This window comes from Ovis canadensis, chromosome 21 (assembly GCF_042477335.2).
Source record: "Ovis canadensis isolate MfBH-ARS-UI-01 breed Bighorn chromosome 21, ARS-UI_OviCan_v2, whole genome shotgun sequence".
NCBI lineage: Eukaryota > Metazoa > Chordata > Mammalia > Artiodactyla > Bovidae > Ovis > Ovis canadensis.
In genome coordinates, this window is record NC_091265.1 from 30,548,019 (window position 1) to 30,620,107 (window position 72,089).

Sequence of the window (72,089 nt, forward strand, 5' to 3'; positions counted from 1 at the left end):
CAATTTATTTAGAGTATTCTTTCTTTCTGACAGCATAAAATAAATCCCTGCTATGAAATAACCTTTCTGCTGATCTATGTATAACGGCAACTCAGTATCACCTAGTCCTTTTCGGATAAATAAATTTAAAAAAATCACGTTTTGAGAATACAACCAGCATACTAGTCTTCTGGAGGAACTACCCATTACAGAGTTACTGTGGGGAACAGCAGGTGCTGGCGACTGCAAGCTCTAGGCATTTATAACTCTTGAGTGTTACTGCCTGCTTGGAAGAATTTGCTATTTACTTCCAACTGAGGACAATTAGGCTTAAATTCCAAAGCCACACATCAGGTAAGCAAAAGAGAAGTGCAAAGGACTGACTCTGGTAATTTAGGTTGCATGATTCTTACCTTTGTGCTTATTCAGGTGAGGATAAAATATCAATAATAATGCTCTTTAATGCTGGATAATTGCATTCAGAAAGTTACCTTACCTGTTCCAAAATCTCCCTGTGAGAGTAAGTGCCATAATGCTGCATAGAAATACATTCCTGTGACTGATTATAACGAGACATTTCCTTTTCACACCCAGAGGTAAAAGCTCCAAAGCAATTTTCACAAATTGTAACATTCTAGAGTAGATGATGTTTGAAGTACAATTTCTATCCAATTTAACATTTGTTATCTAGCTGGAAAATTTTTGAGTTTCTTTTGTAGAGGGCATTGATTGTAGATGGTTGTATATGGACAAAGAAATAAACCAGGGAATTATTTGTGATCTCATATAGCCTTTTATTGCTTGGGAACATGCTAATTGTTGCATTAAATGTCATCAAGTTATCTTTTCCAAATGAAGGGTAATTGTCACTGGTTTTATTCCGGTGTATATGAAAACAATTGGCTTTGATTTGGCAATTGTGATACTTCAAGGTTTGAGGAGCATGAATGATAGAAGTTTGGATTAAGTTATATTAATTTATATATCTATTTCTGTGTGCTCATGCAAAAATTTGTAAATTATTAATATAAAACTCTATTGAATATTTCCGATAGATGCTAAAGCTCCCAGTGTACATACAAGTTATAGAGATGTGTGGTCAGATTATTGGGTAGGATTTTCAACTCATAATGAATGCTGACTCTTCCACTTGCATTTTTATACAGAGTTACATACCTAGTACAGAGTTACATACTCAGTACAATATTTCTACTATAGTAGATATTATTTCACTAAATATTAGCAAATGATGAGTAGGAGCTTAGATATTGACCCTTTATAGTAAGCGCAAATGAGACATAAGCACCTAGCAGAGTGGTTGTTCAGCACCACTGAATTGGACTCTGTATGTTGGTATTCCATGATCTTGTCAGAGTATAAATACAAACTATCTGCTTACTCAGCTACTTAAAAAGCAAAGAAGAATAGTGTTTTAGTGAATATTATCCATCTACTGCTAAAGAGTCGTAAGTTTTCTTCTTATATAAGCTTAAACCAGCAGAAAGCAATCTGCTTTTTAACAGATAACTTTTATGTTAATTTTGCAACCTGGACTATTAGCCATTTCTGCCTTTTTATAGAAATATCATGGTGGGAAATATATGAATCTTGAAGTAAACAGAAAAGTGTTGTTAATGGTATTGTCTTGAAAACTTCTTATTTATAAAACAGTGATCTTGAAATTATAGGAATGCAGTAGTTTCCATGAGATTCATAAAATAAAGCATGGCAGATGCTGGATATTCCATGAATATCTAGAGTCGGTATTCTTACTCTGATTATTATTAGTAGTGTTAGCATTAACTGGGGGTTATGGTTTAGTCGCTAAGTCATGTCCGACACTTCTGACCCCATGGACTATAGCCTGCCAGGCTCATTTGTCCATGGGATTGTCCAGGGAAGAACACAGGAGTAGGTTGCCATTTCCTTCTCCGGGGATCTTCCCAACACGGGAATCGAACCCAAGTCTCCTGCATTGCAGGCAGATTCTTTACCGCCTGAGCTATGAGGAAAGCCTCCCAATATTAATATTATTGCTACTATGCAAATTTTATTCATTGATTTCCAAAACATTGTATACTAGAGTACATGATCTCATGTCAAATTCTGTAGGTGGTAAGTTTATATTAGAATATTAGGAAAACCTAATTAATATTGCTATGCTAAGTCACTTCAGTAGTGTTCCACTCTGTGCAACCCTATGGATGGCAGACCACCAGGCTCCCCTGTCCCTGGGATTCTCCAGGCAAGAACACTAAAGTGAATTGCCATTAATATTAGGTTTCCTGTTAATATTAGGAAAGCCATTTATTTTCTTGGAGCAAAAAATCCCCTTTACTGGTAGAGATATATATAATATTGTGCTTCTCTTTTTGTCATTGCTGACAGAAAACACAAACCAAATTTTAATTTTAGCTCAGAGCTCCAGTGATAATCCCAAAGCAACTAAAATTGCTTCTTTTAAAAAATCTATAATTCTAACTTTTCTAATTATATTTGATATGTTTCTTTTTACTACTATGACTTTTGTAAATCACCTTAAAGTCTTTTTGTAAAGACCTTTGGTTTAATTGAATGAAAGTATAACATGATGAGTACTGGCATCATTTATGCTTTGCTTTATCTTCTGCAAAACTGAATTTATCTTTGCCCATAAATAACCTTACAAAGATGTTTTTAAGATTATATTACAAACTATTTATACATTTTGGCCCATTTGTGTTAATTGTGTTTGAACTGCATATTTTATGACTCATTTAAAGGATTGAGAGAGAGACTTATATGTCTTTATTTATATCAGATATAGACATTTGTGACACAAAGCTATCTTTTATTCTATAATATTTAATTTCAGCTTTAGGATGAATTTTAATTTTCCTGAGGCAATTCAGTTCATTTATTGATTTGAAAATTAAATGGACAGTACTCCATTTGAAGATCAAATATGATCTCAATTTTTACAGCTCATACTATTATGCCCATTCCTGCATCAAAATTCTATTAAAACCAATCTACCACAAATATGAATACATGGATCCTCTGTTTCAAAAAGGGTGTGCAAGTTGAAACTTCAGATTCTGGGTTTAGACTGCTGATCACATCAGCACAATTGTTACAACACCATCTGGTATGTCTGATGAATAGAAGATAACCCGTCCCTCATCAACTTATCCACTAAGCACTGAGCACCTATTATGCATGAAGTGTTTTGGTACGAAGATTATTATATTTTCCTTGCTCTCAAAGAATCTTCATATTGTATGGGGAAGAAATATCTGTAGATAAATAGTTGCAACCCAACAGGATATATACCAAAATTGAGGTTTGTAGGAATTTCAAAGTTGGCACAGAACAGGTATTTCAGAAAAATAAATTTATAGTAGGTGATGCATAAGTTGGTTCTTAAGTAATACTTGGAATTTTCCAGTCAGATAAAGTAAGAAAATGTATCCTAAACATGTGCAAAAATAATGAGGTAGTATCAACAGAACAAAGGACATGGTTACATAATTCAATATACAAAACTTCCTTAGCAGTTCGTAGAATAGCAGAACTCAAAGGAGTCTAAAGAGACTGCAACTGCTGTATTAGGCTTCCCTCTTCATCTTGGCAGGAATGATGAGCATTCATTTCTGGGTAGACTCTGATCTAGAGAAAATTCAGTGTCTTACTCATCTCTGAAACTTCAGCCAAGACAAGGCTGCTCATCCGTTCACCGATTCATTTAAAAGGTTTAGTTGCAGTACTAGGTCCTGGGGAAAACAGGGGTAAGCAAGACAAAAAAGATGAGTGCTCTTGCTTTCTGGTAGCCAAGAGACAGATACAGATACAAATACTTAACAGAAAAATAACCCCTTGAAGAAACAGTGCAGGCTAATATGTTGGAGAGTGACTGGAGGTCACCCCTGGATTGAGTGGCCCCTGAAAGTCTGTGAGGAGATGACTTTGAAGCTGACACTTGAATCACAAGAAAGAACCACCCAAGCAAGGGCAAGTAGGGAAGCCACTTTAGGTTGTGGGAAGAGTAAGAAGAAATTCCCAAGGGTGGGAACAAGCTCAACTTCTTCAGGTAACCATGAGAAACTCAGTTTGACCAGTGCAGAAGAACCAAGGAAAGACTGAGCTAAACCAGTGTTGTACTCTATTGCTTTGTAGATTGGGAGAATGGATTCAAATTTTATTAGCAGTACAATGGGAAGATACTGGAGGTTTACACAGGAATGCAACATGATCTGATTTATGTTAAAACAAGAGCTGAGTTGAGAATGGACTGAAATAGAACAGAAAAGGTAACAGTCTGGGAGGGTTTTGTGTTATCTCCATCACCTTAGATTAGGATCCTGGCAGTGGAGAAGGTGGGAAGGCAGAGACTGAGAACATCCTTTAGACACCAAATAATAATATTTACTGTTGTATTAGGTCAATGAGAGGGAGGGGGAGAGAGAAAGCCGGAAAGACTTCTTGCAGACTTTCTGAAAGGAGCGGGTGGGACATGGGGCATAAAGGACCCAGTTTAAACAATAACAACAATTATAACCTCAAGTACTTAGAAAAATCCTTATCTGTTGCAAACCCTATTCCAATCAAAGTTATGTGTATTAACTCATTTAATTATTATGATAACCTTATGACTTCATTTTTACAATTATTCTCATTTTGCAGATAGACAAACTGAAGCAGAGATGTGAGCTTGCCAACAGTTAAAGCAGGACACAGTTTCACCTTAAGAAACGAATTCCTTCATCTCCTTCTAGTCTTTGCTCATGATGTCACCTGCTCATTGAAGCCCATTCTAACCACTCCTCTTGAAATTACAATACCAGCTCCCTCCTCCATGGCACTCCCACTTATAAACTGCTCTGAAGTACCAAATAATCTGTATATTTATGTTTTTTATCTACTCCTAGTAGACTATAAGCTTCACGAGGGCAGGAGTTCTGTCAGTGTTGTTCCCGGTGGTATTCCAAGTGCTTGCACAAGTCTTGGCACACAATGAACATTCAGTAAATGGTGGATTAGTCGCTAAGTTCAACTCTTATGACCCCATGGACTGTAGCCCATCAGGCTCCTCTGTCCATAGGATTTTCCAGGCAAGAATACTGGAGTGGGTTGCCATTTCCTTCTCTATCAACAAATGACTCTTGATTAAATAATAGATATGTGGATAAGTGACTGAAATAGTTGAGCTGGTTTTCAAACCCTGATGGCCTGATTATAGAGCCTGTATACCTACTCACTATACTATTCTGTGTTCCCTCTCAGGCTGGGACAGAAAATGATTCCTGTTCCTCAGTCCACAGGAGACCTGTGTACTCAGCTGATCCAGGCCCAAAATTATGAAGTAGAAGAGATGGTGGATAACTTAGCCAGTTCCTACCTCTCCTGCTTCATTTCTTTCCTCCCAATGCCTCTTCTGTGTGGGATACCTTCCCCCTTCACCATGGTACATGAATAATCACAATGTGTCTTTACAATTTCAATATAGATATCAGGTCTTCTGGAAAGTTGTGTATTCAGCCACAGCTGGCCTAGTTGCCTCTTACATGCTGCTCATTAATTTCTGTGCTTTTCCTTTCGTAAGTTGCTAGACTGTTGTAATTATCTCCCGAGCCACACTGTTTACCTGAGACAATTCCTCCCACTACCAGGCAGTGACTGGCCCATAGTAGGCACTCAAAAAGTTGTTAAACTGAACTGAATGGAATAGGATGTCCCCCAAGTATAAAATTATATGGATAGATTGGGCCCTGGTCTATAAAGAGTAAACTCTCTTTATAGCTCAAATTGCTTGAAGGCTTTGTGAATCATCTTTACCAGTAGTTAAGTTTGACTTATGCTGTAATCAAGGTCAGCCTCTGTTCTCCTTACTTGTTGCCATATTACTTAAAGAAGATAACTGAGAAAGCAGAGTTCAAAATGTTAAAATCCTCTGAACCATTGAAAACATATATTTCAGATTAAAATCCCTTTTCGATTGGCTGAAGTCATCATAATTGGAGCCAACTGAATCTGAATTTAAACATGTCTGAGATGTGATAATGTAGCCAGGGCTGTATTTACCACGTATAAAAATTTAAGCAATATGGATTATTCGGTAAGGTAAAGAGAGTCTTTAGAAAGCAATTTATATTCTATAGATTGGAGGAAATAAAACCTTGAAAGAAGATCTAATCACATTTTTGTATTGATATTTTAGGAAAATTTGTAGTAGCAATAGACTAGCACATAAACCCCCACCAGTGAACTAATCTGAGGTTTAAATCAAAATAACTTGTATTGGTCTGTTCTAGTTTCTGATGATTCATTTTTTTCCCACTGAGATGTGGAAGAAGAGCAATATAATCTCTTTTATGTAACTAGTTTAATTTTTCATAAGCAGCCCTAAGGTTAAAAAAAAAAAAAGAACTTGCTAGTGTAATACATAATTGAATCTTCTTGGAACAAGAACAGTAGCAGGTAATGAAGATTTAGGTAGGGAATGAATTTCATACTGTTCCTCCTACTTTCCTTTGCAGTCACATCAGTGAATCCGAGATTTCTGGTTAGAAAAAAATCAATAGGAATTTACTGTGAACCTTGAAAGAGGGCATTCTGATGTGACTAAGGAACTCTGAAGGCAATTGTAATTCACTGGTGAAGCAACTCCTTTCTATGGCTGGGAGGTGGGGTTGGGCGATGGTGGTAAGTAGATGAGAAGAAAATTGAGTGATGTAAGGACCTTGGCTGACTAATAATAGAAAAATTCATATGGATTTATTTTTTTCCCAATCAGTCATTCATTCATCTACTTATTTATTTATTGAACATGTTTCTAGTACCTGTTGGGGTTGAACTTTCCAGAGAGCATGCATAATCAAGAAATAAGTAAGAAACAACAGTAAGACCCTGAGGGTCTCACAGTGTAGAAAGGGGAACAGTCAAGAAAAGTGGTTATTAAAATGCATGGTGAGCAATGCTATGATAGGAGGATGGCACGCATGCCGAGACTTGCCTGGCCTGTGGAATCTGGGAAGGAAACCTGGAGGAGGTTGCATGTTTATGGAAAGTGGTTGATAACTTCTATGAAAAATAGGTTCAAGAAATACCATTTATGTAGCATTTTCATATGTGAAGAGCTTGGCATTCTCAGGTAGAATTAAGTTTGCCTATAAGTACCAGGGGAGCATCAAATGATAATGGATTAAGTAGGAGAGATGTTTATTTCTTTCCTCAAAGACTGTTCCAGAACCAGCTTAGTCCTTGGGGTTCGAGGCTTTTTCTAACTCACTTTTTTACTACCTCTGGGCATAACCCTCATCTCTTGGTCCAAGTTCATATCTTTATTTTGATAGCAGGATAAAGGAAAGAAGAAAAACAGGGGCAAAGGATGTGTCCAAATTCTGCCTTAAGATTCTACAGAATCACTGTATATCTAATTTTCCAAAAGCTAGGGGTGTAGCTGCAAAAGAGGCTGGGGTTTGTGGTGTATAGACCACAAAGACCATGTGTCAAGTGGAAATTATACTGTTGTATAAGAAAAGGAGATTGGATTGTGCAAGAAAACAATAGCTTTGGCAGTAGGTGGGAAATAGTAAGATGTTTAAGAAATGGCAAATATTCCTGGTGACTTAGACTAAAGGTGCAGGAAGTGGAAAGAGGAAAAATACTGAAAAATGTGTCACATAAAGTTGGAGACATAATCATGAGCCACACATGAAGAGTCTTCAACAAATCAACAATTAATTTTTGCTGTGCTCTGAAGAATGTGCCAGTGATGTTTTACGGGCACTGGCCTGTTCAGTCTTCAGATGATTCTCTAAGGTACACTTATTATTAATTGGGGGCTTCCCAGGTGGCACGGTGGTAGAGAATCTTCTTGCTAATGCAGGAGATGCAAGGAGATGCAGATTTGATCCTTAGGTTGGGAAGGTCCCCTGGAGTAGGAAATGGCAACCACTATAGTATTCTTGTCTGGAATATTCCATGGACAGAGGAGCATGGCAGGCTACGGCTGATGGGGTTGCAATCAGTCAGACACAACTGAGCAACTGAGCTCACCCACACATGCACAGACACATACTTGTTATTATTCCCATTTTAAGATAATACCAATTGGGGTTTAAAGATTAAGTGATATGCCTACAACTACACTAAGAGCTGAGATTAAAGTTTAAATTGGTCTACCTCCCAAGTCAGAGTTCCCAGGTGCTTGCCATCCCCAGAAGCTTGAGCCCCACCCTTTCTTTCTTGGTTCCACATCTCTGTGTACTTTTTCTGTGTTCTCTTTCTGTGTTCTCTTTCTGAATGGGCTACCTGGATGCATTTAGCAAGTCGTAGTCTCGTCAGAAAAAGGTGCCTGAGAGAAAAAGAGCAGTAAACTAACTCTCAGCAGCTCATGATGTGAAAAAGGAAAGGAGTCTGCAAATTAAGTCTTGGCATTTCACCTCACGTTTTCATTAAGTTTTAACTCAGTATATAAAAAAGTTAATTATAGGGTGCTTTAATCCTTTATAAAAGGTCAACAAAGTCCTGCCTTATTTAAGGCATTAAGGCAGTTCTTAAAGTAGAAACACGTTTGAATGGTTGATCAAGGTAAATCATAACCGTTTCATGAAGCACTCTTGATAATAAGATTCATTTATTTCCAATGAGAATGTCTAAATCCGGTGAGTGGACTGCATTACCTACTGTAAACAAAACTAATCTTACCAAAGACAAGCTATGATGCTCATCTGCGTATTTTATAGGTTTACTTTTAGCAATGTATATTTTCTGTATGTGTGATTATAAATCTACATGCCCATTCTAGAAAAAAATCATTGAGGACATGCTTATCAGGAAATAAAGTAAAAAATCAGAGAACTACCATGCAGAGAAACCAACTATTGCAATGTTAATATATTTCCTTCTAATTTTAAAAACTGTTTTAAGGTTATGCCTGGTTTTCATAGGTTGAAATCATACAACTTACAATTTTATTTCCATATTTTAAAAAGATTATATTGTAAATATTTTTCCATTAAGAAAATATTTTTTAAATAAATTAAATTCATCATGTCATGTGATAGCCCATCCCATGGGCTACGGTCACTTAACTAGCCAATGTGATCTCTGTGTGTCTGGCTGTGTATATGATTAAGATACCTGGCTGCTACTGCTAAGTCACTTCAGTCGTGTATGACTCTGTGTGACCCCATGGATGGCAGCCCACCAGGCTCTCTTGTCCCTGGGATTCTCCAGGCAAGAATACTGGAGTGCATTGCCATTTCCTTCTCCAATGCATGAAAGTGCAAAGTGAAAGGGAAGTGGCTCAGTCATATCCGACTCTTCGCGACCCATGGACTGCAGCCTACCAGGCTTCTCCATCCATGGGATTTTCCAGGCAAGAGTACTGGAGTGGGGTGCCATCACCTTCTCCAAAGATGCCTGAAGACCAAGGCAATTTTGGTTACTTTGGTAACTGGCTTGGATGGACAATGCAGGCCTGGTTCCATAGAATTTTAGAGTAATTCACTCTTGACTGCCTTTATCCTTTCAGGGATGAGAATATCCTTTTAACAAGTCTGTACCTCCTGGCCAAGTTTAAAATTAATCCTTCATGATGGAGATATTGTTTAGAAAGCCTACTTAGATTGGATTCAAACATTCAATTCAGTGCAATCACTCAGTCGTGTCTGACTCTTTGTAACCTCAGGGACTGCAGCACGCCAGGTTTCCCAATTCATCACCAACTCCCAGAGCTTACTCAAACTCCTGTCCATTGAGTCAGTGATACAATCCAACCATCCCATCCTCTGTCTTCCCCTTCTCCTCCTGCCTTCAATCTTGCCGAGCATCACAGTCCTTTCCAGTGAGTCATTTCTTCACATCAGGTGGCCAAAGTATTGGAGTTTCAGCTTCAGCATCAGTCATTCCAATGATATTCAGGACTGATCTCCTTTAAGATGAACTGGTTGGATCTCCTTCCAGTCCAAGGAACTCTCAAGAATCTTCTCCAACACCACAGTTCAAAAGCATCAGTTCTAAGAGCTCAGCTTTCTTTATAGCCCAACTCTCACATCCATATATGACTACTGGAAAAACCAAAGCTTTGACTAGATGGACCTTTGTTGGCAAAGTTATGTCTCTGCTTTTTATATCCTGTCAAGGTTGGTCATCGGAGAAGGCACTGGTGACCCATGGATGGAGGAGCCTGGTAGGCTGGAGTCCATGGGGTCGCTAAGAGTTGGACATGACTGAGCGACTTCCCTTTTACTTTTCACTTTCATGCATTGGAGAAGGAAATGGCAACCCACACCAGTATTCTTGCCTGGAGAATCCCAGGGACAAGAGCCTGGTGGGCTGCCGTCTATGGGGTTGCATAGAGGTGGACATGACTGAAGCGATTTAGTAGCAACAGCAGCAGCAGAGCATTCTTTGGCCTTGCCTTTCTTTGGGATTGGGATGAAAACTGACCTTTGCCAGTCCTGTGGCCAGTGCTGAGTTCTCCAAATTTGCTGGTGTATTGAGTGTAGCACATTCACAGCATCAATTTTTAGTATTTGAAATAGCTCAACTGGGATTCTATCACCTCCACTAGCTTTGTTTGTAGGATGCTTCCTAAGGCCCACTTGACTTCACATTCCAGGATGTCTTGGTGTAGGTGAGTGATCACACCATCGTGATTATCTTGGTCATGAAGATCTTTTTTGTACAGTTCTTCTGTGTATTATGGCCACCTCTTAATATCGTCTGCTTTTTTAAGGTCCATACCATTTCTGTCCTTTATCGAGCCCATCTTTGCATGAGCCCATTCCTTGGTAGCTCTAATTTTCTTGAAGAGATCGCTCGTCTTTCCCATTCTGTTGTTTTCCTCAATTTCTTTGCATTGATCTCATACTGAGGAAGGCTTTCTTATCTCTCCTTGTTATTCTTTGGAACTCTTCATGCAGACGCTTATATCTTTCCTCTTCTCCTTTGCTTTTCACTTCTCTTTTCACAGCCGTTTGTAAGGCCTCCTCAGACAGCCATTTTGCTTTTTTGCATTTCTTCCCCATGGGGATGATCTTGATCCCTGTCTCCTGTACAATGTCATGAACCTCTGTCCATAGTTCATCAGGCACTCTATCTATAAGATCTAGTCCCTTAAATCTATTTCTCACTTCCACTGAATAATCGTAAGGGATTTGATTTAGGTCATACCTGAATGGTCTAGCGGTTTTCACTACTTTCTTCAATTTAATTCTGAATTTGGCAATAAGGGGTTCATGATCTGAGCCACAGTCAGCTCCTGGTCTTGTTTTTGTTGACTGTATAGAGCTTCTCCATCTTTGGCTGCAAAGAATATAATCAATCTGATTTCAGTGTTGACCATCTGGTGATGTCCATGTGTAGAGTCTTCTCTTGTGTTGTTGGAAGAGGGTGTTTGCTATGACCAGTGCGTTCTCTTGGCAAAACTCTCTTAGCCTTTGACCTACTTCACTCTGTACTCCAAGGCCACACTTGCATGTTACTCCAGGTATCTCTTGCCTTCCTACTTTGGCATTCCAGTCCCCTATAATGAAAAGGATGTCTTCTTTGGGTATTAGTTCTAGCAGGTCTTGTAGGTCTTCATATAAATGGTCAACTTCAGCTTCTTGAGCATTACTGGTTGGGGCATAGACTTGGATTACCATGATATTGAATGGTTTGCCTTGGAAACGAATAGAGATCATTCTGTCGTTTTTGAGATTGCATCCAAGTAGTGCATTTAGGACTCTCTTGTTGACTATGATGGCTACTCCATTTCTTCTAAGGGATTCTTGCCCACAGTGGTAGATATAATGGTCATCTGAGTTACATTCAACCATTCCAGTCCATTTTAGTTCACTGATTCCTAAAATGCCGATGTTCAGTCTTGCCATTTCCTGTTTTACCATTTCTAATTTGCCTTGATTCATGGACCTAACATTCCAGTTTTCTATTTAATATTGCTCTTCACAGCATCAGACTTTACTTCAATCACCAGTCACATCCTCAACTGTGTGTTGTTTTTGATTTTGCTCCGTCTCTTAATTCTTTGTGGAATTATCTCTTCACTGATCTCCAGTAGCATATTGGGCACATACTGACCTGAAGAAATAATCATTCAATGTCCTATCTTTTTACCTTTTCATACTGTTCATGGTGTTCTCAAGGAAAGAATACTGAAGTGGTTTGCCATCTCCTTTCCAGTTTGGTCTTCCCTTTCCAGTTTTTGTCTTTCCAGTTTTGGACTTCCCTTGTGGCTTAACTGGGAAAGAATCTGCCTGCAGTGTAGAAGATCTGGGTTTGATCTTCTGGGTTGGGAAGATCCCGTGGAGAAAGGAAAGGATACCCACTCCAGTATTCTTGCCTGGAGAATTCCATGGACTGTATAGTCCATGGGGTTGCAAAGAGTCAGACAAGAATGAGTGACTTTTACTTTCACTTCACTTTCCAGTTTTGTCAGAACTTTCCACCATGACACATCCATCTTGGGTGGCCCTACACAGCATGGCTCATAGTTTCATTGTGTTAGACAAGCTGTGGTCCATGTGATCACATTGGTTAGTTTTCTGTGATTGTGGTTTTCATTCTGTCTGCCTGCTGATGGAGAAGGATAAGAAGCTTATGGAAGCTTCCTGATGGGAGAGACTGACTGAGGGGGAAATAGGGTCTTGTTCTGATGGGTGGGGCCATGCTCCTTCCCTGTTGTTTGACCTGAGGCCAACCTATGGTGGAGGTAATGAAGATAATGGCGACCATAATGTGAAATACCTGTTTGCATCCCAGGTGTTCATTGTAGCATTATTTGCCATAGACAAAACATGCAAACAATCTGCCTGTTGGTCAGATGAATGGATAGAAAAATATGAAATATATATACACACATATATTATATAATATAGTAATGTCACTGCTTGCAGATGACATGATCCTCTACATAGAAAACCCTAAAGACTCTACCAGAAAATTACTAGAGCTAACCAATGAATATAGTAAAGTTGCAGAATATAAAATCAACACACAGAAATCCCTTGCATTCCTATACACTAATAATGAGAAAATAGAGAAATTAAGGAAACAATTCCATTCACCATTGCAACTAAAAGAATAAAATACTTAGGAATATATCTACCTAAAGAAACTAAAGTTCTATATATATAAAACTATAAAACACTGATGAAAGAAATCAAAGAGGACACTAATAGATGGAGAAATATACCATGTTCATGGATCGGAAGAATCAATATAGTGAACATGAGTATACTATCCAAAGCAATCTACAGATTCAATGCACTCCCTATCAAGCTACCAGCGGTATTTTCCACAGATTTAGAACAAATAATTTCACAATTTGTGTGGAAATACGAAAAACCTCAAATAGCCAAAGCAATCTTGAGAAAGAGGAATGGAACGGGAGGAATCAATCTGCCTGACTTCAGGCTCTACTACAAAGCCACAGTCATCAAGACAGTATGGTACTGGCACAAAGACAGAAATATAGATCAATGGAACAAAATAGGAAGCCCAGAGATAAATCCACACACCTATGGACACCTTATCTTCCACAAAAGAGGCAAGAATATACAATGGAGAAAAGACAATCTCTTTAACAAGTGGTGCTGGGAAAACTGGTCACCCACTTGTAAAAGAATGAAACTAGAACACTTTCTAACACCATACACAAAAATCAACTCAAAATGGATTAAAGATCTAAACGTAAGACCAGAAACTATAAAACTCCTAGAGAAAACATAGGCAAAACACTTTCCGACATAAATCACAGCAGGATCCTCCATGATCCACCTCCCAGAATGTTGGAAATAAAAGCAAAAATAAACAAATGGGACCTGATTAAACTTAAAAGCTTATGTACAACAAAAGAAACTATAAACAAGGTGAAAAGATAGATTTCCGAATGGGAGAAAATAATAGCAAATGAAGCAACTGACAAACAACTAATCTCAAAAATGTACAAGCAACTTATGCAGCTCAATTTCAGAAAAATAAATGACCCAATGAAAAAATGGGCCAAAGAACTAAATATACATTTCTCCAAAGACAACATATGGATGGCTAACAAGCGCATGAAAAGATGCTAAAAATCACTCATTATCAGAGAAATGCAAATTAAAACCACAATGAGGTACCATTTCACACCAGTCAGAATGGCTGCGATCCAAAAGTCTACAAGCAATATATGCTGGAGAGGGTGTGGAGAAAAGGGAACCCTCTTACTCTGTTGGTGGGAATGCAAACTAGTACAGCCACTATGGAGAACAGTGTGGAGAGTCCTTAAAAAACTGGAAATAGAACTGACTTATGGCGCAGCAATCCCACTACTGGGCATACACACCTAAGAAAACCAGAATTGAAAGAGACACATGTATCCACCCTAATGTTCATCACAGCACTGTTTATAATAGCCAGGACATGGAAGCAACCTAGATGTCCATCAGCAGATGAATGGATAGGAAAGCTGTGGTACATATACACAATGGAATATTACTCAGCCATTAAAAAGAATACATTTGAATCCATTCTAATGAGGTGGATGAAACTGGAGCCTGTTATACATAGTGAAGTAAGCCAGAAAGAAAAACACCAATACAGTATACTAACACATATATATGAAATTTAGAAAGATGGTAATGATAACCCTGTATGTGAGACAGCAAAAGAAACACAGATATATAGAACAGATTTGGACTCTGTGGGAGAGGGCGAGGGTGGTATGATTTGGGAGAATGGCATTGAAACATGTATAATATCATATATGAAATGAATCCCCAGTCCAGGTTTGATGCATAATACTGAATGCTTGTAACTGGTGTACTGAGATGACTCAGAGAGATGGTACTGGGAGGGAGGTGGGAGGGGGGTTCAGGATGGGGAATATGTGTATACCTGTGGCGGATTCATGTTGATGTATGGCAAAACTAATACAATATTGTAAAGTAAAAATAAATAAATAAAAATAAAAGGTGAGTTCTGATCTTCAAAAAAATAAAAAAATAAAATGAATGAAGGAAATGCATATCAACCTTTACTGAATATCTGCATTGTACCAGGTATCCTCAGGAAAGGAGAAGTAAATGTGATCTTGGACCTACTCCCCTAAAGTGAAATAATTACACTTGATATCTTGTGCTAAGATTGTTTATAGAAGGAAACATGGAAGCAGAGGACTTTTGGGATCAGTTATTTATATCTGACAGGATCAGGAATACAAAGTTCAAGTACTTGGAAAAAGAATGGTTAGAGCTAGAGTTTTCAAGAAAATGAGAATCTTCTAGGATCAGAGGAAGTATGGTTCACATGTGGAAGCATTTGCAATGTGAAGCTTTCTGACAACTAGAAGCAGCCAGAAACTTCCAGATGTTGTGGCATGAGTGTGAGGGATTCAGGCAATGAGGCTGGGGAAGGATTACCAGGAATCAGGCAAAAGGATTCTAAAATCTCTTGCTATGGAGTTTAGCCATTATACCATAGGTGATGGTGAAATATTTCATGGAGGGAGCAAATTGAACAGTTCCATTCACTATTACACTGTTCAGTAAATTCAAGCTAATTTATTCTATGGAAACAAATGACCTCAAAATCTACATGACTAATTATTTCAAAATATATTTCTAGCATATATCATATATTCATTATGGGTCATGTGTGGCCCTATTCTATGCCATTCTCTTTATGAAACCCAGACTCACAAAACTACCTATTTTGGGCAATTTGGTGGTAGAAGTGGGAAAAGGGATACCTAAAATCATTAGCCTGTATGCGAAACTTCTCCTAGAAATGGCATTTGTTACATTTATCCATATTTCATTGGCAAAGTAAATCACATGGTTGCACTGAGGTACATGAAAGCATACACATAATTTTCCATTAGGGAAAATAACCCAGGTCAGAGAAATGGGGATAATTCAGTCCACCAAAGATGATCATATGTGAGCATTTTAGATGTGAGGAAACCTGAAACCTTACTAATTAGGAAGTAAGCTAGAATAAATTAGAGACAGCTTTGAATGAACGATATGTTGTAAACTATAGGTTTGATATTTTCAAGTAAATCCAGAAGCATAAAATAAGCAAAAAAAATATGGCATGTCTAGATTTTCTTGACAGGAATAATAATTTGTGATCATTGTCACATTGTTGCTGGTGATAATCATAGCTGAACCTGCACTGAAGCGGAGCATGTTTTCATTTAACAATGCAGGTACATTCTCCCATTCAGTTTTCATGGCCATCCTAGGAGACATGCAAAGTCATTAGCATTATTCCCATTCTTCAGAGCAGTAAGTTAATGTTCAATGAAACCCAATAAGTTCGTCCCAAGTTACAATGACTAAGTGACAGACCTGAACTCAAATAGGAGAGGCTCTGCACTCAAAACTAATATTAAAGCAAAATGGACAAAAAGTTTCACCTAAGGAATTTTATCACTGCTCTGACAATATGTGAAAACTTCTTTACAGCTCTTTTTTTCTAGGATAATTTAAAAGTAAACATCAGTTTTCCTCAGTCATACTTATCACAAATCCTGAATCAGTGTGATCTAGGTTTATTGATTTATATGCCATTGTATGAAAATGGAAGCTCATACTCTTTCAACTGCATACTTATCATAAGATTAGCTGTGAAATGATTTTTTACTAACCCATGAAGATTTCTAACATGCATTTATCAGAAGCTAATCCAGCCAGTTCCTAAATACAATGCTACACTTTTCTCTATGTTCTTATAGGTTTTATTAGAAAATGCTAGCTTCTCTCTGTCTGGAATCAGCATTTTGTCAGATACTTGGCCAATGTGCTTTGTCAGAGAATATGCTGTCCAAAGGATTTTAAACATTCCCAGAACCCACATCACCTAATAAAAGTTACCTGTAAAGGCTGCAGTTGCTTTATAAAGATTTCTTCACAAGAGGTAAAAGGAGAAAATCAGTCATACCAACTCTTTATTAAAAAATGTGCATACCCTGATTCCTCATTTTCTGACATCTGAATACAGGAGAAGCATAATGAACGGAGGCAGTGCAATGCCATAGAGAAGGCCCCATGTTCAGAAGACTAGAGATGAACATCCTTATTTTGTATCTCCCTCTGCGTTATTGTGTGAATGTGGGCCAGTCAGACTCCCTGAACTGCAGGAACCCTGTGTAGAAAAGAAGGGTCAAGTAGATGATGCTACGCCGCTCTTGCAATTGTAATATTCTCTTACTTTAACAAGACAGAATCCATTCATTCATATAATGCTTAGTCTGGAGAAGGAAATGGCAACCCACTCCAGAATTCCTGCCTGGAGAATTCCATGTATCGATAGAGGAGCCTGGTGGGCTATACAGTCCATGGAGGTCACACAGAGTCAGACACAACTGAGTGACTAACTTTCACATTTTTTCTTTAGGCTGTACACCAAATTAGTTTTGGATAAATGGATACTCAGTTCCAGGCTCTGTGCAGATGCCAAAAATAGAAAGTCGAATAAGACACGATCAGCTATAGCCCTTGCCATCTGTGACCCCACAGACAATGCAGGGAGGCAGACGGGGAAAATAATGCTCTTAGCACAGTGCAAGTGTGATGTTGGAGCACAAAGAAGAAGACAGAGAAGGGCACACAGGATCTTGTATTCATGTCAAAATTTGTTATAGCACAAGAACTTTTAAAGTAAGGTGCCTCTTCCATGTGGCATCCTTGTTTTTAACCTGTCTCCATGCAAGCTAAACATTCCCCACTGGTCTTCACTATTCCTGCTTTGTACATCTGCCATCTTAATATTATTTCCATTTAGCTATGAGTAAACTGAAGCTCAGGGAATGAGTTACCCAAAGCTTCATGAATGTAAATTAGTAAAGTGGCCTCTGAGACCCCATCATCTGACCCTAAAACCAATGCTTTTATCTCCCTTGCAAGCATTTTGAGTGCGTGCATTTTGAACACCTTATGAATATTTTTTTCCTCTGTGTCCTTGATTCCCTTGTATAAACTGTAAAGACTTCAGTTGTAGTTTTGCCATTGACTGATGAGATCAGCTACCTGTTTTTTTTTTTTTTTTAAATTTCATTGTATGATCAGGTTCCTGCTTGTTAAGGACTTGACTCCATCAGCTTTGAGGAAGACCTTGATTGGAAGTAGGTGTTGATAGCCCTCTGTGGAGTTACAGAGGCTGGCAGGAAGCATTTTGCTTTTGCATTCAGACCACTGAAGGGAGTGTTCAGAATAGAAACAAGTGGTTCCCTTTTGGCATTTTCATCCTGGATTAATTTTGCCGAGATGGATGCACAATCTCACTTCCAGGCCACTTCACAAAAGCCCCTTCAAGTGTAAAAGAAAATGATTCCTTGAGAAGCCAGAGAAAAAGAGTGTGAAAAAAACAGTTGAGTGTTAAAAGATGCCTATCCCAGGAGCCTTCTTCAGATTCACTAGTTGAACTATTTGGAGCTTGAAGCAGCATCTGTCGGGGCTGTGGTCAGATGGAAATGCAATAAAATGTAAAGACAAATACAAATTTAGCTCTCTAAAATCTATTGCAGTGGCTCACAAAAATCCTCCAAGGTCCTTGTACTTAGTTATTTCAGACAGGCTTGAGCAACCTTTTTCATTTCTTTTTGATGCTCCTGGGTGTCTGTGTCAAGGACTTTTGGTGATGTTGAGGTTGGGAATTTCACGGAAAGCTTCTCAGACACCAGATCCTTGCCTCCTTGACAAATATAAATGAGTAGAGTGGGAAGGGCTCTCCTCCCATTCTGCTGGCCCCCAGAATCACACTTTTTAAAGGCTCTCTGCAACACTGGTGATTCAAGTTAAGTATGACTGCTTACAAAATGGTCCAGTGCTAGCTTTTACTGACCTGAAGCAAAAGCTTCACTTCGCGCTTTTCTAAGCAACTAACTCCATATTTTTGCTTCTAAATAAAAAGATGTAAAGAATCAATAAGAATATTGCAAAATATAGTTGTAAAAATCATATCTACTGTTTTTCCATGCTTACTATGCCTGGCTCAGTATTAAACACTTTGCATATATAGTTACTGTAAACCCTGAGTGTTAGCTAGCATATATACCCCTTTTTGATTTTGTTTTGTATATAACATAACTGAATTTTTTTAAGTTAACTAACTTTGTCAGAGTTACAGAGAAATAAGCAGGGTTTGAACTTGGCTTTATAACCCCAAACTATTAAATTATGCATTGTCTGCCTTGGCTCAGATATTGACTGCCACAGGACATTCAAAGAATGATGTACCTTTAAAGACCAGCTGGACAAAGGAACCTGGCAGGCCGTAGTCTGTGGGCAGGCAAAAGTCGGACAGGACCTAGTGACTAAACCACTACCATCATTCACTTCATGGGGAGGGAAGGAAAAGCCCAGAAACAATAAGAGGCTAATGAGAGAGCACTAAGTATGCTCTCAGCCACTTTGGTCTCCAGTCCTGATTCTAACACTTGCTCCTTACGACCTTGGAGAGGCTACTTAGTAACTCCCAAACTGGATTTTCTAATATGTGAGTATTAGGGAACCAGTCTGCCTCTAGATGCATTCACCCTACCCAGTTTCACATTTACCCATCCATTTCTCTTCAGTGCCTGCCTCCATTATCATTTAACTGTTAATAAATTTCCTTACAAAAGCCTCCCTCTTAGGGTCTTAATACTTTTTGTACATAGAAAGAATTTGGTCATCACCATTCTAACCCATTTAATATAAAGATTGCACTTCAAACTTTTCTCCATGTTTCAAATCCTTTCTTATGTCTTTTCCTCAGTAGAAAGGGATCTGATACTTAGAATTTTATGAATGCATATTATGAATATGAATGTGAACCCTGTATTAGTTTTGTTAGATTCAAAATCTAATCTCAGTCTTTTAGGTATTACGAAGGAGGGAATATTATCCCAAGCTTAAAGATAAGAAAGGTAAAGCCCAGAGTGTTGTCATAAAAGTAAAAATTTGCATAATTTCTAAGCGATAAAACTGGAATTCAGACTCACGTACTTTTGCTTTACAATCATAGGTCCTTTCCCCTGCTCCTGTTTTTTTAGGACTAGCCCTTAGTCTCAAAGTGTCTGACTCTTTGTGACCCCACGGACTGTAGTCTGCCAAGCTCCTCGGTCCATGGGAATTCTCCAGGCAAGAATACTGGAGTGGATTTCTATGCCATTCTCCAGGGAATGTTCCCAACCCAGTGATAGAACCCAGGTCTCTGGCATTGCAGGTGGATTCTTTACTAGCTGAGCTACCAGGGAAACCCAACCCTTACCATCATACAGCTGTATGGAAAACATGGAAAGTAAAGCGTGACCACAAGGTGGACCCAAGTGGACTATGACTGGTCTCTGTGTGATAACCACTCACTCAGAGATATCTTTGCACAACCATTTTCCATAGTCAAAGTGTTTGCATAATGTCACCATTTTGCCCTATTCCTCTTCTTCTTATAGGGTCCAGAAAAGCAATATAGTGACTCAGTGCCTGAGAGAAGATGAATCCCATGTGTTCTTGGCAAGTGAAATCAATGTTCCTTTGTGCCATATTCCTTTTATGGACATTAAAATGTAACATCTTAAATATTGTAATTCACATGACCAAAAATCTTCTTTGATGAAAGATAATCTTAAATTTAAACATGTAAGAACAGTCTTGGCATATCCATATATTGGTTAAGTTTTTTTTTTTGTTACTATAAAATAGGAATGATGCTACCATACCTTACCATGGGGTTAAACCATCCATCCATCTTCTCAGTAGGAACATCTTATGCATCATGTGGCCCTGTCTGTTGTCCAGCATTGTTACAAACTGATCTTGCAAACACCTTGACAAAGTTAATATACATTGAATCTGTACTGCATTTTATTATTAAGTTTCTTTTGTGGTGGAGGACAGTGATATTTGGTTATAAGCTCAAGTATATAATCTTGACGTGTATTATCTGATCTTCATATTTTCATTAGAAATAACTGGCATTAATATAAATTATTAAGAATCAGTGCCTAAAAGCATTTGAGACAAACTTCAAAGTAGTCTCACTAAGTGCTAATAGAGAACACATATGATTGTTTAAATTGCACAGGTGTGATATGTGCAATGTAATAAACTCTTAAAAGTCTCAGGGCACATAATTAGATTTACTAAAATATGTAAATTGTTTGAGAAAAAATATTAGAAAGTCTCTTACCAACATAATAAAAACCTTAGTAAGGCAAGCATAGTCACAACTTAAGTTGAGAAAAAGGGTTTTGCATTTATAATAGTAGAGATTTACACAAGAGATCTCTGAAGGGGCTTCAGTTCAGTTTAGTCACTCAGTCGTGTCCAGCCTTTGTGACTCCACGGCCTGCATCACGCCAGGCCTCCCTGTCCATCACCAATTCCCAGAGTTTACTCAGACTCATGTCCATTGAGTCAGTGATGCCATCCTACCATCTCATCCTCTGTTGGTTGGTAGTTAAATCAGATACATAATTCTGGCTACAGATAACTTTATTTTAATTGCAAAGTATTTTAAACTTGTTTATAATAAATATAATATATTTTAACATTTCAAAAATCTTATTAAAATTCTACATGCCTAGATAGGTGATTATCTCTGGTGGTCTCAACAATGTATTTGAGGTACCTCCAAAATCGGCATCTGTGTATGTGTGTGTGTGTTGATATGGTATGTTTATCCAAAAGAAAATCCCTGCAGTCTATTTCCTGAAAATATGGAACTCTGGTCTCTACGTCTCTGAGACTCAGTTGCAGCTGACATCAGGCTCAGTTCTTGAGTCCCCTCATTGACTGTGCTGGATCTCACTCCTGTCTTCACTGACACTCAGCATCAGTACCCAGACTACAAGCCTTAGGCCTCAAAGACCCCAATGAACAGGTCATAATAACTAAATGATAATATAATACAAAGTACCGTTACTTAACAATGATGATGCCAGGCGCCTTGCTAGATACCTCACACAGAGTACTGGATGTTGCCCTCGTGGCAGCCTGGCTCCATCACTGCTATCATCTGCACTTCTTAGAAGAGGAAACAGAGGTTAGTGTGGTTAAATAATTAGTTCCAAATAATACATTTTATAAATAGTGGAACCGGCAATTGCTCTCAAACCAGTCTACTTCTGAAGCCCTTGCTCTTTCTGCTTGTAGGACAAAAAAATAAAAAATAAATAAAAAGAAACAAGCATGCATGGCGACCCTTGGTTCAGCTGATAATGCATGGCTTTTGGATCAAAAGTTTCTGGGTACTTATGACATATGAACTGATTTCATGCCCAAATTTACCACCACAAGCCCTACTTATCACCCAATCTACTTGAAAATGAAATTTTTGCCAGCAACAGGAATAGACTTGAATGGCATTATACTCAGTGAAATAAGTCAGACAGAGAAAGACAAATACTGCATGGTATCACATATATGAAAGTGAAAGTCATTCAGTCGTGCCCAACTCTTTGAGACCCCATGGACTATATAGTCAATGGAATTCTCCAGGCCAGAATACTGGAGGATGTACCAGAATACATTCCCTTCTTCAGGGGATCTTCCCAGTCCAGAGATCAAACTGAGGTCTCCCACATTGCAGGTGGATTTTTTACTAGCTGAACCACCAGGGAAGCCCATCACATATATGAGGAATCTAAAAAATACAACCAAAATGAATAGAACACATAAGCAGCAGACTCAACAGATATAAAGAATGAACCAGTAGTTTCCAGTGAGGGAGGCAAAGACAAGATAGAGGTAGGGAAATCAGAGGTGCACACTATTAGGTATAATACAAATGACAGGATATACTGTATAACAGGCAGAGTACAATCAATATTTTCTAATAACTATAAGTAGAGTATAACCTTTAAAAATTGTGAATCATTATATTGTAGATCTGTAATATATAACATTTTGTAGTGATTATACTTTAATAGAAAATCAAATAAAACTTGCATGGTTATTTAAATAATGTAAAATATACCATATATAAGGTATTCAGAAGAAGATATGTTAATATGTTAAGAATGATAGGCTGTAGATAAATAATGGATTTTTCTTCATATTTATTTAGAGTAGCAACTTCTACTTAAACTATTATTGATGACCTATGATTTCCTTAGCACTGTGCTGGAAATAATAGATTCTTACATTATATTATCTAATTTTATACTTGTACTGTCTCGGAAATATAGGTATTATTTTTGTTTCTACACACTAAAAACAAACTATCAGAAGGAGATATTAAAGAAACAATCACATTTACCTCCACATCAGAAGAATAAAACACTTAGGAATAAATCTGTTCACTGTAAAAGCCTTTTCCTAAGAACAATATAAGACCATTATGAAAGAAATTGAAGATAACACAAATAGATGGAAAAATTCACTGTGTTCTTGGATTGGAAAAGTTAATATTGTTAAAATGACCATACTAGCCAAGGAGATTCTCAGATTCAGTGCAATCACTATTAAAATACCAATAGCATTTTTCACATAACTAGAACAAATAGTTTTAATTTTCTTATAGAAATGCAAACCTCATTTTTATCCTGATTTTGAATTGCAATGATACAATAAATATTTTCATTGTTTTTTTATTGAAGTAAAATTATAACACAAAATTAACCATTTAAAAATGAGTAGCATTAAGTATATTTACAATGCGGCCACCACCAAAATATTTTTCTTGTCCCAAGAGGAAATTTTTTTATCCATTATACAATCATTTCCCTTTTCTCCCTGTTCTAGCCTGTTTCAACCTACCACCAATCTGCTTTTCTGTTTCTGTGGATTGACATATTCTGAACGTCTCATGTAAATGGTATCGCACAACATGTGACTTTTTGTGTCTGATTTCTTTGACTTAGTGTATCTTCAGGGTTTATCTAGATTGCATCATGTGTCGGTACTCATTCTTTTTTCAGCTAGATAATACTACATTGTATGTAAATACTACAATTTGCTTATCTAGTCATTTCTTTATGGACATTTTGGTACTTTTCACCTTTTGGCTATTGTTAATAGAGTTATTATAAAAGTATGCATGTGTATGTATGTATTCCTTTGAGTATTTGTTTTCATTTATTTTGGATATATAACCAAAACTGGAAATGGTATGGTAATCCTATGTTAAACTTTACAAGAAGCAGCCAAACTGTTTTCTACAGTGGCTGAGTCATTTTACATTCCCACAAGTCATGCAATTTCTTCACCCCCTCATTTTTTCATTATAGCTGTCTTGTTAAACTTGAAGTCTCATTTTTTAATTTTTATTTCTCTATATATAACTGATGATGTTGAGCTTCTTTTCATATTTTATTGGCCATTTGTACATCTTATTTGTAGAAATACCTACATAAGATCTTTGATCACTTTATAAAAATATTAAACTATTTTTTAATTTAATTTTTGGCTACACAGCCATGAGGCATATGGGATCTTCGTTTCCCCGACCAGGGATTGAACCTACACCCCCTGCATTGGAAGTATGGAATCTTAACCACTGGACCAAGACCTTTGCCCATTTTTGAGCTTTGGTCCTTTTGTTGTTGAGTTGTAAGTGCAATTTATATATTCTGGATACTATATCCTTACCACAGATAAGATTGTCAAATATTTTGCCCCATTATGTTTACTTTCTCAGTAATGTTTCTTTATTTTAAAATATTTATTTCTGTCTCTCAAATAAGACTTGTAAATTCTTAATGTATTCACAATATTAAAATAATAATTATGAAAAAACATTGTACCCAAAGATGAAATATTTAAGCATCCAACCATAAGGAGAAGGTTAAATTAAATATTGTGAATCCATATTCAATATAAAATAGTGATCTACTACTCTATTAGACTGCTAAAATGTTACTATGTTAAATAATATCAACGTGGAATTTTTAAACAAAGGGCTTTTTTCAAATGTTATAAAAACAGATGGAATTAACTTTTCCCTGATTTCATTCATGAAGCCACCCTCCTCCTCACTCAGTCTCACCCCATCATACCCGGTTAGTATCCAAGATGACTTACTGACTATTACACAAGTACTTTACGTTCAGTGTGTGTTCGTGGAATGGTTATTAACATGGACTTATAAAGGTCTCTTTAATACTATACCATTTCCTTTTTTGGTATACAATGCAGGAACTGCTATGTAATTGAAAACACTTCCCAAGCCATTCTTTAGACATTCTATGATTTGAGCTTCAGACACATTTTACATTTTTTATATTGCCAAACATTTAAGTTTCACCAGCAAAAAATAGGTAAAATTTTATGATTAGGTTAATATTTATCGTTTAGAGAAAGCATGGATAAGAAAATCTTACTGTTAATGAATTTACAATTCATTAAGTTATCAAATATTTATTGAACTCCCAATTTATGCTATAAGCCACTGTTATGAGAATTCAAAAATGAAATACCCATTATTTATGCTCAAAACCTTACATAAATGTACAGCTAATTGCAGCATCATCAAATTATTTCTGCACATTCCAGTAAAAACACAAGGAAAGAAATTCCCAAACCTGACTGTGGAAGTCAGGAACTATTTCACAGATGATGTAGCTTCAGCTGAGCTTCAAAGAATGAATTGCAGGCTTTCAGGATGAATAAGCATAGAATGGAGGTGGAGGATGTCCTAAGTAGAGGTAACAGCATGTACAGCAATTCAAGGAAGTGTGAGAGAATTTATGAGAGAGAACTTGGCATTGCTAAAGCATGAAATGAAAGAGATAGTAGTAAAAGATGAGGCTGGGTAGGTGGAACACAAACTGAGACTCAGAAGCAGAGTATTTGATTTAGAAACAATAATAATAATGAAAAAAATCTGCTAAAAAATGTACATGCCCTCCCATGTAAAACCTGTGTTCTTTTCCATCCTGATGCAATGACCTGTAAAATACACAGTTAATCTCACTTGTCAATGTAGCTAGATCCATGGTTTTTAAGATGAGCATTATTATACATTGATTATGAAGGAGAATGACTAATCTTTGCTCCAAATATGTTTTCATAACTCTTGAAGCAATTCTGTCCAGCAAATATTTGTTCACACTTTGTACGCATAAAACATGGAGTCAGGCAATGAGGCAAGTTCCTTTTTACAATAAAATCCGTATCTTGAAAGTAAGTGGATGCTTCAATGAGTGTACCTAACAAGATTTTATAGAAAGTGTCATAGTGAGATAATGAAAGGAGTTATTAACTTTTCTCACTTGTAGAGAAGTTGATGCATGAGATGAATATAGAAGGATCTTATCCAAGTTCTAGCAAAATGGAAAAATGCCATTTGCAAGAACAGGAAGATATTTAAATAAATATATGATACAATATGTTTATTATAAGGGCTGAAACAGAAACTTAGGTGCCAGAGGAAGAGTGATGATACTAGAGAATCAGTTCAGTTCAGTTCAGTCGCTCTGTGTGTCTTACACTTTCCGACCCCATGAATCCCAGCACGCCAGGCCTCCCTGTCCATCACCAACTCCCGGAGTTCACTCAAAAACTCATGTCCAATGACGCCATCCAACCATCTCATCCTCTGTCGTCCCCTTCTCCTCCTTCCCCCAATCCCTCCCAGCATCAGAGTCTTTTCCAATGAATCAACTCTTTGCATGAGGTGGCCAAAGTACTGGAGTTTCAGCTTTCCAAAGAACAGACCTTCCAAAGAACATTCAGGACTGATCTCCTTTATGATTGACTGGTTGGATCTCTTTGAAGTCCAAGGGACTCTCAAGAGTCTTCTCCAACACCACAGTTCAAAAGCATCAATTCTTTGGCACTCAGCTTTCATCACAGTCCAACTCTCACATCCATACATGACCACTGGAAAAACCATAGCCTTAACTAGATGGACCTTTGTTGGAAAAGTAATATCTCTGCTTTTGTATATGCTGTCTAGATTGGTCATAAATTTCCTTCCAAGCAGTAAGCATCTTTTGATTTCATGGCTGCAGTCACCATCTACAGTGATTTTCGAGTCCAAAAAAAAAAAAAAAAAAGATCTGACACTGTTTCCACTGTTTCCCTATCTATTTCCCATGAAGTGATGGGACCAGATGCCATGATCTTTGTTTTCTGAATGTTGAGCTTTAAGCCAACGTTTTCACTCTCCTCTTTCATGTTCATCAAGAGGCTTCCTCTTTCATGTTCATCAAGAGGCTTTTTAGTTCCTCTTCACTTTCAGCCATAAGGGTGGTGTCATCTGCATATCTGAGGTTATTGATATTTCTCCCAGAAATCTTGATTCCAGCTTGTGTTTTGTCCAGTCCAGCATTTCTCATAATGTACTCTGCATATAAGTTAAATAAGCAGGGTGACAATATACAGCCTTGATGTACTCTTTTTCCTATTTGGAACCAGTCTGTTGTTCCATGTCCAGTTCTAAGTGTTGCTTCCTGACCTGCATACAGGTTTCTCAAGAGGCAGGTCAGGTGGTCTGGCATTCCCATCTCTTTCAGAATTTTCCACAGTTTATTATGATCCACACAGTCAAAGGCTTTGGCATAGTCAATAAAGCAGAAATAGATGTTTTTCTGGAACTCTGTTGCTCTTTTGATGATCCAGCAGATGTTGACAATTTGATCTCTGGTTTCTCTGTGTTTTCTAAAACCAGCTTGAACATCTTGAAGTTCACCATTCAGGTATTGCTGAAGCCTGGCTTGGAGAATTTTGAGCATTACTAGCGTGTGAGGTGAGTGCAATTGTGCAGTGGTTTGAGCATTCTTTGGCATTGCCTTTCTTTGGGATTGGAATGAAAACTGATCTTTTCCAGTCCTGTGGCCACTCCTGAGTTTCCCCAATTTTTTGGCATATTGAGTGCAGCACTTTCACAGCATCATCTTTTAAGATTTGAAACAGCTCAACTGGAATTCCATCACCTCCACCAGCTTTGTTCATAGTGATGCTTCTAAGGTCCACTTGACTTCACATTCAAGGATATCTGGCTCTAGGTGAGTGATCACACCATCGTGATTATGTTGGTCGTGAAGATCTTTTTTGTATAGTTCTTCTGTGTATTCTCGCCACCTCTTCTTAATATCTTCTGCTTCTGTTAGATCCATACCATTTCTGTCCTTTATTGTGCCCATCTTTGCATGAAATGTACCCTTGGTATCTCTAATTTTCTTGAAGAGATCTCTAGTCTTTCCCATTCTGTTGTTTTCCTCTTTTTCTTTGCATTGATCACTGAGGAAGGCTTTCTTATCTCTCCTTGTTCTTCTTTGGAACTCTGCATTCAGATGCTTATATCTTTCCTTTTCTCCTTTGCTTTTTACTTCTCTTCTTTTCACAGCTATTTGTAAGGCATCCCTGGACAGCCATTTTGCTTTTTTCCATTTCTTTTCCATTTCTTTTACATGATCCCTGTCTCTTGTATAATGTCATGAACCTCCGTCTATAGTTCATCAGGTAATCTATCTATGAGATCTAGTCCCTTAAATCTATTTCTCACTTCCACTGCATAATCATAAGGGATTTGATTTAGGTCATACTGAATGGTCTAGTGGTTTTCCCTAGTTTCTTCAATTTAAATCTGAATTTGGCAATAAGGAGTTAATGATATGAGCCACAGTCAGCTCCCAGTCTTGTTTTTGCTGACTGTATAGAGCTTCTCCATCTTCAGCTGCAAAGAATATAATCAATCTGATCTCGGTGTTGACCATCTGATGATGTCCACGTGTAGAGTCTTCTCTTGTGTTGTTGGAAGAGGGTATTTGCTATACCAGTGCATTCTCTTGGCAAAACTCTATTAGTCTTTGCCCTGCTTCATTCCGTACTCCAAGGCTAAATTTGCCTGTTACCTCAGGTGTTTCTTGACTTCCTACTTTTGCATTCCAGCCCCCTATAATGAAAAGGACATCTTTTTTGGGTGTTAGTTCTAAAAGGTCTTGTAGGTTTTCATAGAACCGTTCAGCTTCTTCAGCGTTACTCATTGGGGCATAGACTTCGATTACTGTGATATTGAATGGTATGCCTTGGAAATGAACAGAGATCATTCTGTCATTTTTGAGATTGCATCCAAGTACTGCATTTCCGAATGTTTTGTTGACCATCATGGCTACTCCATTTCTTCTAAGGGATTCCTGCCCTCAGCAGTAGATATAATGTTCACAGAAAACTAGTCAATCTAATAACATGGACCACAGCCTTGTCTAACTCAGTGAAACTAAGCTATGCCTTGTGGGGCCACCCAAGACGGATGGGTAATGGTAGAGAGGTCTGATAAACTGTCGTCCACTGGAGAAGGGAATGGCAAACCACTTCAGTATTCTTGCCTTGAGAACCGCATGAACAGTATGAAAAGGCAAAATGATAGGATACTGAAAGAGGAACTCCCCAGGTTGGTAAGTGCCCAATATGCTACTGGAGATCAGTGGAGAAATAACTCCAGAAAGAATGAAGGGATGGAACCTAAGCAAAAACAATACCCAGCTGTGGGTGTGACTGGTGATAGAAGCAGGTCTGATGCTGTAAAGAGCAATATTGCACAGGAACCTGGAATGTCAGGTCCATGAATCAAGGCAAATTGGAAGTGGTCAAACAGGAGAATGCAAGACTGAATGTTGACATTCTAGGAATCAGCAAACTAAAATGGACTGAATAGGTGAATTTAACTCAGATGACCATTATACTTAAGAATAGAAATGTAAATAGTTGAAAGATAATGACAAATTACAAGGAAAGGAATTCAGAAAGCCAGGAAATCACCCACATTCCACAGATAGAAAGGAAGGAAAACAAAATTTAAATACAGATTATCTGATTCTAAAACTGCTATTTAAACAATGTGACTTTCTTCTATGATATCATTATAAAAATGGTATAATACCCTAGTAAAAGATTCAACATGTAAATATAATTTTAAAATTCTAGTCAACAGTTATGCATAGGCATCATTCCCTATGGCCATCTCTATTGTGGATTTGATCTGATAAGTCTTCTAAACAAAAGGGTAGTATTTATGAGAAGAGAATATCTGTATAATTAGGATGAGAATAATTGTGAGACTCTGTTTGATTAAAAACGACAGCTTGCATATTCAGTTATCAATGTCTGGTATTGCTGCTAAAGTGAGAAATGAAATCCTTTCTCATACTTCAAAGCCCTTTATAACTGCAGTGCCTAGGACAGGATTTAGACCATGATGATGTTAACTCATTCTGAGTTGATGAAGGCCCCATTTAGAGCTCGGTTCAGTTCAGTTCAGTTCAGTCGCTTAGTCGTGTTCGACTCTTTGTGACCCCATGAATCGCAGCATGCCAGGCCTCCCTGTCTATCACCATCTTCCGGAGTTCACTCAGACTCACGTCCATCGAGTCCATCATGCCATCCAGCCATCTCATCCTCTGTCGTCCCCTTCTCCTCCTGCCCCGAATCCCTCCCAGCATCAGAGTCTTTCCAATGAGTCAACTTTTCACATGGGGTGGCCAAAGTACTGGAGCTTCAGCCTTAGCATCATTCCTTCCAAAGAAATCCCAGGGTTGATCTCCTTCAGAATGGACTGGTTGGATCTCCTTACAGTCCATTTAGAGCTCAGTAACTGCCAAAGAGGTGAGGGTGTGGTGAAGGAAACATTGTTCCAGGGATTAAATACGACCATTTGCAGTAAGTTATTTAACTCAATATCTGGTCCTGTATAATAAATACATATTATCCCATCTCCTAATCTTGAAAATTAAGTATTTCTAGAGGTCAAATGATTTCCATTACTAATGAACCAAGAGGCTCATATAAACTGATTCTTTAAAAAAGAATATCATCTATGAAAGCAGGGACTTCAAGACTGGTGAAATAATGAGCTCAGCAAGCTCTCTTTCCAGAAAAATAACTTTAACTGGTGAAATTTTATTTATATATACATAAGTATATACATATTATATATTGAATGAACATGAAGCCATATAATAACACAACCTGTGACATGGAACTAAATGAAATGATTAGGGGAAATTTATAGGGGCAAATATCTGAAAAGAAAGACCTTAAATCAATAATCTGATTTTCCCCCTAATGCACTCAAAACACCAGGACACACAGACAACAAGAAGAAGGGAGGATGTAAGTGCAAATAAATGAAACAGAAAAGGAAAAATTAACAACAACAAAAATAAAACAAAAACCTGATTCTCTGAAATCAATGAAATTGACAGACCTTTAGCTAGACTACCCATGAAGAAAAGAGAGAAGCCTCAAATTACAAAAATCGGGATTGAAACAGGATACATCACTACATACCGTAGAAAAAATAAATATTTCTCTATTTAACTTATAAAGGAATACTATTCACCACATTATACCAACAAATTAGATAGCTTAGATAAAATGGAAAAATTCCTAGAAAGACAGAAATTATTGAAACTGTATTAGTAGAAAGCAGGAAATCTAAACAGACTTATAACAAGTAAAGATATTGAATTCTTAAGCAAAATATAAAAGAAAAAGCCCCATAAAAAATCCAAAGTCTAAATAGCTTCACCGGTAAAATTTTCAGATTTAAAGAAAAGTTAATAAACAAAAAATAAACAAAAACTTCAATATAAATATCAATTCTTCTACACCAATTTTTCAAATTCTTCCAAAGAATAGAACAGCTATGAATCGAGTTACTTTGGCACCAGAGAAAAACATCACAAGAAAAGAAAAATACCAACTAATACCTATTGTAAATTCAGATGCAGAAAAGTCAATAATGGACCAGCTAGGATAATCTAGCTATATATAAGCATTGTATACCATGGCCAAGTATAATTTATTTCTGGATACAAGCTTGTTTTAAGAACTGAAAATCAACTAATGTGATACATCATATCAATACAGTAAGGACAGAAATCATGCTTATCTCCATAAACAAAGTGAAATAATTTAACCTAATTCAGTAGGGGTAGAAGAAAAATTCCTTAACTTGATAAAAGGCATCTACAAGAAACACACAGTTAACATCTGGTTTAGTGTTAAAAGATTGAATGTTTCTTCCTTGAAATTAGGAATAAAAATTAAATTTCCATTCTGAGAATTAATTGAGTTCTGAGCCCTTTTAAAAAATACAAATTCCAAAAAAAAGAAGTAAAGCTAACTCTATCTAAGGTGACAGGATTTTTAAACAAAGAAAATCCTAAGTAATTGGCCATGAAAAAAAATCTTTGCTAAGATAGAGGATACAGGACCAATACAGAGGAATCATTTTTTTTTTTTTTCAAAACTAATTTGGCAAAGGAGAACAGAGCTGCTGGGCTTAACACTTAATGATTTTGACATTTATTACAAAGCTACAGGAATAATGATAGTGTGAAACTAGTTTAAGGATAGAGACATAGACCAACAGAATAAAATTGAGAATCCATAAGTAAATCTGTATGCTTTTGACCAATTGTTTTGCAACAAGAGGTTATTTAGTAGAGATTTAGTAGAGAAATAATTGTCTTTCTCTACTAAACAGAAACACTGGGTACAGAAATACCTGGGTTACCATATGCTAAAGAATGAAGTTAGGCCTATACTTCAAAGTCTTTACCAAAAAAATTACTATATTTTCACATTTCTAAAATATCTACAGAGTATCGTGTGTGATCAAAACAATTAATAACATCACTAAAAATAATTTCTATTGAAAGTAATTTAGTGGTTATTTAGGGTTGTAGAGGGATGAAGGGAATAGGGAATGATTGCCAATGGGCATCAGTTTATTTTAGTGGGGACAAAAGTTCTAAAATGAGATATTAGTATAGATGATTACACAACACTTGAATATGTTTTAAAAATCATTGAACTGTGCATTTTGAATAGGTGAATTTTGTGGTATTATATCTCTATAAACCTGGGAGCAATAAACCTGCATGAGGTGTTTGCATGTGTGCACGCACACACACACACACACATACACACACACACATACACACACACACATACACATACACACACATAAGATATCACTTGAGAACTCCTGTGCAAACCAAACATCAATACTCTTAACTCTCTCAATAGTCTCTGTTCTTACTCCTGTCTAAAACTGTTTTTTCCTTTGAGGTGAAATTCTTATTTGATACCACTTGATGCTTCTGAAACATTGATATTTAAACATCTTACTCACATAATATGCACTCCTTTTCCTTCTGTTGATATTCCCCAGGGAAATGTTTAAGACTCCGTATGTGAACAAATAATTATTTCGTTATACAAAAAGAAATTAAATTGCTGCGGTTGGCAACAGAACTAAAACAGCAAATCTTGGCTGACTTCTTTCCAAAGGTTAGTTTTGGAGTTTGGGTGTTTTTTTTTTGTTTGTTTGTTTGTTTTTTCGTAGATGAGTTAGTCAGTGATTTTAAGTGTCAGTATGATTATATACCTGTCAGGAAATAGGATTGTATTTATTCTAATTGACCTTCAGTGAATTCTATGTTATTAGATAGTCTGACTATATTATAAGCTGTTAAGGAAAACAGCCGAGAGAAGTCAGAGAACTGCTACTAAAGGTAAATGAAACTGTATAACCTCAGAATTTGTTATCTGGGACAGTGATTGGCCTCTAGTTTCAAAGTGGCAGCTGCTATTAAGAAATTTCTGCTGGTTGGTCTCCAGAGTTGCTGTGGAGCAAGCATCAGCTTTTCTTGCTATTGAAGTTGGATTTGATTAGGGACTGGGAAGGGCAATGGATGGTGTTGTGGGAAAACTTTTTCATTTTGATATGGGGAAGTTTGCTGTCACTGTGAGATGCTTCCCCATGGAGTCCTTATATTACCAGTAGATGTTTTATTAAAATCATTATTTTCCCTTTAAGTAGCACATGCTTAAAGTGAAAGATATTTGCCTAAAAACCAACAAAACCTTCATAGGTTTCCTCCTTATGTGTGAAAAGTGAAGTGTTAGTTGCTCAGTCATGTCTGACTCTCTGCCACTCTATGGATTATAGCCATTACCTTCTCTAGGGGAATATTCCTGACACAGTTATTGAACCTAGGTCTCCTGCAGTTCAGGTAAGTTCTTTACCATCTGAGTCACCATGGAAACCCCCACTCCTTACATGTACACCCCTTATTTATACTGATTGTAACTAGCATTTCAATGCATAGAGAAACATTTTGATATGCAAAAGAGAAAAAAAAAACACCATAAAATGGAACTATTGAAGTGTATAGCAGCAATGCAGAGTTTCTCTATGTTCTTTGAAATTTATTTCCTCCAGCGTTTCAGAATAAAAAGTTCAACTTTGTGCAGCATTCAATACTGGGATGTGTATTACAAACATCCTCAAATATGCCAAGCAATGTCTTACCACACTGCCTTTAAAACTTATTCCTGCCATCTAAAATAACCTTTCTCCTCTTTACTGCTGGATGAAACTTTGTTCATTTTTCAAAACCTTAAACAAACAAGCCCCTGAGGTTCTCTGGAACCCCTCTGAAGCACTGCAAAGCCCACTGACACAGTTAGTATACACGCATATCTATGGCAGCGCTTCTCACATTATGCGACATGCTAATGTTATTGCTGGGGCTTCTCAGGTGGCTCAGTGGTAAAAAGGAAATGACAACCCATTCCAGTATTGTTGCATGGAGAATCCTATGGACAGAGGAGCCTGGTGAGCTACAGTCCATGGGGTCACAAAGAGTTGGACATGAATGAGCAACTAAGCATGCACAGCAAGGTTAATGTCATGTTTTATGTGTTTATAACAATATTTGGCCTGTTGTAATTTAAGCAAAAGTATTATCTTTTGTTTCCTGAAACAAAATTCAATATTTTTATATTCTATCTATGCTATGTATTCATTCACATTTTTTATATTCTTTATATTTTGTTTCTCTGGATAAATTTTAAGTTTCATCAAAACTAGAAATGTGTTTTCTATCACTATGATAGTTCTACAGGGACTCTAAAAGAAAAAAAAAAAAACAAAAACCATGGCATTGCATTGAATACTTTTGACAGTATATTCATTTTTGTTTTCTTTTGAATGTTTTATTAATGCAGTCAAGTGGTAGTGTTATCTACTTTGTGCTCAATAGGCAGCAAAGAGAGGTTGGTTATTTGTCCAGAGTTGCACTGTTGTCAAATTAAAAAGTGGTTACAGAATTGATACTTGAGATTAGGTTTTCTGAAAAGAAGTAAAGACCTTTCTCTTGTATACAAATAATTATTTTCTTTTATAAGATCTTTTTGTTGTTTGCTGTATGGTTGCTAAGTTGTGTTTGACTCTTTAACAGCCCCATGGACTCTGGACTGCTAAGCTCCTCTGTCCACGGGTTTTCTCAGGCAAGAATACTGAAGTAGGTTGCCATTTCCTTCTCCCAGGGGATCTTCCCAACCTAGAAATTGAACCTGCATCTCTTGCTTTGGCAGGTGGATTCTTTAGCACTGACCCACCCGGGACATTGAAAATGCCAGAAAATCTGTAACCAAATGACTTCACATTTTTGTATACATTTATTTCAGTCACAGCGTATCTTGTTATTTTTAGGCAGATATGTGACTGCAGTATATTTTTGAACCAGTGAAATACTTGATAAAATTTAATTTCAAAATTCTAAAGAGTTTACATTTTAATTGAAAACGTATTTTAGAAGTTATATACTATGCTTGTTTTTAGTAGAACATGATGAATCACAATGTAATATCATAAGAAGATTAATTTTTGCAAGTCCTTAGTTATAACATGATAAAAATTGGCTATAGAAGATTGAGAAACTATATATAATCCCATGATATGGGATTACTACTCTAAATGCTTTGGTATATTTTCTTTCAGATTTTTTATTTGTATAAATATCATGTTTTTAACGTAAGCTGTCTAACATCCTCCATAACTGTTATAGGGATCTATAAAAGATGATCATTCAGAGGTGCGAGGTGAGGTGAGGTGAAGTCGCTCAGTCGTGTCCAATTCTTTGCGACCCCGTGGACTGTAGCCTACCAGGCTCCTCCATCCAGGGGATTCTCCAGGCAAGAATATTGGAGTGGGTTGCCATTTCCTTCTCCAGGGGATCTTCCCGACCCAGGGATCGAACCCAGGTCTCCCGCATTGGAGGCAGACGCTTTAACCTCTGAGCCACCAGGGAAGCCCAGTTCAGTCACTCAGTCGTGTCCGACTCTTTGTGACCCCATGAATCGCAGCACGCCAGGCCTCCCTGTCCATCACCAACTCCTGGAGTTCACCCAAACTCATGTGCATCGAGTTGGTGATGCCATCCAGCCATCTCCTCTGTTGTCCCCTTCTCCTTCTGCCCCCAATCCCTCCCAGCATCAGGGTCTTTTCCAATTTTATTAATTGCTACTAAATTAATATTGGAAACCTAGCTATCCACTGTTTCAAATGTAGTGTTCCAATATTTGGCAAATATATTATTTGGCACATTTCAAAGTTTTATTGGTAAAATGTCTCTGATAATATTTGAACCAGTTACAAATATTCTCATTAATTCAGTTATTTTACACTGTAGTTATAAATTATGTATTTTTTAAATGCTTCTATTTTCTATCTTAAGAAAGAAGATTTCCAAAGAACTTATGTGTACAAAGTTAAATTAAAAAATATGAGAAGTCTCATGTTCCAAAGTTTTATACACATTTAAAGATATTTCCTCTGAAAAATCACAAAATCACAAATTGCTCTTTTTAGTTCAGTTAGTCACTCAGTTGTGTCCAACTCTGTGACCCCATGGACTTCAGCATGCCAGGCTTCCCTGTCCATTAACAATTCCTGGAGCTTGCTCAAACCCATATCCATCAAGTCGGTGATGCCATCCAACCATCTCACCCTCTGTTGTCCCCTTCTCCTCCTGTGTTCAATCTTTCCCAGCATCAGGATCTTTTCCAGTGAGTCAGTTCTTCATATCAGGTGGCCATATAATATATTTGCTCTATTATATATGTTAATTTGGCTTCTAAATACTGAACATTTCTCTAATAGGCCAAAGTCCTTAAACATTACAGATCTTCAAAACATAAAATATGCATTCATTTATTAATAACTCCAAGTTTTAATGTATAGGTTTATTTGTTTTTACTTAAAAGTAAATTTTATTCACTTGTTAAGCACTTCTATAATCCCAAATGATAACAAAGCTTCTCAGCCAGTAGAGAAACTTTGCATGATGGGCAAAGAACTGGGCTAAAACTCTGAATTCATGCTGGAGCCTTGAGATACACTTTACCCTATGTATAGTATGTGTCAAGTACTTCACGATAAAAAGAGGCTTTTATTACAGTCTTCAGAACTTATGTAGTTCAAGACCCTAATCTACATAGTTGTTTTAGTTTTGCTTTAATTAGAATATAATTGACATATAATGCTCTGTTAGTTTCCAGTATAAAATATGATTATATGATATTTGCATGCATTGTGAAATGGTCACAATAAACCTATCTATCATCTGTTGCCCTGCAAAGTTTCAGATTTTCTTTTCCTTGTGATGACAGCAACTGTCAAATTTGCAGTACAAGTCCCATGACTTATTCATGTTATACCTGAAGCTTATATTTCTGGTCCCTTTCATCCATTTTGTCTACCCCCCCTACCCCCGCCTCCACTACGCCCTTACCTCTGGCATTAAAAAAAAAAATGAATTTGTTCTCTGTATCTGTATATAAGTTTTGCTGTGTTGTGTTTTGGAGAAGGCAATGGCAACTCACTCCAGTACTCTTGCCTGGAAAATCCCATGGACGGAGGAGCCTGGTAGGCTGTAGTCCATGGGATCGCTAAGAGTCGGACACGACTGAGCGACTTTACTTTCACGCATTGGAGAAGGAAATGGCAACCCACTCCAGTGTTCTTGCCTGGAGAATCCCAGGGACGGGGGAGCCTGGTGGGCTGCCGTCTATGGGGCCGCACAGAGTCGGACATGACTGAAGCGACTTAGCAGCAGCAGCAGCAGTGTTGTGTTTTATTGGCTTATTTGTTTTTGTTTAGATTCCAAATATAAATGAAATCATAAGGTGTTTGTCTTCTCTGACATCTAATTTAGCATAATACCTGTACCATCCATCTACGTTGTCACAAATTGTAAGATTCTATGCTTTTTTAAAGGCTGAATAGTGTTCCACTGTATGTGTATGCATGTATATATACGTATACAAAATGAATGTATACACCCACATCTCTCACATCTTCTGTGTTCATCCTTTGATGGACACTTTGGTTGTTTCATGTTTTGGCTACAGGGAACATGGACTGCTTATGGCTTTATGAATTAGTGCTTTGGTTTTCCTTGAAAAAATACTCAGAAGTGAAATTGCTGGATTATATAGTAGTTCTCTTTTCATTTTTTTAAGTAATCTGCATACTATTTTTCCTAGTGGCCGCATCAATTTACATTGCTACTTAAAGTGCATGATGGTTTACTTTTCTCAACATCCTCACCAATGCTTATTATTTATTGTCATTTTGATAATAGTCATTCAAACAGATATTAGATGAAATGTCATTGTGTTTTTGATTTGCATTTCCCTGATGATTAGTGATTTTGAGCATCTTTCCATGTGCCTGTTGGTCATCTGTATGTCTTCTTTGGAAAAGTGTCCATTCAGGTACTCTGCCCATTTTTTAATCAGTTTCTTTGGTTTTTGGTTATAAAAGATCCCAAGTAACCAAAACAATCTTAGAAAAGAAGGAATGAAACTGGAGGCAGCATGGTCCAGATTTCAAACTACATTAGAAGGCTATAGTAATCAAAACAGTATGATATTGTCATTAAAAAAAAAAAAACTGGATAAGTGAAACAGAGTATATAAAGCTGAGAAATAAGCCAACACACACTTGGCCAATTAATTTACTGCAGAAGAGGCATTAATATATAATGAAATAAGGACAATCTCTTTAGTTCTTTTTTCCTTATCAGGAAAAATAAACAACCACATGCAAAAGTATTAAACTAGACCACTATTTTACATTATATACAAAAATTAGCTCAAAATAGATTAAAGACCTTAAATGTAAGACTAGAAACTGTAAAATTCTAATAAAAAAGCATATAGATAAACTCCTTGTTATCACATTTGCATATATTTTTGACATCTGACTCCAAAGGTAATGGAAACAAAATAAATACGTGATTTTAAAAATTTATTTTTAATGAAGAGTGTAAATTCAGTGAAAAGAAGAGTCTTCTTTTAGGTAGAATTCTAGAACCTGCCCTACATTTTAGTCTTAAGGATCTGTATACATAGAAGTATACAGAAGAAAATTCTTAAAGCTAGAATTTTATTATTCATTGTGTATTAGTATTATCCTACATTATGCTTGGCATATGGTAAAAAGTTAATTTGTACTATGTAAACTAATAAAGTAATTGATATAATTGATGTAACCTGTTCAATAACTGGTATAATCAAATTTGGGCTTCCCCAGTGGCTCAGCAGTAAGGAAACCACCTGCAATTTAGGAGTAGCAGAAGACACAGGGCATGGCAACCCACTCCAGTATTCTTGCCTGGAGAATCCCATGGACAGAGGAGCCTGGTGGGCTATAGTCCATAGGGTTGCAAAATGTTAGACACAAATGAAGCAACTTAACACACAAGCATGCATAATCAAAGTTGGGCTTCCTTGGTGGCCCCGTGGTAAAGAACCTGCCTGTCAATGCATGCACATTTGATCTCTGGGTTGGGAAGATCCCCTGGAGAAGAAAATGGCAACCCAGTCCAGGATTCTTGCCTGGGAAATTCCATGGACAGAGAAGCCTGGGGGGCTGTGGTTCATGGGGTTGTAAAAAACTGGACATGATTTAGCAACTGAACAACAACATAAATAAACTTATGAAAAGCTTTAAATGAGGTAATTTATTTGTTTTTCTGTCTATTTAATTAAAAAAAAAAGTTTGAGCATATTTTTCAAGAATGGATTGTCATTGAGGACTAATAAATAGCAACTCCTTCATGTACATTCTTCTCCCTTCTTTTGGCCATTAATATTGCAGGGATTATTTACACCCTGATCATCATTGCATGATAAAAGAAGCCAGCATTATAGGAAGAAGCCAAAAAAAAAAAAAAAAAAAAGAAAGAAAGATCACCCATATGTCCACAAGACTCCATATTAGTCAACTCTTGAGAGCTGTTCCTTGACTCGATGATGAGCAAAGAGGGAATAGTTGGTGGATTTGTTGAAGCAAGTCCATTTTGATAACCCTCAATATTGCTTTGGCTCATGTTACTGTCATCATAAAGCCCCCTATTGTGTGAACTAATTGAAACCTCACAAAATGGTGTCATTTGAATAGCTTTACTTCTGCTCAATTGCAAGCAACTCTAATTCCCAATGTCAATGTCACATTTCACTTCAAAGTTATATGGGTCACAACATGAAAAGAATTATTTTCATGTTGCTTACTCTCTGCTGCCATAACATGAAATGCAGTTTATAGCAAGTGAACTTTTTGTATATTGCTAACCTATCAGACTGGCAATTGTTTCCTAGGTATTCTGAGGCATTCCAATGAACATTTACAAGAAGTATCCTTTTACTTGTGAAATGTAAGCCAATGATGCAAATTAGCTAAAAGACCTATCTCATGAGATTGTGTATACTTGTGTCTGTATGTGTGTGTGTGTGTGTGTGTGAGAGAGAGAGAGAGAGAGAGAGAGTTTGTAAGATTAAAAGAGAAAGTGAAAGTCACTCAGTTGTGTCCTACTCTTTGCGATCCCATGGACTAGTCCATGGAATTCTCCAGGCCAGAATACTGGAGTGGGTAGCCATTCCCTTCTCCAGGGGATTTTCCCAACCCAGGGATCAAACCCAGGTCTCCTGAATTGCAGGTAGATTCTTTACCAGCTGAGCCACAAGAGAAGCCCAAGAATACTGGATTGGGTAGTCTATCCCATCTCCAGTAGATCTTCTCAACCCAGGAATCAAACTGGGGTCTCCTGCATTGCAGACAGATTCTTTACCAACTGAGCCATCAGGGAAGCCCATTTATAAGATTAGTTCAATCAATTCCCTTTCAGATTGCTTAAAACAGTTCTTAGTGCATGTTACCAGAGAAGGCAATGACACCCCATTCCAGTACTCTTGCCTGGAAAATCCCATGGGTGGAGGAGCTTGGTAGGCTGCAGTCCATGAGGTCGCGAAGAGTCAGACACGACTGAGCAACTTCACTTTCACTTTTCACTTTCATGCATTTGAGAAGGAAATGGCAACCCACTCCAGTGTTCTTGCCTGGAGAATCCCAGGGACGAGAGAGCCTAGTGGGCTGCCGGCTATGAGGTCCCACAGAGTCGGACATGACTGAAGTGACTTAGCAGCAGCAGTGCATGTTATATTCACACTAATCTTTTGGGCATATAATCATATAAGAAAGAAAATTTCAGAGTGATAGCCTAGTATAAGCAATAAGACATCATAAAATAAATTTATTGAAAATATCTAAGAATGCCTATAACAAGAGGCTATCTTAGAGATCTTGTGTAATTTCTATGGTGTAATTTTAAACCAGGAACATTCAAAGCATTTTATCATAATTGTGTAATAGTTTATGAACTTTGAGTATTTAAAAGAAATTACAAGATACTACCAATCACCCAATATCATGTATGAATATGATAGTTGGACCATAAAGAAGACTGAGTGTTGAAGAATTGATACTTTCAAATTATGGTGCTAGAGAAGACTCTTGAGAGTCCCTTGGACACTAGGAGATCAAGCCAATCAATCCTAAAGGAAACCAACCCTGAATATTCATTGGAAGGACTGATGCTGAAGCTGAAGGTCCAGTACTATGACCACCAAATGTGAAGAGCCAACTCATTGGAATAGACAATAATGCTGGGAAAGATTGAAGGCAAAAGGAGAGGGCAGCAGAGAATGAGTTGGTGAGATAGCATCACCAACACAATGGACATGAATATGAACAAACTCCAGGAGTTAGAGAAGGACAGGGAAGGCTAGCATACTGCAGTCCATGGGGTCAGAAAAACTTGGATATGACTTGGTGACACATAAGGCTTTCATTTAGGAATATATCTACCTAAATAAACTAAAGAACTATAGATAGAAAACTATAAAACACTGGTGAAAGAAATCAAAGAGGACACTAATAGATGGAGAAATATACCATGTTCATGGATCAGAAGAATCAATATAGTGAAAATGAGTATACTACCCAAAGCAATCTATAGATTCAGTGCAATCTCTATCAAGCTGCCAGCAGTATTTTTCACAGAGCTAGAACAAATAATTTCACAATTTGTATGGAAATACAAAACACCTTGAGATAGCCAAAGCAATCTTGAGAAAGAAGAATGGACCTGGAGGAATCAACATGCCTGACTTCAGGCTCAACTACAAAGCCACAGTCATTGACAGTATGGTACTGGCACAAAAACAGAAATATGGATCAATGGAACAAAATAGAAAGCCCAGAGATAAATCCACACACCTATGGACATCTTATCTTCCACAAAGGAGGCAAAATATACAAAGGATTAAAGACAATCTCTTTAACAAGTGGTGCTGGGAAAACTGGTCAACCACTTGTTTAAGAATGAAACTAGATCACTTTCTAACACCGCACACAAAAATCAACTCAAAATGGATTAAAGATCTAAACATAAGACCAGAAACTATAAAATTCCTAGAGGAGAACTTAGGCAAAACAGTCTCCGACATAAATTACAGCAGGATTCTCTATGACCCACCTCCCAGAATATTGGAAATAAAAGCAAAAATAAGCAAATGGGATCTAATTAAACTTAAAAGCTTCTTCACAACAAAGGAAACTATAAGCAAGGTGAAAAGGCAGCCTTTGGAATGGGAGAAAATAATAGCTAATGAAGCAACTGACAAACAATTAAGCTCAAAAACATACAAGCAACTCCTGCAGCTCAATTCCAGAAAAATAAACGACCCAAGCAAAAAATGGGCCAAAGAACTAAATAGACATTTCTCCAAAGAAGACATACAGATGGTTAACAAACACATGAAAAGATGCTCAACATCACCCATTATCAGAGAAATGCAAATCAAGACCACAGTGAGGTACCATTTCACACCAGTTAGAATGGCTGTGATCCAAAAGTCTACAAGCAATAAATGCTGGAGAGGGTGTGGAGAAAAGGGAACCCTCTTACACTGTTGGTGGGAATGCAAACTAGTACAGCCACTATGGAGAACAGTGTGGATATTCCTCAAAAAACTGGAAATAGAACTGCCTTATGACCCAACAATCCCACCTCTGGGCATACACACCAAGGAAACCAGAATTGAAAGAGACACATGTATCCACCCTAATGTTCATCACAGCACTGTTTATAATAGCCAGGACATGGAAGCAACCTAGATGTCCATCAGCAGATGAATGGATAAGAAAGCTGTGGTACATATACACAATGGAGTATTACTCAGCCATTAAAAAGAATACATTTGAATCAGTTCTAATGAGGTGGATGAAACTGGAGCCTATTATACAGAGTGAAGTAAGCCAGAAAGAAAAACACCAGTACAGTATACTAATGCATATATATGGAATTTAGAAAGATGGTAATGATAACCCTGTATGCGAGACAGCAAAAGAGACCCAGGTATATAGAACTGCATTTTGGACTCTGTGGGAGAGGGAGAGGGTGGGATGATTTGGGAGAATGGCATTGAAACATGTATAATATCATATACAAAATGAATCGCCAGTCTAGGTTCGATGCAGGATACAGGATGCTTGGGGCTGGTGCACTGGGATGACCCAGAAAGATGATATGGGGAGGGAGGGGTGTTCAGGATTGGGAACACGTGTACACCTGTGGTGATTCATGTTGAAGTATGGCAAAACCAATACAATATTATAAAGTAATTAACCTTCAATTAAAATAAGTACATTTAAATTAAAAAAAAAACCTAAAATTCTCAAATTAAAAAAAAAAAATAAAATAAAGGGAAAGGCTAGGTATAGTAAGAGAAGATAGTGCAGGAAGAGACAGCCAGAATTGTTTCCCAGGATTTGTAATCCATCACACAAACAGTTTGTCCCTATACCAAACCACCAAGATCTGTGCTATGAATCCCATCTTCAAGGTAGAATTTCCAGCAGGGTCGTTTTTCCTTTTGGTCACATACCCAAGCAAAGATTTCTAACTGTTTTTGCCAAGTGAAGCCATCATTAGACAGACCAACCCTGGTGGTCGCCAAGGAAGTTTCAAACTTTAACAGCATGAATAATTTCAGTGTCCTTTATTAAGGCAATAATCAAAGCCAAATATGCAGGCATCTTCAGAGATATCATAGTCAAGCTATAAAATAACTCTGTTCTTTATAGAAAGTGTTGATAATGATAATGATAATAAATATCTGTATTTATCAACAGATATATGCATTTTAAAAATGATTTAGGATATACTTGACACGGATCTCTTCAGTCTTCCTGTGTATTTTAACTACTTGGAAAGTCAGCTATCATCATATTCATATTAACTTCTCTATGGTCCATCTGTATCACACACACATGCAAGCACACACACACACATACACAATGCATCTTTCCTCTTGCTCAATCCATTTTTACACAACACCAAGTTAACTTCTTAACACTGAATAATTTAATAAACAGCGAGGGTTTTTGGATCTAGAGAATATTCTTAAACCAATTTTGACCTAAGAAATGATGTTCATATGTGCTGACCCTGTCTTAGTGCAATTCAATGCTAAGTGTTTCCAAGTAACCTCCCCCCAAATATAGTAGATATTCTGTTTCACACTGAATAGGAGTCTTTTCAAAGGTAAAGAGCAGTATATCCAAGCTTTAAAACACCTGTACAATAATTTTATAAGTAAGAGATAGAATATATTCTCTCTTTAGAGGCTCACACTGTTAATTTCCTCTTGTTCTAATGTCTTTATGATCCTTGAGACATTGTGATTAACATGCCTATGTGTGCACTTCATCGTATTTTTATGAATACTCCAATTTGTGCTTAGAATAAAACTAGAGTAAGTATTTATCCAACTATCTACTGCTATGTTGTGTCAATCACCAGATTCTTTACATTTTTTTGAACTCGAAATCTTGTTTATCATTCGCTTCAAAAATTTTAAAGGCCTCAGCAGGCAATTTGCATATGTCACTAGTTTAACTGAGCAAGGATTAGCAAATTAAATCTTAATTAGCTAATTTTTGCATAATTTTAGGGAAATTATATGCTTTGTGCAGATGACAGGTGGGAGGTAAGGCAGTTAACTTGTATTGAATTGAAGTTTTCCTTGACTTATGAATTTTAATAGAAAAATAACATTTAACAGTAAAAATGTATGTCAAACTGAATAGATCATATCTGGAGCCACTAAAATAATAAATTTATTTTTTGAAAGAAAGCCAACAATAGACACTGATGTATTCCTGCTAATACATACATAAGAATTATTTTGAAATTAAGGGTATGTTTTTCAAACAGTTTTTATGGTTCATAGTATATGTTCCAGATTTTAACACAATGATTAATAGAATATGAATGTTAAATCACAATTGACAAATATATTTATAATAAAATCGCAGCTGGCTTTATATGGGAGCTTTGGTAGTGCTGTGCAATGGTAATTATAACAGCACTAACTCACGTGTCAGGGGCAGTGGTATGCATCAGCATGCTCATCCCTTGTCCGGATACCCTGAGCTATTTCTCATCTTTGCGTTGCTACGTTTTCTAGACTTTTTCCTACTACACTTGGTACTTCATTTTGCTGTCAAACCATCCTTTAAAACTTCAGTTAAGCATCTGTGTAGAGGACATATTTCTTCATCCTGCCCTATCTCATTAATTATTTAGTTCTATTCTTTGTTTTCAAGTTCCATGTGCATTTATTTTTATCATTACACTAACCACACTGTACTGTAATTACTAATTCTTTTCTGAACTCTCTTTACTGCCCCCTTGAAAGCAAGGACTCTATTTATCTGTCTTTGCAAGCTTTCAATAGAAGTTTGTTGACTAATTAAGAAAGGAACGTTTAGAGATATATTTACCCCCTAAAGACAGCTCAGTTTGACTCAAAACCATTCTCAAAATCATCTGTGAATGAAAACTAGGGTTTAATATTTTATTAGGAGATCAAGTTTATGCTACTTAATATTGTGTTTATTTTGACAGGACTGACTCTCAAAATCTACAGCATGTTACATCTATTCAACATATAGTAAAGGTCACCATGATATTAGAGATTAATATTTCATTTTCTCAGTTCATATGAATTTCTCAGAAATCAGACAAGAATAATTATTATCACTGAGTCAAGCTGGAAAAGTCTTTATTTGTCCAACAGACCTTACTTGTCCCTGAGGCCAACTCTTCAACCAGTGTACTGAATCTGACCTCCACTCCAGTGTTCTTGCCTGGAGAATCCCAGGGACGGGGGAAGCCCGGTGGGCTGCCATCTATGGGGTCGCACAGAGTTGGACACGACTGAAGTGACTTAGCAGTAGCAGTAGCACAGTTCTCAGACTTTAGTTCAGCAAGGGTTCCCTTTCTCTTCTGTGTCATTAATATTTCTCTCTTGATTTGATCATTTCTGTTACATGTAAATGTGCTTTTCTGTTTTTCATCTTAAAAATGTCCACATTTCCTCTGCGATGACCTATCTTCCCTGCTCAACTTTACAAGCAAACACCTCAAAAGAGCTGACTCCACTTGTTTCCTGTTTTGTCTGTCCAGTTTCTTCCGAAACCATTTCAATGAGGCTCCCATAGATGACTCGACTGAAGCACATTTTATTACCATCACCAATGAGCTCCTTGATGTTCAATCCAATGGACAACACTTGGTTGTCTTCTTACTTTGCTTTTGCAGGGTTTCCTATAATTACCCAATCCTTGTTTAGATTGTTTCTTCACTTGACTGTCATATTATTTATTGTCCCACTTCCTGCCTAATTTGCAACTCCTTTACCAGGTACTTTGTTGGTTCATCCTCATTGATTCCACATTTAATTGTTGGACAACCCTAGTGTTTTATCCTTAGACAGATGATTTTCTCCATGTATATCATTCTCTAGGAATTCTCATCCAAGGACATGTTTGCTTATTAGTGGCTTTAAATATCATTAGATGATAAAGATTCCCCATTTATATCTACAACCCAATGTCTCCTTGCATTCCAGAGTCCCACATCTAACGAGAAAGTGAAGTTGCTCAGTCATGTTTGACTCTTTGTGATCCCATGGACTGTAGCCTACCAGGCTCCTCTATCCATGGAATTTTCCAGGCAAGAGTACTGGAGTGGGTCTCCATTTCCTTCTCCAGCTTATTCAGATATTTTTATTTGAATATCTATTAGGGATCTCTAACTGAAACTATCAGCAGCTCATCCCTTTATCCCCAAATACAAATCTCATCTTACCAAAGTATTCTCAACCCAGAAGATGCCATCTTTTCCTGACTACCACAACTTCATACTAAAACTAAAGTTTTTCGATTTCTTGTCGTAGTTTTATTCTAATAGCAAAGCCTCTAAAGGGAACTATACATTCCATTTCCATGATAGATCTTTGCACTGTGTATGTTAATCTGACAGTTTATTTATGTTTGCTAAACATTTCTTGCTACTGTCGTGTTTGGTAGGTTTGTAGTTATTTTCCATGTGGTTGTCTCAAACTGTGCGTAAATAGTTTTGTCTTTTTTTTCCCCTTGATAGAAGAAAACAAACCTTATTGCTTCTGGTATGGAATATGAATTTAGTTTAAATTATGTGAGGAAATAGCCTCGGTATGTTGGTTTTAAAAATGCATGTCAACATTTGGCATTCAGATTTTCTGTGTAAATGCAAGCTTTTAGCAGAATTCCAATTGAACAAATTATGGTTTCTGACTGTAATTTATGAGAACTATGTAAATATCTACAACTTTATAGCCAGTGTTTCCTAAATTACTCATGAATTACTAATTGCCTTTTTCAGCTACAGGATATGCAAATATATTTTCACAGAGAAGAAACACTAAAAACTCCAAGAGACATTTGGTTAAAAAATAAATAAACAATGACATTAAGTGCTTTACCAGCTAAGGGAGGGCACTATTTTTCTTTGACCTGCTAACTTGTTATAGATTTATCTTAGTTAGATAAGCACTGAAAATTCCAGGGAAATACCCTTGAATGCACAGTTGGTTTTAAACATGAGAAGAGTACATGGCCACCTTCATAAAAAGCAGCTCAGCATAAAGAATGTCTTTGAAACCAAGAAGATTTGGATTTGAATGCGGTTCTTGCCCCTAACCAATTCTAGAACCTTTGGCAAGTTACTTAAATTCTCTAAGCTTCAGTTTGCTTATCTGTAGAAATGATGTAATGGGCTTCCCTGGTTGCTCAGATGGTAAAGAATCTTCCTGCAATTTAGAAGACCAGGGTTTGATTCCTGGGTCAGGAATCAATCCCTGGAGAAGAGAATGGCAACCCACTCCAGTATTCTTGCATGGAGAATTCCATGGACAGAGGAGCCTGGCAGACTACAATCTATGAGGTTGCAAAAAGTAGGACATGACTGAGTGCCTAACCCACAAACAATGTAATAATACTAAGGTTGACAGGTTAAATGAAATCGTATGTTAGAATACTGATTCAGTGTCATAAATAATGCATTGTTTCTGTGATGACAATGATGTTAGTGATGATGATTTGATTGGCCTTAGTAAGATGATTCAATGAATTAGTCTGTCATATTTTCTCCAAACTCTTTATTTTTGTAATGTTTTAAAGCTTTGGAATATTTAAAAGAACAAACACCTTGATGCCCATTGGTTAGAGTAGCCAGCGGCTAATGTGTTGCCACATTTTCTTTACCTCTCATGAGAAATTGGAGAGCTTGTCACCTTTCTACATAACTGAGAAAAGTTTGTCTCAGAGAGGATTCTCTTCATCCACCTATTTGTTTTTTATTTTATCCATTTAATGAATATTTATTGAGCTACTACAATGATGAGGAACTAACTGTTCTTAGCATTAGGGCATGTTAATGAACCAATCAAAATCTATGTACTTGTCGTATTTTCTCTTTGTATTTATCTTAAGGTGACAAGGCCAATAGTCATAGACGGTCCCATTTTTCTGTTACATTTTTTTGCTTGAATTCCTCTTCTGAGGCTAACAGCCCAGTTGGAAATAGGGTGAATGTGCCTACTTTCCTTTTTCTTATTTATACCCATTCTCAAAAGATATTATAAATCGTTCCAACAAATGTCTGCAACAAGAAATTCAACAGCCTTCTGAAAACCACTATGCAAACTCATTTTATTCAAGGGGAGAATAGAAGATTCCTTTGTAGAGATTTGCTGATAGAACAAATTCAACTGTTGTTTCTTGCCTTGCAAACCTCTTAGTCATTCAATCATTTAGGTGTTTGTAAATGAGGACTCTCCTCATAGACAAGTATATGGAAGGTATCTCTCAAGGTGATACTCAAGTGCTAAATCTTAATAGGAGTTTTCAGATGACCTGCAAGGATACTTTCCAGCCAGGAAGTAATACTATGCTTCTCCAATCCACCTATGATAGTCAGTTCAGGCTGCCATAACAAAATACCATCAACTGAATGATTTAAGCAACAGAAATTGATTTCTCATAATTCTAGAGGCTAAAAAGTTCCAAGATCCAGGTGCAAGTATAGTTGCTTTTATTCTAAGGTCTCTTGTTTTGGCTTTTAGACAATCATTATCTCACTGTGTGCGCATATGACCCTTTTGTGCACTCACTGGGACATAGAGGCCAAGCAAGCTCTTGCATCTCTTCTGATAAGGACACTAATCCCATCATGAGACTCTTACCCTCATAAACTGTCTAATCCTAATTACCAACCTGGTCCCATCTCCAGATACTATAGCATTAGGGTTATACTGTGAACATCTGAATTTGGAGGGACACAGACATTCTGTTCAGTACATTGCCCAGGGATAAAAGACATCTCTTAGGGGAGCTGGTTAGCATATAATTTTTAGTCTTCTTATTAGCAATACCTGATTCAACTGGTTTGGAGGTGGAAAATAATGGGGTGAGACTTTCTAAAGTCTGGAAAGGGAAGAGTTGATAATAAGATTGTATCATCATTAGGATATGGGGAGTGTTTTGGTGAACAGGAAGGTAGATCCTTGAGAAAGTTAAATGATCAGCCTATCCAGAAGGAAGTACATAGCTTAGCAAAGTTCTCAGGAAAGAACATCCCTTGCTCTACTAAACTTCCTGTCATATGTCTCAGGTCTATGACTTTAGGTGATCTTGACCACCATTCACTCTGAATTAATAGTCAGAAACTTCAGGCTTCATTACCTGATTGTGTGCCTTTTTTCTTTACGTCCTCTGTTACTTTTTCTGTAACTTATTTTCCTCTGGTACTTTCACAAGAGTAAACATCATTTCTTCCTGTCTTGTTCCATCAGAATGATTCAGTTATCATAAAGAGAAGGCTTTAGCAGCAGAAAGTAATACTAAAAGTTAAGGACTTTCTTATAGCCAGACCATATCTGGTGATTATAGAGATACAAAGTTCAGGTTTTATGACATGATGCTCTGAATTATCTGAATTGGAAAGCAAACTCTTGCAGATACCGTAGTTGCTAGATTAGAGAATAACTTTTTGTTCTTTGGAAATTTTATGAATGATAACACTGACCTCTGCTCATACCTGAATACTTTTCTCTTCTAGTATTAGAGGTGGCTAAACTGGGCATTTTCAAGTTGATTTTTTCAATTTAATATTGTGGTTGAATTATACAAAGTGCCTCCACCTAACATCAGCGCTTGCTTGATCTTGTAAATATTGAGTGAAATCCCAATTAATTCAGTCATGCCATGCAGTAGAAATTTTCTGTACATTTCCTCTGGTGGCATGTGGAGACTAAATTTGTAGATAAATAAATAAGCAAGTTTCATTAGTTTAGGGATTGTGACTAAGCCATTAGTGAGTGGCCATATTTCACACATTATCTTCAATAATTTATTTCCAAGCCAGCTGTTTAAGTGTAAAATATATTTCTCCCCATTGGTATATAAACTAAAACTATTAACCAATATATGTACACTTAGTGTCTTCATCATCATATGTGAAATTGAAGAGACTTCCATTTCTCTCTACTATAGAGCTTACCACATTGGAGTAAGCATTTGCTTATTATCTCCAATCCCAATGAGATCCTAAATTTGATGAGGGCAGAAATTTGTTTTTATTTATCTTCATGTGCCTGATACTGAATACACTACCTGGCTTATAGAAGATTTTCATTAAATATCTGGCAAAATGAAAATAGATTGTGTTCATCTTAATATATATGAAGGGCTTATCTGAAGTGGAAAAGACCCTGATGCTGGGAAAGATTGAAGGTGAGAGGAGAAGGGGATGACAGAGGATGAGATGGTTGGATTGCATCACCAACTCAATGGACATGAGTTTGAGTAATCTCTGGGAGTTGGTGATGGAAGGGGAGGCCTGGCGTGCTGTGGTCCATGGGGTCACAAAGATTCGGACACAATTGAGCAACTGAACAGAACTGAACCTGAAGTGGTTTCTAAATAATTTTAAGTGGAAAATTTCACTTTTCTTACAGTTGTTTCTCTGTGAATACCCCATACTATCCTTGCCCTTATCAGCCTGTGAGTTAAAATGCAGTCATACTTGCATTATTTTTTACCCAAGTTGTCAATATTGTATCATATTTATGCCTCATAAAGGGCTTCACAGTCCCAGAGAGTGCCCCACTGCCACTTATTTCCCGAAGATTCTTGGAGGTTTATCATCAGGTATTGCTAGATATTGTGGCCATTGTGTGCTTGACATCTACTTAGCATTTTCAGATGTCTTTGTCTTTTCTTTTTCTCTTCGCTCTTTCTTTTCCTTTTCTTTTCTCTTTCTTTTTATTTTCACACTTTTTTTTTTCTTGCTGAGGGTGGCTACAGGTACAAATTCCATTCCTTTCCTTTTTATTTCTAAGTAGATAGAGGTAGATAGGTAGGTAGATAGGCAGATAGATAGGTAGATGTTGTTGTTCAGTCACCAAGTCATGTCTGACTCTTGTGACCCCATGGACTGCAGCATGCCAGGCCTCCCCGTCCCTCGCCATCTCCTGGAATTTGCCCAAGTTCATGTCCATTGAATTGGTGATGCCATCCAACCATAGATGATAGATAGATAGGTGGATAGATAGATACCAAGTTTCCTTCTGTACTGCTGGGTACTTAGCATTTTAAGTTCTTAGGCCCCGAGTCCTCTTTGTGTCCCTCCACCATTCCAAGGCTCAGCTTTCATTTTCTGACTTGGAAGGGCATCCAGTTACCCTCCATCCTTTCTCTTCTGAATCTCTTCCATGATCCAAATTTCAAAAATTCCCTTTTAGAAGACTTCCTGTGGCTCTGATGTCCCTGATAATGTGACATGATTTTTGCGAATAATTACCTATATATTAAAATCTGGCCTAAATGACTTTAACTTAAATTTAACTTAAATCATTCTTTTCACTGATTCAATAAACTTAGCAATTATTTATATAATGTCTTCTATGTGCCAGACACTGAAATGCTCATGAGTGAAACAGTATCAAAAACTTTCACTTGTGGAATTTTTATTCTTTTGAAGGGAGATAGATATTAAACAATAGATCATTATGAATATGAAATAATAAATACATAAAATATATGACATTGTTTGGTTAAAATAAATTTTAAGAAGGGAATATGGATCTTCCGTGTAGCTCAGATGGTAAAGAATCTGCTTGCAATGCAGGAACTTAGGTTCAATCCCTGGGTTGGGAAGATCCCTTGGAGAAGGGAATGGCAATCCACTCCAGTGTTCTTGCCTGGAGAATACCATGGATAGAGGAGCTTGGCGGGCTGCAGTTTATGGGGTTGCAAAGAGTCAGACATGACTGAGCAACTAAGACTAATCGTAGTGTATGGGAGTGAGAATAATCAGATATTCAGCTGTATTTCATAAGGTGACATTTAAGAGGAGACCTAAGTAGGGAAGAATGGGAACCAAGAGGAGATGGAGAGAGAAGGCTGACCAGGCAGGACACAGGGACAAAGTCCTGAGTGTACTCAGACTAACATAATGAGACACAGTTCATTACTAACCAGACTATTGTATGTCCTAGTAATGTTCATGGCATCCCACTCCAGTACTCTTGCCTGGAAAATCCTATGGACAGAGGAGCCTGGTGGTCTGCAGTCCATGGGGTCGTGAAGAGTCGGACACGACTGAGCAAGTTCACTTTCACTTTTCTCTTTTATGCATTGGAGAAGGAAATGGTAACCTACTCCAGTGTTCTTGCCAGGAGAATCCCAGGGATGGGGGAGCCTGGTGGGCTGCCATCTATGGGGTCGCACAAAGTTGGACACGACTGAAGTGACTTAGCAGCAGCAGCAGCAGCAGTAATGTTCAAGCTGTGCAGTTAGCTGCATAGCTTCATTACTTAAATCTTACTATCACTGACCCTAAATGAAATTATGAAACCTCTCAACATGTAAACTAGTATTTAACTCTTCCCTTAAACAGTAGGATTCATTTTGGTATGACTAAGCCTGAGATAAACCTGAATACATAGTATGGAGAGTTTCAGTTCAAATTGTAAAATCAAAATGTTCCACCTCTACTTAGATATAGCGTAAGAAAAAAAAAAAGGAAATAAATTTGGAGCAAAGTTTCAGTTTTATTTTATCTTGAGAAATTTTACAAAGAAGGAAAGAGGCATTTTCTTAATAATGTGTAATAATTCTTTGAAAAATGGGTTGTAAAGAAATGTGGAAGTATGGCATATACAAAGCTATGATAATATTTTATTGACCTCTTCAACAGAGCAGTGGAAAGATACTTGATGTTGAAAGTATATGCTTATTTTGAATCAGAACACAGATGTTACCATATGGCTTTTATGAAGAATTTATGTTACCTCATTCTCAATTTGGGATTAGTAACATGGATGAAGGCAGGATGGCAATATCACCAAATTTACTTGACTGAAAAAGTGTAAGAACATAATGACATCAGTTCAGTTCAGTTCAGTTCAGTCACTCAGTCGTGTCCGACTCTTTGCGACCCCATCAATCGCAGCACTCCAGGCCTCCCTGTCCATCACCAACTGCTGGAGTTCACTCAGACTCACGTCCATCGAGTCAGTGATGCCATCCAGCCATCTCATCCTCTGTCGTCCCCTTCTTAGATACTTAAAATAGATATGAATTGGTTTAAAAATATAAGCAATTTAAAAAGAGAAGGAATTCGTGAAGCCTGTAATCACCATGCTGTATATCACATCCCCAAGATTTATTTTGTTTATAACTGAAATTTTGTATCCTTGAACCCTTTTCACCCATTTTGCCCACCTCCTGCCCTTTGTCTCAGCAAATAAAAATCTTTAGTCTCTATCTATAAGCTTGTTTTCTATTTTGTTTAACATCTTGTCTATAGGCGATATTATACAGTATTTGACCTTCTCTCTCTGACTTATTTCACTTCGCTTAATGCCCTCAAGGTCCATCCATCTTTGTGCAGATGGCGAGATTTCCCTTTTTTATGGCTGAGTAATATTCTAGAGTGTGTTTTGTGTGTGCGTGTGTATCTTCTTTATCCATTCATTTATTGACAGGCACTTGGTTTGCTTCCCTATTTTGGCTAATGTAAATAATACTGCAGTGAACACAGAGATGCTTATTTTTTGAATTAGTGTTTTCATTGTCTTCAAAGAAATTCCAAAAACTGGAATTGCTGGATCGTGTGCTATGGTGACCTACTCCAGTATTCTTGCTTGGAGAATCCCATGGATAGAGGAAACTGGCAGTGTACAGTCATGTGGCCACAAAGAGTCAGAGACGACTGAAGTGACTAAACATGTAGCCACACACATGTTAGTTCTATTTTTAATTTTTTGAGGAATCTCCATGATGTTTTCCATGGTGGCTACAAAAATTTTCTTCCATAAAAACAGTATGTGGTGGTTCCCTTTTCTCTACATTGTTCGGTTCATTCAGTTGAGTTCAGTTGCTCAGTCATGTCTGATCTTTGCGACCCATGAATTGCAGCATGCCAGGCCTCCCTGTCCATCACCATCTCTCGGAGTTCACTCAGAATCACAGGAAAAACCATAGCCTTGACTAGACGGACCCTAGTCGGCAAAGTAATGTCTCTGCTTTTGAATACACTATCTAGGTTCGTCATAACTTTTCTTCCAAGGAGTAAGCATCTTTTAACTTCATGGCTGCAGTCACCATCTGCAGTGATTTTGGAGCCCCCAAAAATAAAGTCTGACACTGTTTCTACTGTTTCCCTATCTATTTCCCATGAAGTGATGGGACCAGTTGCCATGATCTTCGTTTTCTGAATGTTGAGCTTTAAGCCAACTTTTTCACTCTCCTCTTTCACTTTCATCAAGAGGCTCTTTAGCTCCTCTTCACTTTCTGCCATAAGGGTGGTGTCATCTGCATATTTGAGGTTATTGATATTTCTCCTGGCAATCTTGATTCCAGCTTGTGCTTCTTCAAGTCCAGTGTTTCTCATGATGTACTCTGCATATAAGTTCAATAAGCAGGGTGACAATATACAGCCTTGATGTACTCCTTTTCCTATTTGGAACCAGTCTGTTGTTCCATGTCCAGTTCTAACTGTTGCTTCCTGACCTGCATATAGATTTCTCAAGAGGCAGGTCAGGTGGTCTGGTATTCCTATCTCTTTCAGAATTTTCCACAGTTTATTATAATCCACACAGTCAAAGGCTTTGGCATAATCAATAAAGCAGAAATAGATGTATTTCTGGAACTCTCTTGCTTTTTCCATGATCCAGTGGATGTTGGCAATTTGATCTCTGGTTCCTCTGCCTTTTCTAAAACCAGCTTGGACTTAGGGAGTTCACGGTTCACATATTACTGAAGCCTGGTTTGGAGAATTTTGAGCATTACTTCACTAGCATGTGAGATGAGTGCAATTGTGCGGTAGTTTGAGCATTCTTTGGCATTGCCTTTCTTTGGAATTGGAATGAAAACTGAACTTTTCCAGTCCTGTGGCCACTGCTGAGTTTTCCAAATTTGCTGACATATTGAGTGCAGCACTTTCACAGCACTGTCTTTCAGGATTTGAAACAGCTCAAGCGGAATTCCATCACCTCCACTAACTTTGTTCATAGTGATGATTTCTAAGGCCCACTTGACTTCATATTCCAAGATGTCTGACTCTAGATTAGTGATCACATCATCATGATTATCTGGGTCATGAAGATCTTTTTTGTACAGTTCTGTGTATTCTTGCCACCTCTTCTTAATGTCTTCTGCTTCTGTTAGGTCGATACCATTTTTGTCCTTTATCGAGCCCATCTTTGCATGAAATGTTCCCTTGGTATCTCTAATATTCTTGAAGAGATCTCTAGTCTTCCCCTCTCTGTTGTTTTCCTCTATTTCTTTGCATTGATCGCTGAAGAAGGCTTTCTTATCTCTTCTTGCTATTTTCTGGAACTCTGCATTCAGATGCTTATATCTTTCCTTTTCTCCTTTGCTTTTCACCTCTCTTCTTTTCACAGCCATTTTTAAGGCCTCCCCAGACAGCCATTTTGCTTTTTTGCATTTCTTTTTCATTGGGATGGTCTGGATCCCTGTCTCCTGTACAATGTCTACATTGTTGCCAACCTTTATTTCTTTTCTTTTTGAAGATAGCCATTCTGACAGGTGTGAGGTGATTTCTCATTGTGTTTTTGATTTGCATTTTGCTGATAGTTAGTGATGCTGAGCACTTCCTATACCAGATGGCCATCTGTATGTCTTCTTTGGAAAAAAAATTATTCAGAACCTCTGCCCATTTTAAGTTGGGTTATTTATTAAATTTTGCTTGCACTATATAGTCACAATAGATTTTAAAAACTAACTCCTTATCAGACATCTGATTTGCAAATATTTCTTCTGTTTGATAGGTAGCCTTTTCATTCTATTGATGGTTTCTTTTACTGTGAAGGTGATTTTCTATTGCTTAGCATAATTACTGGACAGATTAAACTCTAAAGTAGATTACTTGTTTAAATTACCTGTGTCAAGTCAATGATTAAGTCATAATTAAACAATCATTCCAGATATTTTTTAAATGAATTTTTAATTTTGCATTTTTTATTTTCTTGAGACAAACATGTAGCAAGAAGCCAGGGCTCATTCTTATTATTTCAGTTGTTTTAGCAACACAATTCTATATATGAGTACAACAAAACAAAACCATTAAACTTTCATGTCTTTCCAGAAAGGGGAGGGGGCAACAGATCAAAAAGTAGCATTTATACACAAGAAGTTTAAAATTTTCTTAGATTAAATATACATACAAATGATGCTTCCATTTTCATGAAAGAAATAGTATAAGTTGAAACTGTAAGGCTGCCTATTTGCCTCTTGCATATTTCTCAAAGCTGTCTTCCCATCTCAAGCCCCACTCTCTCCTCACACTCTCCTTATTTTCCTGTTGCTTTATCACAACAGCTTTCCTAATACGCTTTCCTGTCTCTGTCCCTTCAAATTCCTTTCGTGTTGCTGTGGACACATTCTAGAACCCTAGCACAAGGGGACGAGCCCACAGCGGCTGTAGCCTGAAGTGGAGTGTTCCAAGCCAGCCCCTATTGAAGCCAAGCTCCCAAGAAGTAGAAAACAGCCAGTCATGCAAATACTCCCTGTAGGGTAAATTAAGATAGAATCAGGACTTCAAGTGAGAAAATCCTTTTCAAAATGCAAATACAATCGCATATGCTTCTGGGTTAAAAAAAAAAAACAAACACATTATTTCCGCATCACACACAAGATTAAGAGCAAACTCAGCACACAGGCTTCATTTCCTGTTGCCCCAGTACATTCACTCAGCATCAGACATACACACAGAACTGCTGTCCTCTGGATATCAGTATACAACACATTACATACTCAAAAAGTAAATACACAAGTAACAGAAAACAGAATAATAATCTTCCATGAGATTATGCATTGTAAATCCTATTGTCAGAAAGTGTTTGCTTAAAGGACCTTACTGCTTTAAATATTTTAAATATTTATGAAAAGTTCTTTAAATTATTATATTTGCATAAACTCCAGTAAACCCCAAATGAATTAATTTGTGTATTAGTGTGCTCCCATGTATACACACATTTATGCCCAGGTATTTTAGCTAACAAACTTCTATTCTATTGCATATGCTTTTTTAAAAAATAAGATAATGGTACAGGATAATTTAGGAAAAAAATAACTGAAAATAAAATGTACATATATCACCATTCTGGTTCAACCAATATTGATTTTTACCCTCCAATCCATATTTGATATGTATCTTATGTAGTTTTTCAATCAAAATTTACACTTTCTGCATTCCTACTTCCTTAACTTTATATCATACCTATTTTTATGACACAGTATAGAGCAATATTTTAATGTATTCATTATATTCCATAAAGTAGATATACTATAATTTACTTAACCATTGCCATATTATGGAGCATTTAGTTAACATTATCATAATGTCAAACATTATGATAAATAAGTCTCTGATAAGCATAAATCTTTATTCATATACATATATTCATATACATTTTTTCATAGTTGAATTTTATTAGGCTTACTGTACTAAATGATTTAAAATTTTTATGACTAGTAAATAATGACAAATTACTTCTCTCAAGTCAGGTTCAATGTACTTGACCACCAACAATACGTGAACGTTTTACTGTTCATCTGTTCATCCTGACATTTTAATTAACACTTGTACTTGTTTATTTAATTTTTTTAGTTGAATAGGTTGAATGCCTATTTCTTAAGCAAAGGATGTCAGACGTAATAGAACATTTTCATAATTATTCAAGTCATCATTTGAAATTTCAATATACCATGGAGTAAACCACTAAGCTCATTAAAATACCCAATTTATGCAATGTATATCAACTGTATGCCAGACACTCAGCTAGTTTCTTCTCTATTTTTTAAAAAAATTGATTTGTATATGAAGAAAGATTAATATAACTATTTTAAAAATGTTTTAAGTGAGACTAAGTATTATATAGGAAGGGTGAAGTTTAGGGTATGAGATTTAATAAGTAACCTGTATGATTTATTACTCTATACACATTTTTTTCTCACTCCTTATTTTTCTGTATTTTTTCTCCTTCCCCATCTCTCCTTTTTCCTATCTTTTTTCTTTATCTTTCCATCCATTTCCTACTCCTTTCCTTGTTTTTGTAGATTGCCTAGTTCTTGGCTACTCCCAAATAGACATGCTTTCTGAGGTTCATTACATGGGTATAAGGTAATATCACAGCTGCTTGGTAATTAATTGACTGACATAGTGTGTGATGTAGAACCCATAAGTCTGACTTCTGACTCACAGGGAATGACCAATCCTGTAAAGAATTACCTCCTAAAACTTTACACTTCTTATTTCCTTTTCTTTGTTTAATTGGTTTAAAATAATTTAATTTTGTATCGAATCAATAGATGCTTATTGTAGGGAAAAAATAAGAGATAAGCCAAAAGAAGAAAACACAAAATATTCTGTAATCATTTCAATTAGTACCTAAAAAAAATACTTTTTTTAAGATTTTTTTTTCTTTTATTTAATGGAATGATGATCAGATTAGGTTCAGATATGCTTACTAATCCTTAAACAATAGATATTTGATCATCTTTCCTGGATACTAATATCCACTGACGATACAAAAATACTCCAATTAGTTAAAAAAATAGTACCCAGGTATGCTTTAATTTCTCAGCTACATTATGATTTATAAAATGAATTATAACTCTGTGTTTGTGTGTGTAATTTCCCTTGAACTGATGATACCATGTTGAATTAGGAGCAAAACCTATGCAACTGCTGTTTCCTTCCCTAATCCAATATGATAGACATTGTATTGGGAAGCTCAGACAACTCCTCTTTCTTTGCCTGTTTAATATTTCTGGGTGCTAGTTTCTCAGATTTTTAAAAATTGATTTGAGGACTGGTTTGAGGCATGCTAATTTATGGAGTTTCTAAGCTGGGGCAAATATTTTAGTTCCACTCAGTACATAGCTTTCTCATTTCCTTTCCAGGTCAGTAGATAAATCCTCCTCTTAATATTTCATAAGTGCCAGGAGTTAGTTAACAGTGCTGAGATCGCATTAAACTAATCTCTCTGGTTCTTGACACAGTCTTTATTTTATTCTTGACCCCAGAAGATGTCCCTTTTGCAGATCATATTTATATTTCACCTGAAACACTGTGAGCTATGATTTCTTCAAAAATATAGTGTTTTGCAAAGAAGTCTTAACATTCACTATGGGAAATTTTGCATCTTTCAGAAAACCAAAGCTTTCAAAACTCATAAGATACTCACTTCATAACTAGAAAAGAGTGCCACAAAAGAAGTCAGTAAGCTAAGCTAAATACCTTATTGACTTTAACATTTCCTTTTTTTTTTTTTAATTGAAGGTTAGTGCTCTGATCTCCTCCCTAGCTAGGCAGCTAATAGAAGCAAAGCACAATCTGTTGCAATTATTTTTCTTAGCTAAATGTACCAATTGTGAATGATGCGTGAAGCCATCTAATTTTGGACATAGCACTGTTTCTGCTATGTGCTTATTTTAATTTTGAGGTCAACAATTGCTTAGCCTGTCATCCTGTAAAACTAGCCTTGACTTTGAGGACTCTCCTTTTCCTTATTTTTTTTCCATGTTTGTCACACTTTAATTTTTTTTTACTGTATACCATTTTTAATCCTTTAATTCCACCCACATCTTGGAATTATCACTACCGTCATGGCAACCAGGCTCATACAACTGAATTTATGTAAATTCATTAAAGAAATATGGGACTACTCAAAATTTTTGTTTGCATGCTCTTTGGATACATTTTTGATTCAAAATGGGATTCTGTACCTATGATGGAGGAATCAAAGGAAAATGGTTCTCAGTTTCCACTTTGCAGTAGTTTTGGATTCCATGGGATATTTTCTATCATACAACTGGATACATTTGAAAATCTTTGTGTCTTAATTATATTGAAAGAGTCTTAATAGCTTAGCTTGTTTCTGTTTAGAATTAATAACCAGGAAACATAATTCATCTTTTAAGGTCCTACAAGACTTTTAGTGAACAAACAAACAAATGTCAACTGAAATGAATGTATTAATTCCAAAATGTAGAACTGAAATGAAAGAAGCTAGGTTTTGTTTTATATTATACTGGATGACAGAGCCCCATTTTAAGGAGGTCATTTTTTAGCATTCTACTCTCTAACTTTGATCATATATATATAGATATGGGTGGATATAGATATACATATACACTTTTTCCTTGGTATATGCCAGGAATTGGTTCCAGGTATCCTTAGTCACTCAGTCATTTCTGACTGTTTGTGACCCCATGGAATGTAGCCTACCTGACTCCTCTGTCCATGGGGATTCTCCAGGCAAGAATACTGGAGTGGGTTTCCATGCCCTCCTCCAGGGGATCTTCCCAATCAGGAATTGAACCCTGGTCTCCTGCATTGCAGGCATATTCTTTACCATCTGAGCCATCAGAAAAGCCCAAAACCCCTTCTTATGTCAAAAATCTGAGGATACTCTTGTCCCATAGTCTGTCCCTGTATCTTTGTAACTCACAAGTCCAACCAACAGATAGCTTAAGACTGTTCCTGTTTATTAGAAAAAATCCACATCTTAGTGGATCTTTGTGGTTCAGATCCACATTGTTCAAGGAGGGTGGGCAAACCAGAAAGGCAATTTGGAATTTGGGCATTCAGTAAGAGCGAGGTTAGATAATTTCAATTTACTGGATCAGAGTGTTTGTGGTTTTCCTGACATAATATATGTGACTAGGAAATATTCTCTATGTTTTCTTTCCATTTACCATTATTCCAAATGCTTTCTATTTCCCACTACCAGAAAAATAGAATTTTTGTTCATTTCTGACTGGGTTTTAATAAACTGTCCTTAATTTTGAAAGATAACTGAAGAAATCTTGTGAACTCACAGGGTAAAGACCACATATTCTACCTCTTTTGACATTGCATTATGGCCAATGCTGTGCTTATCTCATCTTTGATAAAGGAAAAGTCTGATTTAAATCTAAGGAAGGAACATTCAGTTTCTAAAGATTCTATGAACATATATGATATACCAGCTTTTTAATTAAAATGTCCACCAATTTTGTTGTTTTGCATTGTTTATTATTGCGCTACCATTGTGCCATTTACTCTCAACCTTCTTTAAAATTTTTTTTTTCTAAAAATTAAGGTCATTTCATGTCTTACATGTAATATAAAATCAGTTACTTGGGAGAAGACATTTTGGGTGACTTCTCTTAAAATAACATGTTTTTAAAAATAATTAAAAGGATGATATTCTTGAAGTTAATTGTTCTTGATACCCATTAATAACAGGAGTCTACATTATTACTATCAGGATTTTAAAGTATTCAGATATCAAAACTGAATTATACTACAGCTATAAATTAAAGCTAACTTAATATAATATCTATACCTGACTTTGATAAAACTGATTACTTTTCTTTGTCATCAAAAGTCAGTTCTCCAAAGGATGGAAAAGGGACCAAAGCAAAAATCAGGAATTTTGATTTGTAGTTCCAGCTGCACCATTCACCGAGTGAGTAATTTTAATGTCACTTAACCTCCCTAGACCTCCAGCTGCTTAACCTTGTGAAGAGAAGTTTGGAGTAGATTAATATATATGCTTATCTTTTGCTTGAAAATTCTGTAATACATGAACATATAGTCTGGATTTTAAATTTCAGACACAAGGTGGCACTATTAGTAGTGATTTTCATTTAATCCACAGATAAAACCAGGGCACTTTCTAGATGTGTATATGCCCCAACAAAAAAAAAAAAAAAATCTAAATATATAATGATATTGCATTACACTTATACATGTACCCACACACACATACACACACTTTCTTTGGTCGATTAGTGTAACTTAACATCTGGATTAAAGCTGAACAATTCAGTCAACCACCTGTTTGCTTGACACTAAAATGATTGATTTTTTTTTCCATTTCAATGAGAATATTTCAGAATTGGATACGCAATAAAGACATATTTGCAAAAGTGCGTGCAAGGTAAAGATTGATAATGGTATGATTTCAATATAACTAGGAAATCTCAAATAAGGTATATCAACTTTATAGGATGACAGGAAAGGTGTTGAAACATGAGAAAATTGCATAACTAAGAGTTTGCTATTAAATTAAGAAGAATGCTTGCTAGCATGCAATTTTCAAATAATAGTAAAAACACGTTTTAGAAAATTGAAAATGTGTAGCCCAAACATAGATGAAAATTTAAATTCTAATCTAAAACATTTTTGCTGAGTTTCCAATCTCTTGGTGCCACACCCTCCCTGCCAAAAAAAAATCTCCACATGTTCTGAGGACAAAGCAAAATTTTCAGATAAACCAATATTATGATTTAATAGAATATTCTAGTAATAAACATGTGTGTATGTGTGTACATATGTACGTTCAATCTCTCATCATGTCCAACTCTTTGCAGCCCTATGGAATGTAGCCTCCCGGGCTCCTCTGTCCATGGGATTTTCCTGGCAAGAATAATGGAGTGGGTTAAAATTTCCTTCTTCAAGGGATCTTTGCAACCCAAGGATCAAAACTGTGTCTCCTATACCTCCTGGATTGCAGGCAGATTCTTTACCAGGGAAGCCCCAGTAATAAACCTATCTTTCCCTAGAAACTGAATTTGTCCCTCTGTGGTTTGTTATGACAGTTTTCAAAGTAATTCATTCATGGTAAGTTCAAATGCAATTCCTCCTTTTTAATGTTTTCCTAAACCAGGTAGAATTAGTCTCTCCTAAATAATTTATAAATTTCTTACTGTCAAAAAATACTGGAGATCTTTGCAATCCCCTAGACCACTCCTTTCATTTTACTGATGAGAAAACTGAAATCTAGAGAGAAAACGGGAGAAGAAGCACTACATCTGATCCAAGATAAAGGCAGAAATACAGTCCCAGTGTTCATTCTGTCGGATGCTGTTGTATGCCTCAGATGACAGACACACCTTTCTGTCTAGAGTATAGACCTCATCTACCTTCCCAAACTGTGAATTCCTTTTAGAAAAAAAAAAAGTCCATATTTTTTTCCTCACTCTGCATAATATCTGGTAATGTGGGGTATTCAAGGCATACATTTGAATAAATAAATGATTAAATCTAATGAACAATTTTAATAAAACACTCACTTCTTCCATATTTATTTGTGCCCACTGCAAAACTTCACTTCAGATAATTACACATTATAATGTCTTTTCAAACCTCTAAAAAACCATCTGTAGTGAAAGTGAGAAGTTTTATTTTGCTTATGCTTTTATAAGCTACCTTGAAATAATTTGCAATCATAAATTCTTTCCTGTTACTCGGGATCACTGGTAGCTCAGACAGTAAAGAATGTGCCTGCAATGTGGAAGACCCCGGGTTCGATCCCTGGTGCGGGAAGATCCTCTGGAGAAGGGAGTGGTAATCCACTCCAGTATTCTTGCCTGGAGAATTCCATGTACAGAGGAGCCTGGCAGGCCCTAGCCCATGGGGTTGCAGGATAAAACTAACACTTTCACCTTTACTTTTTTCCTGTTACTCAGTGGATAAAAGAAAGAAAGTGAAGTCGCTCAGTCGTGTCCGATTCTTTGCGACCCCATGGACTGTAGCCTATGAGGCTCCTCCATCCATGAAATTTTCCAGGCAAGAGTACTGGAGTGTGTTGCCATTTCCTTCTCCAGGGGACCTTCCCAACCCAGGGATCGAACCTGGGTCTCCCGCATTGCAGGCAGATGCTTTACTGTCTGAGCCACCAAGGAAGCCCTCAGTGAATATTACTTACCTAATCTCAATTTAAAGTGTTGTAGCTGGACAAGTAATAAAGTTATGGCTCATACCATCCTTAGTTCAACAGACATTGGCTGAACAATTCCTAGATAGGATGCTACCGTAAATTACATGACTTTAGTCAGAGATCCAGTCTCCTTCAGTCTCAATTTCTTCCACTATAGCAGGGATAATGATGAATTATGATCATTACTGCATGAAAATGTTTTACTGAGTAAGTACATAAGTCCCAGGAACATGTGAGTCTAGCACATGTGTTACTCGGAAAAAGTTGAAATTCTCGCATTAGACTGGAAACGCAGGATAAGGAAGTATATAACAGTAACTCAAATGAAGTTGTCTCATTTTCCCAAGGGTGGGTCCAGTATTGATAAGCAAATGCATATGTGATGACCTTGCCAGTCTTTGGAAACAAAGTAAGGATATAAACTGAAATAACCCATATAATGCTAGGTCTCACTCCATTATGAGTGTAGAGCATTTTCAAATTCCACTGGTTTTACCCAGGTATTTGCGGGGGTTCTGGGAAGAAGTTTCATGTGTGCTCATACACAACCCTTCCACAGTCTACTGCCACTCTCTTCTGTGGTTTCCGCTTCTGAAAACCCATGAGGAGGAGCTCTTAGATCCCCAGGCTAACCCTCCACTGACCTTGGCTACCTATATCCTATGCAGCAGGGCAAGTGTCTGTGCTGCAGTCAACACTGCCCCACTGCTTCTCCCGCGGGGGAGCCCAGTGCTTGGCACAAAGGATGTGCTTAAAACCACGCATGTGGGAGATGAAGGAGAGGTACCTATGGGTCTCCTAGGAGTCTGAGCATACTGAAGCCATGCTGTGGCAAGCATAGGAGGAGGGAGGATGGCTCTGGGCTCCCTTCACTGCCTTGCTTTCAAAATGCTGGCTGGCTTTTGCTATTGTGTCAGGGAGGAGGCCCTCGCGAAAACACTACCCTCAGCTTCTGTAGGCAAATCTTTATTGGAAAAGACTGAGGCAAACATTCTATTCCTTTCAGTGGGCTTTAAGCTGATGTCTGAGGAAAACATTGCAGTTCTTTCCTCTCACCTTCCATTTTGCAACTGGTGCTTCTCTCTCCCAACCCCACAGAAATTCTCAAAATGCAGAGAAGAGCATTTAGTCCTATTGTGTTTATTAGTTTAGTAGGAGAAGGCAGTGGCACCCCACTCCAGTACTCTTGCCTGGAAAATCCCATGGACGGAGGAGCCTGGTAGGCTGCAGGCCACGGGGTCTCATAGAGTCGGACACGACTGAAGTGACTTAGCAGCAGATATGCAATGACATATCTAATTTCCTAAATTCAAATGTTCACTGAGTATTCAAGTAGATATTTCATAAGGGAAATAAAAATTTTAAATATGAACAACTTAGAAATGAACAGAAATAAGAAAAGTTCGTAAAATTATGGAATGTAATAGTAACTGAACACAGAGTAAAATGTATATTTCATATCCCTTTTTATATGCTTTAATAAAACTGTAACAAGTAAATAAACTGAAATGCAAATTTAGAAACTAGAAAACAAACAGAACCAAGATAGATAGAAAAGTAAAAATGTTTAAAAAGTTAAAAAATTAATTTGCTTTAAAATAAGATTAAAAGAATGATGAGAGTAAAATGTATTTCTGTTAAAATAGAAAATTAAAGTCAGTAAGTCTGACATAGAAAGTTTTAAAAAGCAAAAATATATAATATTAGGAATAAAAATTGTGATATATGACTATAGCTACAAGTGAATGAAACAAAATCATAAGATAATTTTATTTCTATAAATATGCAAATAATTTTAAAGTATATAAAATGGATGATCTTCTAGCAAAACATAAATACTGAAATTGGTCCAGTTATATAAAATATAAATATCAAGAGTTTTATGTTTTAAAAACACAGTGCTGTATAAGTAGTTTTAAAAGATCCACAGTGCTATTTTTATCTTGAAAAAAAGACACCTAATACTTTAGCATGATAACACATAATGATCATCAACAAGATAAACACATTTAACTATATGTATATTAATAAGAAAATTTAAATATAAAACACTTTTCTGTGTCTAAACACCATACATAAAGTTAAAAGATGATTACATGCTATGGAGAAAATGGAGCATATAGAATAGACATGGTACTTTATCACACATTTTCTATAAATAATTCTTAAAAAAAGCTAAATATCCAAATGTTACCAACTGAAAAATGGATAGTAGACATGAACCAGTAATTTAAAAAATGAAATACGTATGACATGAGAAGATCTTTAAACTCATAAAATTCAGGGAAAACATGCATATTTTGTCCATAAAGTTTACAAATATTTTAAATGTTGGTAATATCAGGCATGGTAGAGATCTGGGAAATGGTCATTCTCATATGGTATTAGTGAAAACTATAGATTGGTAAAAATAATTTGAGGATAATTTGAAGCCTCAATTGAATTTTGAAATATCATTCTCATTTTTTATAACTCACCACAATAATATTTTGGACTTAAAAATGTATATTGTGGAGAGTCATTGCAGCATTATGGTAATATTGAAAACAGTGGGTAACTTAAATGCCAATCAATTGGCAATTGATAATGGGTGAATGTATATGCTTACTCCTTGAAAGAAAAGCTGTGACCAACTTGAGTGAGTGGTCGCTCAGTCATGTCTGACTCTTTGTGACCCCATGGACTGTAGCCTACCAGGCTCCTCAGTACATGGTATTTCCCAGGCAAGAGTACTGGAGTGGGTGGCCATTTCCTTCTCCATCTTAGACAGCATTTTAAAAAGCAAAGACATTACTTTGCTGACAAAGGTCCGGCTAGTCAAAGCTATGGTTTTTCCAGTAGTCGTATATGGATGTGAGAGTTGGACTATAAAGAAAGCTGAGAGCTGAAGAATTGATGCTTTGAACTGTGGTGTTGGGAGAAGACTCTTGAGAGTCCCTTTGACGGCAAGGAGATCCAACCAGTCAATCCTAAAGGAAATTAGTCCTGAATATTCAATGGAAGGACTGATGCTAAAGCTCCAATACTTTGGCCACCTGATGCAAAGAACTGACTCATTGGAAAAGACCCTGATGCTGGGAGACATTGCAGGCAGGAGGAGAAGGGGATGGCAGATGATGAGATGGATGAATGGTATCACTGACTCGACGGACATGAGTTTGGGTAAGCTCTGGGATTTGGTGATGGACAGGGAAGCCTGGCCTGCTGCAGTCCATGGGGTTGCAAGGAGTTGGACATGACTGAGCAACTGAATGTATATGTACTTAACTCAGAACATATATGCTATGTTGTGTTATGGAAAAACAAAGGTGGTATATGACAAAATTCCATTTAAAAATATACACATGTATGTATGAAATTTTGTCTCTCTCTAAAACACATATAGGCTAACATAAGCCTAAATTTGCAAAGTGGCAGGTTTATGTATCAAGCTGTTAACAATAATTACTTCTGAAAGTTGTGATCAGAGGGAGGAATAGAGGGGAGAAAGTGTTTCTCTTTGCACTTTATATATATTCCAAAAAGTGACAGAATAGCAGGTGACTTTTTAGACACTTCTTTCTTGTGGTTTCTTACAATTTTCAAATTAGATTAAATAATTCAAAACTGAGTTATGGAGCTTATGTGTGTTAAGTCATGTCCGACTCTTAGTGACCCTATGGACTATAGCCCACCAGGCTCCCCTTTCCATGGGAAATTTCCAGGCAAGAATACTGGAGTGGCTTGCCATGCCCTTCTCCAGGGGATCTTTCCGACCCAGGAATTGAACCTGAGTCTCTTAGGTCTCTTGCACTGGCAGGCGAGTTCTTTGCCACTAGCGCCACTTGGGAAGCCCAAGTGTTTGGTAAATGAATGAGACCCAGGCTGTGAGGATCGGTTAAAGGAGATACAATGAATGCAGTCTGTTCAAGGAAGAAGGATGCCTTTAAGTAGAACTCTGAATACTGTGGCTGTTAGGAGGCAATACAGATCTGATCCTTTAAATATTGTCCTGGTAGGGCTTAAACTTCATCTGGAGAATGTAATGCATCTCTTTTAAGCTTCGCTTCCCTGTGTTGTCCATTTCAGCTCTGTATTATCCCTATGCACAAACTTGTTGCCTTTGTATGATGCATAAAGAGACCTTATCCAATGTGTTGTCTTTCACACTGTGAATTGTAACATATCCCTGGGTAGTAGAATCAGTTTCTTCGGTCTTGTCTAGCATATCTTAGAAAATAAAACTAGGATGGAACAGAGAGTATCATATATTAATATAATAAGTTACCCTATTATTTCATGGAAGTCTGACTTGAGGTGTGTTGCTGGGTATACTAAGTTGAGGTGTGAAATGTATTTCTTTTGGTGAGTCAATAGCAAAATGCTTGAAAGCCATTGCTCTAAACCTAAGTATAGAAATAACCAATAGTGTCGTCTTATGGATGCCTCTGCAGCTTCTGTGATCTGTCAGATTTTCAAGAAGTATCCAAGTCAGGACTTAATACCAGCAAGTAGCAAATGTCATTATTTAGATTTCTACCATTATAAGTAAGTGATTTCAGATATTGGAGGCTTTGCTCCTTTTTTTCCATCTAGCGATGGCTATCTTAATATGGCATACATTTTTAAAATTAATTAATTTATCTTAATTGAAGGATAATTATTTACAATATTGCAATGGTTGTTTGAAAGGATCACTTTGATGTTGTTCCTGTCAAAATAAGGTACATGACAGTGTGTTAGATAGTCCTCAAAACCATGTAAAAAACAGAATTTAAAGCAAAGCATAATCACATTATGAAAGAATACAAAAGTCACATGGATTTGTAAGATAACAGAAACAGCTTCAAAGTTCTTTCTCTCCTGCAGTAATGACTGCAAGAGCTCTGCCCTGAAATCCCAAGGGCACCCATTCAGCTCTCTGGTCTTCAAGAGCACTTCAGTGGAGAAGCCGGCTATCAGCCATTGTGAACCAGACCCGTAATTAGCAAGTGACACCTCTGCAGAAATTCATTGACTCTTAATTGAGAAAGGAAAGAGGTCACTGAATAGGAATTGTGAAGGTAATAATTTCTGGCTACACTGGGCAATTTTGTTTTCAAGGAACAGAGATTCAATCAGATCATCTCAATTACTAGAGATTTACTATAGAGATAAACAGAATTAACAATAATAAGAGCAGCAGAAATACCATGGAGAAACAAAAATAGCCTTTGTGCCTTAAAATGGTGCACACTGGCACATTAACTGTCATTTTGGATACAGGAAGAAAGTGATCAGATATTTACTATGGCCTCTGCTGAAAAGGTGACGAGGTTCTGTTTCTGTGCTTCTCCGAGCTGCCATCCAGCTACCTGATCTCAGGTTGCTTTTTTTGTTTGTTTATGTTTTGTTGTGTCTTCTGAACCAAATGTATCAGTGCCTCATAACCTCTACTGTTTCCTGTCTCTACTGTCTGTGTGTTCCTAACAGTGGCTGACTTCCTGTCTGCTCAGTTCATATTCCCAGAGAGGATTTCTGAACAGTCCTTCTGATAAGGGTACTTACTTCCTAGCATCAGCTGAGCATGGACAGACTCTGGAGCCAGATAGCCTGGTTCAAAGCCCAGCTTTCCTGACTTCTGGGCATGTAACCTTGGACATCTAATTTAGCTTTCTTTTCCTCAGCTTTCTCATCTATAAAATGGTGTCTATTACATAAAATGGTTGAAGAGTCTATGTGTGATAGTAATCGTAGTTAGCTCTCATTAGGTATCCATACTCAAGTAGAGCTTTTACAGCAACTCTTTGTGTTTCCCTGTTGGCTCAGCTGGTAAAGAATCTGCCTGCAATGTGGGAGACCTGAGTTTGACCTCTAGATTGGGAAGATCCCCTGAAGAAGGGAAAGGCTACCTACTCCAGTGTTCTGGCTTGGAGAATTCCACGGACTGTATAGTCCATGGGGTCACAAAGAGTTGGACACAGCTGAGCAGCTTTCACTTCATTTCACATCTCAATTCCTGGCATAACCTATAGCAATGGGCAGTATGATAGGGCCACAATATAAAGGCACTATTTCTTCAATTTATATGAATGACTGTCTAATATATGCTAAACCCAGCGATAAAGCTTTAATTCTTATAGGGATACACAGAAAAATTAAGCAAGTGAATTCATAAATGAGGAAATGTCAGACAGTGAAAATACAGTGATGAAAAGAGGGAGGGGTATGAGTCCTTGAGTGATGACAGTGATAGAATATCATTGAGAATTTAACATTTGAGCTGAGGCCCAAGTAAATGAGGAACTTGTCATCAGACAGTTCTCTCTGCCAAGGTTTGTTCATCCCTCAAGTTGGCCTTCTTGGACCAGTCTAAGAGTATCCTGCTCTAGCTCTGTCTTGCCTGTCTAAGGCTGCTCCACAGGAACCCCACATTCTTTGCTCCAAGGGGGCCCAGGCCAACCACAGTGCAACACAACTCTCTTGTGCAGGGAGCCAGACCACTCCTTGCTCCTTCATCATTCACCCAGAAGTCATGCACTATTGATGTGTACACTACACACCAAGGACCTCCACACTTGTCCTTTTGCTTGTTTTAGTTTGAATGTGTAATGATAGAGACAAGATTTCTGGCTGGATTTTCACAAGCCTGGCTTGTGAAAATAGTGGGGATTCACCTTTTCCTTGTCCATTGATAATAGCTGTTGATAACCACTATTTTAAATAGCACAGTGAGTGAACCTCACTAGCAAATTCATAAATACATCTGTCTCCTATCTCTAGAATTTGAGTATTAAATTGAGTTGGCAAAGAAGACTGGTCTACTTCACTATTTCACTAATCCTTTCAGTCATAGACTCTTATGGATTATTACGTATAATGGTGGAGAAAATAAGAAGGGAGCAGAGAAGAGGACTAATACTGAGAGAATTCTGTATAATTTTTTTGTATGTATTATCAGCTCTAATTCTCAAAACTATTCAGTGAAATGCATGTTATTATTGCCACTTTTACAGAGGAAGATAAAGATATTTATAAATGGAAACATACAACTGTAAGATGGTGAGATATGTTTTCCCCTCTATGAGGAAGTAAGGAAAAGCCTTGCTAATTGGATAACTGATCACATTATAACTATTTTCAAGGCAAACAAGTTTATTCTTGATAGCATGGAGGGAGGCCACATTCCTTTGTATGTTTGCCTTTTCCCTTTCTTCTTTTAATTTAATTTTTAAACCAGTGTTTCAACTTGGAAAGGAAAAAAAAAGTTCCATTCCTGTTGAAATAAATAACAAATCTGGGGTTTTAGCCACCTGATGTTCTTTGAAATGTCAATTTCAAGGGAGAAAATTAGTGTCGGAGAGCCTGGGACTAAATTTCAACTGTGCCTTTCTAAATTGTGCATGCAAATGGGCAATTAGA